Genomic DNA, 72,089 nt, shown 5'->3' with positions numbered 1-72,089 from the left:
TTTGATGTAAAAATATTCTCAGACTATTCGTCAACATTCTGCCTCAGTTATATCAAAGGACATCCCCACGATCAGCAGTTCTAGATTTATATTGCACCCTACAGTTTTCACTTCAGCCTCCGGATTGCCCCTCTTTCCCTCACCCTGGAAAAAAGATATGTTGATATTGACGAAGGCACAGAAACTACATGAATGAAAGTTAGGGGTAAAGGACTTGGAACTTCTCCAAAAGCCACTGAAAACAGGACTCTATCTGCCTGATGTGTTCAAAGCATGATGCTAGTTAAAAAAACAAAAAACTGAAATGACCTATTGATACAGTTTAAGTTGTAACCGAAGAGTTATGATGTAAATGAATTACTGACATCAATATATGTTCTTGGGGGAAAACCATGAAAAGCAGTATTTTATTAGAGTTCCATTTGTAATGATTTGTATTGACTCTCCATGTATCTGTGAAATAAACTGGAACCATATGCTAAACAAAATTTTAATGGTCATCCTGAGTGGTTAGATGTTAGGTAATCCTGTAATCTATTTCAAAAGCCTAATTAAGTTAATTGCATATGTTGTTCAGACTGTAATCAATTAGTAATTAATCTGTGAAAAACATAACACAATTTCAGATTCTCAAGGGTGTTCATTGTATTTTAGGTTGCTGTCCTAAAAGGCACATGGAGACACATTTTTTGGTTCCTGGGTGAAGAGAGTAATGGGTTATATAAGGTTTTTCATTTAGGTCCTCTTCCTTAATTTTATATATCCGTTTAATGTGTAAAATGGGCAGAGTGCTATGCAGTCAAAACATTACAGGAATGAAATAACATATTAAAAACATGCAATTTTCAACAGGTTACTTTTCTTGCATTATGAATTGAACAGTGTTAGAAAAAATATTTCATTGTCTCATAAAGATTTTCTTTCACAATGTCAATTTATTTGTTTTTTTATAGAAGATATCACATAGTAAGACCTATCATTCACTCCCCAAACTTCTCCCCAACTCAATGTACTTTATTAAAATTGTATTAAATATAATCATATCTATAAAAACTAAACCTATTATCGTTATGCAAAATTAGCTTTACTGGCCAACTTTCACAAAAATGTGTAAGGAAAATAGACATTTCCTTTTTTTTTCCTTTACCTTTTCTTTTAAAGAGTTTGACTTAATAGTCTTTACAGATAGTCAGGAAACCAGGTTTTCTTTGGTTTTCACTTTATATTCATTTTAAGAAAATGATAAAGATGGGACAGAGTTTAAGATAAGAACTAGACTTCGAAGTGAGACTATCCTGAGTTTAAATAGGTATAGTATTGTTTACTTGCTAGCTCTGTGACCTTAGTCAACTCACTCCCTATCAGAGACAAAACCTCCAGTGCTGAAGGAAAAGATGGTATCACTCAGGGCACCATGCCATGACAGGGAACTTCCAGGATCCAACTTTATCCACTTTAGAGCCTGTTCACCCAGTCTGTCAGATTCCAGTTGCACATCCTAGCCTCAGGTCATGTTTGTTGCTGTCTGCTCAGTGATCTTAGGAATTATTTTTCCTGACTGCTTTCACTCTTGGCTAGGGTTTAGTAGAGATTTCTTTATAGCTACCCAAGCTGGCCACATCATTCCCATGTTCAGGTCAAATTCTTAAAAACACTCGGGTGGTCTAAGTCCCACCTCCCATAATGCCAAAAAATAAGCTTATATAATCAATCACATAGTACTTCATTTTATGTCATTCTGTGTCCCTATCCCAAGGCCAGAGCTGAAATGGCACACTTAGCTGCAAAGGATCTGACGTCTATCTATTGTGATGAGCCCATGCACTTCAGAGAATATTTCCGGCTCCGTGTTTAGGTAGAAGCACTTGGTTCTCATCCTTCTTAAGCTACCATTCCATTCTTCCCCATTGAAAGCCCATATTGGCCAGAGCCCGACTTTACCACTGATCTGTATGGACAAACCTCTCCTTGTAAAGTTAGTTCCATTGTGGTGAATGGAAACGTGGTCTAGTTTTAGAATCCAAGGTATATTATGATTGTCAGAAGGCTTTACTCTCTAGTTGATTCTCTCTCCCTCTATTCAATCTCACATTTATGTTAGGACTTACTTTAGACTTTCCATCAATACTCTTTGTATGTGTCATGCCCCAGAAGCTGACCAGACTATCGTTCCATCATTTGTTAGTTTCAGTTCAGATCTCCAGCGCTCAGATCATAGTCTCCCTCAGACATTTTGGCTACTTGCCTACCCATCAAGAGACTTCAGACTGAATATATTCTTGAGAAAATGTTTTACCAGCCACATTTTTGCTTATCTGATATTTGCAAATTGTTTTTAAAAATCCCACTATACTTGACAATACTTTGTAATTGTCACACATATGAGTACTGCTCTGGAGAATGAACCAAAAAAACCGCAAGAGAAATATTTAATTTCTGCCTTTTATAGGCATGTAATCTAAATTATAAATAACATAGTAAACTTACTCTTGTTTATTTCATAGAATTTACTCAGTATCTATACTGGGGGAGATACTGTGATCATCAAATAAAGAATCATAATTAATGAATAAATCTAGTAGAGGGATAAAGTAGTCAAAAATAACTACATGATTATGCAGAGAATGCTGAGAATTTTAGAAGAAACATGTAGGACCTAGTGAGGTTTAGAACTTGATTTGTTATCTGTAATTGAAGAGTAGTCAGGAAAATCATATGGGAAGTAATATTTGAGGAAGGATTTTGAGAGTGAGTACAATTTGAACTGCTAAGCTTACAAGGTGCATGTATTCACATGGAAATAATTAATTGAAAAGGAGTCGCAGTGAATTGCATTTATTTTCTTTCACAAAAAGAGGGTTGTGATATGTCAATGGCTTATCCCCTATTGGGAGTAATTGTCTTAAAAATTTAGAATGGGGAGTCCAGCCTGGTAGCATAGTGGTTAAGTTCACATACTCTGCTTTGGTGGAGCAGGTTCATGTGTTCAGACCCCGGGCGCAGACCTACACACCACTCATCAAGCCATGCTGTGACGGCATCCCACGTGCAAAATGGAGGAAGATTGGCACAGATGTTAGTTCAGGGTCAATCTTCCTCAAGCATGAAGAGGAAGATTGGCAACAGATATAAACTCAGGGGCAATCTTCCTCACCAAAAAAATTTTAAAAATTTAGAATGGAGAGAAAAAAGGAGTAAGAATATGAAATTTAGAACACTATGTGCAGGGTAAATGTACCCCTGGAATAAATATTTAAAAAATTAACTTTACTTTTTATCCTGTCCCCTGTTAATAGACATTTAGTTTGTTTTCAGTCATTTTCTACTGCAAACCATGATGCAATGGATACTTTTGAAAGTGGTGAACTTTTATATGTTCAATACCTAGAAGTGGAATTACTGGTTTAAATGGTGCATGTATATTTAATTTTCATAACTTACGTGCATTATCCTCCATATAAAATGTTAGCAAATTATCCTCTACAGACAATACTAATTTACAATTCCAGCAACAATGAAGGAGTGTGATAAAAATTTCAACTTTAAAAGGATAGAGAATTAAACATAATACAAGTGATGTAAGAGGACCTGGTGCTGACCCTATTCTGAAGTTGAGGCCTCATTCCCTGCAGAATCGGGGAACATCCATATTAAACTGACTTTTCCATCAGTTAGAATCAAAAGTCAAATAACAGACAAGTTGAAATATTGTCAAACTCAGTTTCATCTTTTCTTAAGAAAGCAATTTTTGGCTAATCACTTTCCTAAAGGCATTTTTGACATCTTCGTTCCTTAGACTGTTAATTAGGGGGTTCAACATAGGTTCAATCAGTGTGTAGAACACAGAGGTCACTTTTTCCACATTCAGAGAATGATGAGTCCTGGGGCACAGATAAATGAATATCAGGGTACCACAGTAATTGGTGACCACAGTGAGGTGGGAAGCACAAGTAGAGAAACCTTTTCTTCTCCCTGAACAGGAACTCTTTTTAAAATAGCTGTTATGATACAGACGTAAGAAAGAAGATGTGCTAGAAGGCAGATAGTCTCCACCAAACTAGCAAATATCACCAGAACAATGTCATGCTTGCAAGTGGCAGTGCAGGGCAGAGAGAAGAGTGGGGAGACATCACAAAAGAAATGGTTGGAGCAGAAAGACAGATGGAAGGTATTAGTAGTGTGAATAATTGAGCTCATGGTGTCCCCCAAAAATGCTCCAATTGCAAGCTGACAGCAAATCTTCTTGGACATAATAACAGTATAAAGCAGTGGTTTGCAGATTGCTATGTACTGGTCTTAAGCCATGACAGCCAAGAGGAAAGATTCTGTGCCAATCAAAGAGCAGAAAAAATATGTGTGTAGCACAGCAATTGTAAGAAATGGTCTTCTTACTGGAAACCAAGTCCACAAGTAATTTGGGGGCAATAACAGAAGAGGAGGATGTTTCTAGAAAGGAAAATATGCAGAGGAAAAAGTACATAGGGATGTGCAAGTGGAAACTGATTGTGATTAACAAAATCATCCCAAGGTTCCATATCAGGGTAACAGAATAGATGAAAAGAAAACAGCAAAAAGAATACTGAAGTTCTTGACAGTCACTAAATCCCAAGAGAAAGAACTCAGCCTTCACAGTGCCATTCTTCACCTCCATTCTCTTCAGTGCTCCTGGATTTCTGAAGTTATGACAGAGTAATATTGGCAATGTTAATGATAACCTCAACATTAACAGAAAAAAAATTTTAAAATGCTAAAATAAATAAAACAGTACTTCTAAATCCACTTGGGCATCCTGATAGTACCTAGGCATATATACAGTTAGTGTAGTATAAGGCATAAGTTTTCACTTTTTTATTGAATTGATAACTCACCACTTCTATTTCTTAAATTGTTTTCCACATTAAATGGCACCACCATCAAATCAGTTGCTGAGCTTTAAGCCTGGGCTTCACTTTCTTCAACTCTCTCGTCTTCCGTCAACGTCAAGTGATTGTGGTTATCCACAGGGCTAAATAGCAAACTCTTAACAAGTAGCCTCTGTTCCCATTTCTGTTGTATTTATTTCTACAACAGATAAAAGCATTACTCTTCCAGGTGAAGCCTTGTATAGACAGAGGAGCAGAAGTACTGAATTTCTCACCTTGTGACGTGGTTTCGCCTCTGAGGAACAAGAACTCCTTGGAGGTGTTTGAAATCCAATAATGAAATAGAAAGAAGAAAGATTCTGATTTAGTTACATAAGTGACTGAATCCTAGCTGTGCTACTAAGTAATTCTGAAACCTTGGGCAGGCTTATTAATCACTGAGTTTCAGTTTCATCACCTATAATATGAGAATGATAGTACCTTTCTCATAAAATTAAAACTGTTGATGAATTTCCTTTTACAGTTTCAATATCACCACCATCTTGTTCCTTCACTGTTCTTAGATTGGCAATTCTGAGTCAATCCAGAAATCTATTTTATTTTATCTAGAATCCAAGCTATGGAATACAACTAGAGAAATTCTCATGTTTACAAATTTATTAAATTCAATCCAGGCAATATGATAATGATATCCAGGAGTGTTTCCATGCCCTCTGTAGTGAAAAATTTAAAAGACGTTGAAAAGGCTTACCTACCTACTTCTCTGAGTTATCTCTGCTTTTTATTGCCCTTGCCCTTTTTTACAAATCTATACCGTGTAGGTAACTGATAGAAATGCAAGTCCTACTTGTCTATCAACATGCACATTTTGTCCTGCATAGAAACAATTGATTACCCTGTGGAAAAAGCTAGTTTTGTATCTATTTGTATATTTATTTGTGAATTTCTGACCTATACATCTTTGAATTCTCTTGTATAGCAATTATAACAGCTTAATAAATTAATGGATTTAATAAAATCGTTGACACATGTTCACTTTATAGGTCTATAAAAGTTAGAATTTAAAATTATATACATATGTACATATATATATATATATATATATCTCATATTACACACAACTAGATATTTCCCTTATTTAATTGCTGTTGCAAACTGTATTTCTGTTTAGGTTTCATCCTATGAGCTGCTTCTTCCTGCCAGAAAATGATTTCTATTTTGTGAAGAAAAATATAAAATAGCAAATAAGTATATCCTAAACTATGTCATTAAGTCATCATATAAGCATTTGGATTCATCAGTGACTCTCTCTCTCCCTCTCTTCCTTTCATGGGAAAAATGTGCTCGTCCTCTCTGAGGTTAATCCTGTCGACAGTGCACCCAACACCATGTGTATCAATTAAGGTACTTATGCTATTACTACTAATCTTCCTCTCATAAACTTTCAGTACATAACAAAGTTCAAGTCAATTTCCTCTTTAAAAATATTACCCTGTATCTACTTCCATTTGTTTTCCTTCATTTCATTGCCATGTTTTCTTACAGGCATCTACAGTGCTTTCCTCTTTTTCACTTTGGCCAGCAGAGATAGGCTTTTGTATCAACAAAGGAACAAAGGGCTTAACACTTTTTGTTCCACATTCTGAATCATATCTTAGCTGAACATCCAAAGATTTTTCAACATGTAATAAACTTTATTTCTCTATTCCAGATGATAGCTTTGACCTCTCCTTTTTTTCTTAAAATCTCCTCCTCTCTTGGCTTCTAGACACATCTCCTGACTTCACTCCTAATCTCAATATGCCCCTAGTCAGCTTCCTTCACATACAATGGCACTTTCCTTAGGCTTCGTTCTTGACCTACTTCTCTCCTTACCATGTACACTCTTCCTACATAATTCTATGCATTTTTAAAAACAATACCATCTATATAGTGTTAACTTTCTTACACTTTTTCTGAAGCCATCTGTCCAATGCAAAGTTGTCTATCAATTAGCCACATGTGCATTTCAGCATGCCTAAAACAAAATTTAATTAATATCACTTCCTACAACCTATTCTATGGGGGCTGGGCCGGAGGCGCAGCAGTTAAATTTGCACATTCCACTTCGGTGGCCGGGGTTTCTCTGGTTTGGATCCTGGGTGCAGACGTGGCACCACTTGGCAGGCCATGCTGTGGTGGGCATCTCACATATAACTTAGTGGAAGATGGACACGGATGTTAGCCCAGGACCAGTCTTCCTCAGCAAAAAGTGGAGGATTGGCAGCAGATGTTAGCTCAGGGCTAATCTTCCTCCAAAAAAAAAAGGAAAAAACCTTTTCTATAATCCCTAACTTGGTATACATTTATACCAACTACATTGCTTGTCCAAATAGGAAATCCCCCTTAACTAAAAACCAACCAAGAACCATTGATTCAATCTTGGAAATGGAGCAGATATACAACACTTGTAATAATCTTTCAAGAATGTTATATATTTCAAGCCTGAAAGAAACTTGCATGATTCAAAGATGAAATATAAAAGCCAAAAGGAATAATGAAAGGGAAAAAAATACAAGAAACAAAATTTAAGAGGAGTTCAAGGTGAGACAAATCATCTGTTCTTCTATGCAACTGGCAGGTGAGAATGAAAAGGGAGATTTCTGAAGAAAGTGTTCAGCAAACTTGCATATTCCTGCAGTCAGTTCCCTATATTGAGCCCTATTCATCACTTTTGTAAACTTTCTTTCTATCCCTTAAGGCCAACAATTTAACCTCATCCAAAGCATTTTACTTGTGTATTGACAACTGTTGATACCAATGCATTACCATAGGTGAGAATAAACAATATAATATACAGATTGGGTCAGCTTAAATTTATATCTAAGCCTACTCAACTTTTAAAAAGAAATGATAGATCATGAGAATTGTGTTTATATTTATATTCTGAATCAGAGTCCAATAATGCTGAGGATTGTCTTAAGGATATCATGAGTTAAATGTGTTTTTTTGTTATTGCTGTTGTTTTTGCTGCAATTACCTTAAGTACTTAAAAATTGTTATTCTAGGTGGATTTATTCTCAAAACATCGATTCCCCGTGTGTAAAATTAGTGACTATAAGAAGATGAGAACTTAAAATGCTATCTGGCTCTAATATCCTCGGATAATGTTAAGAACGCTTACCAGATCACTATCCTTCTTTCATTCACCTTATTACTACACTGTTGTTAATGCAAGTTCACTTTTCATTGGAAAAATCAATTTTGGCAGTTAAACATTTAAAAAAACTGCCCCATTGCAAAATTTTCCATAATCCATTTAGACAGGCTTTCTGTCTTCATAGAAGAAATTTGTGCCTCCCTTAGGAAGACTGTAGCTCCTAAAGATAATGCGAGATGTTTTATATTTTGCTTTGAGGTTTTTGAGATTAGCTTCTGATCTCACATCAGATCCCAGGAACACACTCACCCTGACTTCCAAATCCCAGTGGGAAAAGATATGTGAGCAATTAAACAGTTCTACTGAGGAGTTGATTAAACAAAAATGAAATGATGAAATGTGTTTTTCTAGATTCTAAGAATGTCTCATAGAAAAATATATTTGGCTCTCAAAATGGTAGATTATTATATATAAGACTGGATGATGATCTTTGCTATATAATTTGATTCAGTCAGATCAAAGCAATTTATCTAACAACTATCAAATTGTTCTATGGGATAGCATGGTGGAATAAACTAGAAAGAGGCAAAAATATATCTATCTAGCTATTGAGAATTAGAAGATCTTGAAAGTCCACTTGTAGGTGGAATGTCAATTATGAATGAAGTTAATGACTCTGATAAGTGCTATATGTGCACTTATTTTCAAATGAAATTCTGGCCATTCAAGGCCAGAATAGATCAGAGTTTTCATGCACTAAATACATTTGTTCTGTAAATATGTTGTGCCTGGTACTATTCTAGGTAAGAAACAGAGAAAAGTGCGATAACTTGGACTCTACATTAATAATTTTGTCAAGTATAGCATAATGAATGAGAGATGGTAGAGGAAACAGCATAAGCAATTACATGGAGCTTGGAAAGTTCATGGCATGATTGGAGACCTGGAAATGAGATTTATAGAGAATATGTTGCCTAATGAAGAAAGATAATACTTTAAATATATATATATATATGTGTGTGTGTGTGTGTGTGTATAGATAGGTAGGTAGATAGATCCTGGCAAAGGGTGATATGAGCAGTTTTGAGCATATATCTGCTCAGAGGATTAATCTCAGCAGAAAGAAATGTTTCTTCTCTGATAATTTTAGCAAAATCTCATAGTTAAGTCATTTGCTTACTAGTGTCCACCCAGAAACCAATCACTGGATCTCTTGATGACTAGCCATGAACACTTCCCCAATTCCCATTAGATGCCAAGACAGAGACCACTAAGAATAGGAAAAGCTGGATCCCCACCAGAAAATTGAGATGCTAGTAGTTAGAGAATGAGAAAAACATATCTACCCCTATAGTTTATAGTTCCAAGACAACTAAGGGTGTTGCCTAGGCAGTAACATTGGAAGGAAAAGAGAAATTTGATATTTCAAGTTTCTGTGAAGCTGAATGTAAAGCAGACATCCTTCCTGCTAACAGAACAACCAGTCTTTAGATATGAAAAGTGTCTGTATCTTAGTAGGTTATGGAGACTGATAGTTATCCATGCTAAAGTGAGAGTAACTCTGTGTACCTGAAGCTCTAACATCCAGGGTCTCTGAAAAGGACATTGTAGATACTGGAGAGATCAAATTAGTAACTGACTAAAATGAAGGCACACCTGTAGCTGAAAAGACTTCTTGAACACAGGAAGGTTTAATATTGAAAGTTCATCTGAAGAAAGTAGACCTCTAGCAGAGTGCTTTCTAGTTTAGTGACTCCCAGCTCAGGTGATTTTGCTCCCTATGGGAGATTTGACAATGCCTGGAGACATTTTTCCTGTCAAAAATGTGGGAGTGGGACATGACAGCTGATGGGTAGAGGTTAGAGATGCTGCTAAACATGTTATAATGCACACGATAGACACCTACATCACAGAATTGTCTGTCTCAAAAAGTCAACAGTGCTAAGATTGAGAAACCCTGTTCTAATTGGAGGACCAAAAAGTAAAGATGTTTCTCCCACCGTCATCTTAAAATGCATAGACTCACGGTGAAATGGGAAATCTCACTCCATTTAAAACATTTGAAAACCGATACAAAGCCATTTTTTCATCATAGGCATAATATTCCTCCATTCTTTTAGCTATTACTTATTCATTTATTTAAGGAAAAGATGAGTAGATATTGTCAACTGGGATATTAGAATATTTCAAAATGATCCTTAACCTCAAAGAATTCCTTATAGAATTAAGAATCATTAAGAATACATTTTATGGGACAGGTCCTTGTGGTTTTGTTATTATGTTTAAGTCCAAGAAAACTCTCTGAGGCTGGCAGCTTATCATCTGAAAGCACTGAGCACTGAGGTCAAGCAAGTTTAAGTGTCTTCCTGAAAATCACTCATCTGGATCTGAATCTGGACCCTGGTGTATAATCTCAACTCCAGCTTCCTTCCTACTTCACTAAACTCACAGAGACCCATGTTGCATTTAAATGATTAAAAATGTAGACAATAAAAATATGAAATGAAATATTTGGAAGGTAAGAAAACAAATGAAGTGTTAATATTGGAGGAATATAGGAAAGGTACATGATGAGTTGGCCTTTTTTCCTTTTCTTTTCTTTTTTTTTTTGAGGAAGATTAGCCCTGAGCTAACTACTGCCAATCCTCCTCTTTTTGCTGAGGAAGACTGGGCCTGAGCTAACATCCGTGACCATCTTCCTCTACTTTATATGTGGCACACCTACCACAGCATGGCTTGCCAAGCGGTACCATGTCCTCACTGGGGATCAGAACCGGTGAACCCCGGGACGCGGAGAAGCTGAATGTGTGAACTCAACCGCTGCACTACTGGGCCTGCCCCTGAGTTGGCCTTTAAAAGATGGGTGTGTTAAGCTTGAAAAAGGCCCCCTTATATATATCAGATGCTAATTTCTGGAACCCGTAAATGTCATTTTATTTGAAAAAAGTTTGCTTACAGATGTGATTAGGCTAAGGATCCTGGATTATCTGGATGTGCTCTGAATCCCATCTCAAGTGTCCTCATAAGAGAGAAACTGAAGGTTATTTTACACATACACACACTCACATATATAGAATATGTAGTGAAAATGGAGAAGAGGGAGGTTTAAAGACGCTAGCCTTGAAGGCTGAAGTAATAAGAACACAAGTCAAGAAAAGCCTGCAGCCACCAGAAGCTGTAAGAGATAAGGAAAGATTTGTCCCCTAGAACCACCTGAAGGAGTATAGTCTTGCTGACACCTTGATTTTGGCCCATTGATGTTGAATTCAAATTTTTGACCTCCAGAACTTTAAGAGAATAAATGTCTGTTGTTTTAAGCCATCAAACTTTTAACAATTTTTTTTCTGACCCACAGGAAACTAGTGCTATTGGTTTAAAATATGATAGGTTTAGAAAATATAGGGAATGCTTACAATAGTATGAGATAGAGAAAAAAAAAATAACAAGTGCACGGAAACAAACAGGTATAGATCAAATATATGATCTACTCGTTTAATCAAGACTTTAAGGTAAAATAGAGAATAAAGGATAAAAGCAAAAACAACGGTCATAACAGCAGATAATTTACTAATCAGTTATAATATACCATATATAGTGCTAAGAACTTAAGATATTCATTTAATTTTCACAAAATTTGTATTAGAAAATTAGAGTGCTATTATTACTATTCTGAAGAAGAGAAGGTTTTAAACGTTCTAAATTATTACCTTGCAGTTGGAAAAGTAATAGAAATTAACCAAAAAACTAAAAAAATAACACTCGGAAATAAACATATAAGAAATTAAGTTCAAATTTTCATGAAAAAAGAGAATATGAGACAAATGTATGCTAATTCCATGTAAAAACTAACGTCAATTTAATAAGAATGGTTGCATGCATTAAGGATAATAAAAAGATGTATCTCTTTATGTGTACTTTGTGAGAAATATATTGATGTTATCTCACACCAAGAAATGTGAGTCTAACAATATCACCCAAAAACCCATTCAAGGCAATTAGACATTGGAGAAGATCAGTGAAGGTAGCAGACGCACTTGAACTCTCCAATAAATGGGGTAAGGTTTGTCTTAATAAAACATCCACCCAAAACAAGCCCCTCATTAAAGGTCTTCAATAAAACCCTGAGTCTAGTTAAGAAAATAGCTTTTCAAGAGGCAATTTGCATCCCAATACGTTTTTGAGATCTTCTTTCACATCCTTCTTCCTCAGTTAGATCAGGGGTTTCAGAATGGGAATCATCACAGTATAGAAAACTGTGACTGCTTTCTCAGTATCCATACTGTTGCCAAAACAGGGCTGGCAATAAATGAAAAAGACTGTTCCCTGCAAGACAAGGAGGGCTGTGAGGTGGGATGCACAGGTGAAAAAGGCTTTACACCTTCCCTCTGCAGAGCTTATCCTCAGGATGGTGATGAGAATAAACAACTGGAGGTGAGGATATCATGATGGCGACAATGTCATTGAAAGTGCACACAATGAAGAGCGTGAGTTCATTGATATAGATCTCATAGCAAGCAAGAGTAAAGAGAGGGGGTAAGTCACGAAAGAAGTGTTAACTACATTCAGCCTATATAATGGAATTTCAAGAGATAACACAAGTGAACCAGAGAACACACAGTTCCACAGAGGCAGCAGCCAGAAACCAGAACCATATAACGTTTCTTGGACATGGAGACCATGTACAACAGTGGGCTACAGATGGCCAAGAAGTGGTCATAAACCAACACAGTCAACAGAAAGATCTCAATAACTACACATGTGCAAAACAAGTAGAATTGCACCATGCATCCCAGGAAGGAAATGGCTTTCACCTTGTTTAACATATTGGACAGCTTCTCTGACATGATGGTCATGGAATAGTAAAAATCCAAAGAACAAGTTGCTCAGGAAAAAGAATATGGGAGTGTAAAGTTGAGAGTTGATTTGACTCAGTGCAATCATGCCCAGCTTGGCCAAAACCATGACTCCATATATGAGAAGGAGCAGAAAGGAGGGAAAGACTCTTAGCTCAGGGGCATCAGATAATTGAAGAAGAATGAACTGTGTCCCAGTAGTACAATTCGCCTCCCCCATTTCCACCATATATCAAGATGGGAAGCTAAATGATAAATTTTGTGTTTGTTTTAGAAAGAGAACAAGAGAGAAAACAATACATTTATATTAACTTTAAAATATAACATCAATATAGAACAGTGTATTTAAAAAAATGTCAAATAATTCAAAATGCTCAATGTCTCAGTTCATCCCACTTATATCCAAATTAACTTAAGTATCAGCAAAAACTTATATGATTCCCAACTGTTATCTACAACAATACATTAAGTTGATAAATTAAAATAGGTGTTTTGTTGGAATCCAAAATAGATTCAATGATATATTTTAAAGCCTCTTGGAAATAAACTTCTTTTTCCTGAAAAATGTACTAAGCTCTGTCAAGTAGGGTAATGGCTATTGTGATCCTATATAATGTACACTACTTTTTTGTTCAGTTTGTCAGTAGCATAAATTTGCAGCAGGTGAGGAGGTCCTAAACAATTCCCTTGTTGGGGAGTCTGACTAAGTTTTTGGGCATTAGTGGTTCACAAGGATTCTTTACATTTAGAATTATGCAGAATGATAAAAAGAGACTTAAAATATATGCTAAAAGCCATCATCCATTTTTACTTATGAAATTAACAATGTAATTTAATTGTGTTGATAGTGATCACTGTCAATAATGACTCAGAAAATTATAACTCTTGTATACACTTTTCTGGAAAGCAATTAGGCAACATATATCCAAACTCAACCTTGACAACAGTAAAAGCTATAAGATATTTTTTATGAGAGATTTTATTCTTTGTAAGCTATTATAATAAATATTTAATTACATTGATAAAATTGGAAATAACTGAGTCCAAAGCTACATTTAAAAATTGTTTATAATGCTAACAATCTAGGGTAGGAAATTATCATGCAATTTGAAATTACATTTTGGAGACAGTTAATTTTTTTTAAGAAAAGGATACCGATAGCACAGTTGGTGTATATATGTAGGTGTGAATGCAGATGCATGCATAGAGATATGAATAAATATGACAGAGAAATCATGTATTATCACTTTGATTTGGCTACAATCCTAGAAATATGAATCCTTTCTCCACATTAAAAAGGATGTAAGTGAAAATTTTCCCAGGTTCTCTGGAGTTGTTGATTAGGTGAAGTGGAAAAAAAAACTGAGTTATTTCCCTACTTCAGAGTTAAAGCAGAAAAATCAACTTGGAAAATTTTCTTCCTAATGTCCTAGGCCAATAATAAGAAACTAGTTTATGCTAAATCCAAAATAATTCAGCTTAAGCGCAGAGCAGACATAGTTCATATGTCCTGATTCCCCATGACCAGCTCAAGGACATTAATTCAGTACTCAGAATTATGGTGACAATTAGGGAGCTCCTCCACAGTCATAAATTCTAGCTTCCATGACAGAATTTGTGGTGGAAAATGGTAGAAAGAGAAGGAAAGAGAAAAATACACTATCATTTTGTTTACTCTCTATTTCATACACATCAATGTTTGATTTTACACAGGAAGTTGTTTTAATTTCACCATCAATTCTTTCTCAATACTAAAAGACAACAGCATTGTAAATGGTAAATGCACAGGAACATGGGTTCTGTTAAACATTCTCTAATCAGAAGACAGAAGTGGTAGGCATATTTTTAAAATAATTATTTGCTGGGAAAATATATCCATTTTCATTTTCAAGTAACCAGGGCCTAGTTTTAGCTAACATACCTGAGAAAAGCATCTCCTCTCTGGTCCTGAAGATGTTAGTGTGTATGTAGTATACAGTTAGAGATTTATACTGTAATTTAAGCTCTTGGGGAATGGGTCTTTCGAATTCCAAATCAATCAATAATCTTTATGTTATAAATATAATTTAAAATTGGAGCCAGCCCGGTGACACAGTGGATAGGTTGGCATGCTCCATTTTGGCAGCTTGGGGCTCACGGGTTCGGATCCCAGGCATGGACATATACACTGGTCATCAAGCCATGCTGTGGTAGCGTCTAACATACAAAAAACAGAAGAAAATTGGCACAGATGTCAGCTCAGGGCCAACCATCCTCATACACATATACACACAAATAAGAAAATATAAGTTAAAATTAAACTAATACTATATGTGAAATAAGGCACAGATAACATTCCCTATGGAATATTATGAGTAATTTGTTTTAATACACTAATCTTTGAAACAATTGTTTAAAACCAAACATGACTTTTTCCAGACTTCATAGTGCATTATGATATTACATCCTGGTATCATACGTGTGGGTCACATCTCATATTGCAATTCTGAAATATCATGAATATTTCGTATGACTTCTCCCTTTCTAATAATATCTCCTAAATTCCTGCAAGTCACAGTGACTGAAGCCACAGCAGATTTTCTTCAAATACTGGGAACAAAATAAATCTACTGGTCAGAAAAGTATATAGTAGTTTATATTTATTGGACAGTTATGTGATACAGCCTGTTCTAAATATTATACAAGTATTAACTTATTTACTTTTCATGATAGCCAGCCAAGAGACTAATTCTGTTTTTATGCCTATGTTACAAAGAAAATGATGGAGGCACAGACACTGAGTTATAGCTTGGACAAAGTCAAAATAAATTTCAGGGAAAGGCCCCAGAATGCTCTCTGAGTTTTTCCTACTTAAATGATGGAATGGGGAAAAGAAGAGAACCAGAGTCAGTTCCCAGGCTGCATTTTCTCTAATTCATGTCCAATGCTAGAAGGCATCAAATGGGATCATTTCAATGACCTGTTCTAGGTGTGTTCTTCTTGACTTTATAATGTTATCCTAGGCCACAGTGTTCTACTCGACTCTGTGTATCACTGGGTGAACACAGATATTTTTCAAGGAAAAGCAGTTTCCAGAAAATCATGTTTATATTCTCAACTACCATATAATATGTTCCTAAAATTGATGTGCCAAAGACTGCATGCAAGGCTGAGGAGACATTCCGGATCTCCATTCCCACATCATCTTTCACAATTAACGAAAGAAAATAAAAGCTCTCACCAATTCATTTTTGGTGTATTCCCCCCATGAGTAGAAACCTGTGGGTAAAAAAAGGAATAACTTGGAATATTGCTGTTCTTAAGGCTGTCTTTGATTTTTTTACTCCTCGAACAATACACCTTGAACTCAAAGCATTTCTTTCTACCTCTTTGTATCTCATAATATCGCTTTTAGATAATATCTTCTTTGTTGAAATATCAGTTCAAATATTTTGACTTTTAATAACTGTATTTGACTTTCCATATGGTCATATGTCACTTAATGATGGGATATGTTCTGAGAGATGTGTCATTAGGCAATTTCATCATTGTGCAAACCTCAGTGTATTTACACAAACCTAGATGGTATATCCTACTACACACCTAGGCTATATGGGACTAATCTTATGGGACCAGCTTCTTGTATGTGTTCTGTCATTAACCAAAACATCCTTATGTGGCATATGATGGTATCCTAGTTGTAAGTGTTCTTTACATATTATTGGTATAAAACTTTTATCAGATATATAATTTATGATTTTTCTTCTTAAATTTAGATCTATGGTCCATTTTGAATTAGTGTTTGTGTTTGGTGTGAAGTTTAGGTTTTAGTTCATCTTTTTGCATATGAATAGTCAATTACTCTTCACCATTTATTGAAAACATCATCCTTCCACAATAGTTAGCCTTGGTAACTTCGTCAAAAATCAATTAATCATAACGCATTTATTTTTGGATCATCAATTTTATTATATTGATGTATTTATCTGTCTTACTCCAATACCAATTACCATGTTATGTAATGTTCAGTATTAAGTGCTGTACTTCTTGGGTTAAATTCATTTCTATTTTTTTATGTTGTCATGAATCACATTGTTTTCTTTTTTTTAATATTAGGATTTTCTCTCTTTTTTTGAGGAAAATTAGCCTTGAGCTAACATCTACTACCAATCCTCCTCTTTTTGCTGAGAAAGACTGACCCTGAGCTAACATTCCTTCCCGTCTTCCTCTGCTTTATATGTGGGATGCCTGCCACAGTATGGCTTGACAAGCGGTGTGTAGGTCCACAACCAGCATCTGAACCAGCAAAATCTGGGCCTCCAAAGCAGAACATGTGAACTCAAATGCTGACCCACCGGGCCAACACCCCCCCCACTTTGTTTTATTAACTTCATGTTAAGATATTATTTTGCTGCTATTTAAAACAAAAATAGTTTTTGTATATTGATTTTGTATCGTGTGACTGTGATTGGCTCAATTATTCTGGTGGTTTTCGCATGTGTATGTGGAATGGTTACAATTTTCTACTTAAAAGATCATATAATCTGTGAATAAAATTAGTTTTAGTTCAAATCAAGATGACTGACTTATTTATTAATCTATCATCTATCTATCTATCTACCTATCTATCTATCTATCTATCTATCTATCAATCATTAGTACTGAGAGTGGGCATCTGCATTGATTTTTACTTTAGGGGGAAATCAATCATTCCCTAATGATCAAGAGTAATGCTAGAAGTAAGTTTGGTAGGTTGAAGTAATTTTATCTCTCTGCTTTATTGAGAATTTTTAGCTCAAATGGATGTTGGATTGTGTCCAATACTTTTCTTTGTTTATTGAGTTGACCATATGGTTTTTCTTTTATTGTCTATAAATAATTTATTACATTAATTGCTTTTTATATGTTAAACCCACCTTGCATGCCTGGGATAGATCTCATTTGGTCATGGTCTATTATGCTTTTATATATTTTATTGGATTTATTTTGCTAATATTTTTGCTGAGAATTTTTATATCTAGGACCCTGAGGGATATTGTGGTATTTTATCTTTCCTTGTGTTTCTTTTGTCACTTTATTATCAGGGTAATACTGGCTTAATAACATGAACTGAAAGAGGATAGACTCATTCATTTTTGACGTAGGTTAATTAACAATTGGTATTTTATATTTACATAGGCATTTAATAAAAATAACCAATAAATCCATCTGTGTCTAGCTATTGGTAGGAGGGGAGAATATTTTAATTACAAGTTCAGTTTATTAACTTGTTATATGTATATATATATATTCAGATTTTGTGTTGTTCTGTTTGTTTTATTTTGTTCTACTTTGTTTTATGTTAATATATCCATGTATGATATATTTTCTATTTTTTTCTATTTAACTCAACATGTCTTTATAATTAAGGAAAATTCTTTAGATAGTGCAGAGATTTGTTTTGTTATATGTCCAATATGGCAACCTCCATCTTTAATTTAGTTGTCTAGACTCTCTATAGTTAATGTAATTTTATGGCTGAATTAAAATCATTGTTTTAATATCTCTATTTGTTTAATCTATTACTGGTTTATTTCCTTTTTTGTCTTCTATTGAAAGAATTTTTCTGTGATTCCATTTATTTTACCTTCTCTTTTGACATTATTTTTACTTCTTTAAAATTATAAAGATTTTCTAAGAGTTTAAAATAAGCTTTTAAATAAATCGTAGATCTTCCATGGATCATAAAGCAGTAAAACTCTAAGTCTTCTCTTATCCATCATTCTATTACTATATATAAGTAAACTTTTACAGACGTTGTAAATGCCATTTCACTGATATGTTTTCCTGCAGACAGTCTGATATCCTTTAGAGTAATTAAAAATGTGAAAAAATAAATACTTTTATTAATTATATAATTACCAGTGTTCGTTTCTTCGTGTAGCTTTAATTTTCTGTCTGGTAGTATTTTCCTCGTCCCTGAATAACTTATGTTAATATTTATGGTAGTACATGACAGTATTACAGCTAATAAATTCTCTTAGTTTTTGTTACTCCCAAAAGCATTGTTTGGTCTTTCCCTTGTGAAAGATATTTTCACATGGATGCCATTCTAGAGTGACTGACTTTTTGTTGTTTCCCTTTTAACATTTTCAATTTTCTCTCCATTTTTTAGGATTTTAACATTTTCTGACAAGAAATCTGCTGTAATGCTTGCCTTTTTTTTTTCCTTTAGACCAGTTTTCTAAAGTAGATTTGGTTTTGTACCCAATTGTGCCTTCCCCTCCTCCAACAAACAGAGGACAGATGACAATGCCGGCAATATCTTTGATATCACAACTACAAGGCAGTACTGCTGGCATCTAGTCTGTAGAGGCCGTGGATACTGCTAAACAGCCTACAATGCACAGGATAGTACCCCACAACAAAAATTTCAAGTGAAAAATGTCAGTATTCCTGAGGTTGAAAATCCGTGTTCACAATGTAATGATTCTTTCATTCAACATTTTCTCTTTTCTTTTCTTTTTTTCTCTGGGGTATGGGTGTGTTTTCTTTCTGCTTTCGTTCTCTGAGCTTCTTGGATCTGGGTTTGGTGTCTTTCATTAATTTCAGAATTTTCTTAGTCATTGTCTCTACACATATTCCTTGCCATGACTTCCTTCACTTTTACTTCTTTTCTTGTTTGTTTGTTTGTTTGCTTGTTCTTGTTGTTTTTCTAAGAGATTTTTATTTCAAATAAAGAGACATTTTTTAAATTAAATACCTATAACATTTAAAATTCAAAAGGATGTATTATGGAATAAAATAGATATATGACACTTAACTTTAATTTCCTAGTGTGTGTGTGTATGTTGAACATGTTCTCACTCTATCTATTATTTTAATTGAGGTAACATTAGTTTATAAAATTATATAAATTTCAAGTGAAAATCATTATATTTTTATTTCTGTGTAGATTACATCATATTCACCACACAAAGACTAGTTAGCATCCATCATCAAACACATGTACCTAGTCACCACTTTTACACTCCTCTCTGCCTTCCCCTCTGGTAACCACCAATCCAATCTCTGTCTCTATGTGTTTATTTATTGTTATTTTCTATTTATGAGTGAAATCATAAAGTATTTGGCTTTCTCCATCTGACTTATTTTGCTGAGCCTGATACCCTCAAGGTCTATCCATGTTGTCATAAATGACAAGATTTCATCTTTTTATGGCTGAGTAGTATTCCATTGTAGACATAGACCTCTTCTTCTTTATCCATTCATCCCTTGATGAGTACCTGCTTGCTTCCAAGTCTTGGCTACTGTGAATAATGCCACAATGAATGTAAGGGTGCATATATCTTGGCACTGGCACAAAAATAGACACACAGATCACTGGGACAGAATCAAGAGCCAAGAATAAACTCACACATCTATGGACAGCTAACTTTTGACTAGAGACACAAGAGCGTATAATGGAGAAAGGCAAGTCTTTTCAATAAATGGTGTTGGGGAAACTGGGAAGCCACATGCAAAGGAATGAATGTAGACCATTATTTTACACCATACACAAAAAACGACACACATTGGTGTTTTCATGTTCTTTGGGTAAATACCCAGCAGTGGAATAGCTGGATCATATGGTAGTTCTATTCTTAATTTTCTGAGGACTCTCCATACTCTCTTCAATAGTGGCCTCACCCTTTTGCACTCCCACCAGTAGTGTCAGATAGTTCCCTTTTTTCCACATCCTTTCCAACACTTGTTATTTCTTACCATGTTAATTATAGCCAATCTGATGGGCATGAGGTGATATCTTATTGTAGTTTTGATTTGAATTTCCCCAATAATTAGTGATGTTGAACATCTTTTCACATTCCCATTGGCCACCTGGATATCTTCTTTTGGAAACTGTTTGTGTGGATTTTTTCTCCATTTTTTAATTGTGTTACTAGCTTTTTTGTTGTTGAGATGTATGAATTCTTTCTGTATTTTGAATATTAACCCCTTATCAGATATATGGTTTGCAAATATGTATTCCAAATTGTTAGGTTGTTTTTTCATTTTATTGGTGGTTTCCTTTTCTAATGCAGAAGATTTTTAGTTTGAGGTGGTCCCCGTTGTTTATTTTTTCTTTTGTTTCCCTTGCCAGGACAGAAATGCTATTTGAAATTATGCTGTTAAGACAAATGTTCAGGAGCTGAAGATACTGCTTATCTTTTCTTCTAAAGGTTTATGGTTTCAGGTATTACATTCAAGTCCTCAATCCATTTTGAGTTAACTTTTGTGTATGGTATAAGATAACCGTCTACCTTCACTCTTTTCAATATGGATGTCTGGTTTTCCCAATACCATTTATTGAATAGACTTTCCTTTCTCCATTGTATGTTCTTGTCACCCTAGTCGAAAATTATCTGTCCATAGATGTGTGGGTTTATTTCTGGGCTCTCGATTCCATTCCATTGATATCAATGTGTCTGTTTTTGTGCCAATACCATGCTGTTTTGAGTACTATAGCTTAATAATACATTTTGAAATGAAGAGTGTGTTACTACCAGCTTTGCTAATTTTTTTTTCTCAGGATTGCTTTGACTATTTGGGTTCTTTTGTTGTTCCATATAAATTTTAGGATTCTTCCTTCAATTTCTGTGAAAAATGTCGTTGAAACTTTGATAGCAATTGCACTGAATCTGTAGATCTCTTTAGGAAGCATGGACACTTTAACTACGGTAGTTACTCCAATACAAGAGCACAGACTATCTTTCCATTTATTTGATTATTTTTCAATTTCTTTCAACAATGTATTCTATTTTTCATTGTACAAGTCTTTCACCTGTTTGGTTAAATTTATTCCTATGTATTTTATTCTTTTAGTGATATCGGCCTGTAATTTTCTTTTTTTATTTTGTTATTGTCTGTTTTTTTGTAACAGGGTAATATTGGCCTTTGCAATGAGTTAGGAAGCTTCTCTTCATATGCAGTTTTTGGGAAGAATTTGAGAAGCATAGATATTAGGTATTCTTTGAATCTTTGGTAGAACTGACAAAGGAAGCTCTCTGGTTCTGGACTTTTAGATTCAGTAAGGTCTTTGATTACTGTTTCAGTCTCCTTACTGGTTATTGGTTTACTCAAACTCTACATTTCTTCTTTATTAAGTTTTGAAAGGTTGTATGATTCTAAGAATTTATCCATTTCTTCTAGATTATCCAATTTGTTGGCACATAGCTTTTCAGAGTAGTCTCTCACAACCTTTTGTATTTCTGAGGTGTCCATTGTATTTTTTCCCTTTCATATCTGCTTTTATTTGCTTGAGCCTGCTCTCTCTTTTTCTTTATGAATCTATCCAAAGGCTCATCAATTTTATCTCTGCAAACAACAAGCTCTTCATTTAATTTGTTTTTTTCTATTATGCTTTAGCCTCTAGTTCATTTATTTCTGTTTGAGTTTTATAGTTCCCTTCCTTCTACTGATTGTGGCCTTTGTTTATTCTTCTTTTTCTAGTTCTTTTAGGAGCACTGTTAGTTTGTTTATTTGATGTTTTTCTTGTTTGTTGAGATAGGCTTGTATTGCTATAAACTTCCCTCTTAGAAGCACTTTTGCTGTGTTCCATAGCATGACATATTTTCATTTTTATTTGTCTCCAGATATTTAACGATGTCTCTTTTGATTTCTTAGCTGACCCAGTCGTTATTCAGTAGCATTTTCTAAAAATGCTGCCATTGAAAAGCCATATTTGTGGCTTTTCTGATTTTTTTCCTGAAGTTGATTTCTAGTTTTATACCATTGCAGTCAGAAATGATGCTTGGTATTATTCTAATTCTTGTATGTATTGAGAATTGTTTTGTGGCCTAATATGCGATCAGTCCAGGAGAATGCTCCATGTGCATTCCAAAAGACTGTGTATCCTATGGTTTTTGGATGCAATGTTCTGTATATATCTATTAAGTCCATCTGGTCTAATGTGTCATTATGGTCAATGTCTCCTTGTTAATATTCTGTTTGGATGATCTATCCATTGGTATAAGTGGATTGGTAAAGTCTCCTACTATTACTGTGTTACTGTCTATTTTCTTTATTTGTCTGATAACAATTGCTTTATGTATTTAGGTTCTCCTATGTTGGGTGCTTAAATATTTTCAGTGTTACATCCTCTTGTTGGATTGTTGCTTTATCATTATGTAGTGCCATTCTTTGTCTCTTGTTAACAGTTTCTGTTATGTTATTTTGTCTGATATAAGTATTGCTACCCCAGCTTTCTTTTCTTTGGAATTTCATGGAGTATCTTTTCCATCACTCCACTTTCAGTTTGTGAGTGCCTTTATGTCTGAAGTGTGTCTCTTGTATGCAGAATATATATGGGTCTTGATTTTTTAATCTAATCAGTCACCCTATGTCTTTTGATTGGAACATTTAGTCCATTGATATTTAAATTTTCTACTGATAAATATGCACTTATTGTCATGTTGTTACTTTTGGGGGGTGTTTTAGTAGTTCATCTTCCTTTCTTCTTCTCTTGCTCTCTACACTTGTGGTTAGATGGCTTTACTTAGTATTATGTTTGGGTTCCATTCTCTTAATTTTTTTGTATATTTATTATAGGTCTCTGGTTTCTGACTACTATGGTGTTCCTATATAATAACTATGTGTATAGCAATCTATATGAAGTTGATTGTTTCTTAAGTTTGACCTTTTGATAAAAGTTCTACTCTTTTACTCCTCCCACACTTTGTTTTTGATATCATATTTAACCTCTTTTTCTTGTTTGTATCTCCATTACCCTCTTATCATAGAAATAGATAATTTTAGTACTTTTGACTTTTGCCTTTCATACTAGCTTCATTGCTGGTTCATCTGCTACCTTTAGTGTCTATTTGCCTTTATCAGTGATGTTATTTTTTTTTTTAAATAATTTTCTTATTCCTGTTTCTGGCCTTTTATTTCCTACTTAAATAAGTCTCTTTAGCATTTCTTGGAAGACTTTTATTCACTGCAAACTCTTTTAGGTTTTGCTTGTCTGAAAAGCTCTTTACCCTTCCTTTCATTCTGAATGATAGACTTGCTGGGTAGAACATTCTTGGCTATGCTTTTTTTTTTCCTTTCTGCACTTTAAATATATCATGCCACTCCTTCTAGCCTGTAAGGTTTCTACTGAGAAGTCAGTCGATAGCCTTATGGGTTTTCCTTTGTATGTAACTTGTTGCCTTTCTCTTGAAGATTTTAGGATTCTGTCTTCATCTTTAGTTCTTGGCATTTGAATTATAACGTGTCTTGATCTGAACCTCTTTGAGTTTCTCTTGTTTGGTACTCTCTGTGCTTCCTCTACCTGGATGCCTTTTTCTTCCTTAGGTTAGGAAAGTTTTCAGTTATTATTTCTTCAAATAGATTCTCTGCCCTTTTGTCTCTCTCTTCTCCTTCTAGGACACCTAGTATACAGATGTTATTGCACTTGATGTCCCAGAGGTCCCTTAAAGTGTTCCCATTCTTTTTAGTTCTTTTTTCTTTTATCTCTTCAGCTTGGGTGATTTACTCTAGTCTTTTTTCCAACTCACTGATCCATTCTTCTGTATCATCTACTGGCTCTTGAGTCCTACTTGTGAATTTTTCATTTCTGATGTAGTATTCTTCATTTCTGATTGGTTGTTTTAATATTTTCCAGTTCTTTGTTGAAGTTCTCAGTGAATTCATCCATTCTTCTCCAAAGAGCAGTGAGCATCTTTATGACTATTAGTTTGTACTCTTTATTGGGAAAATTGTATATTTCTGTTTCATTTAGTTATTTTTCTGAGGATTTATTCTATTCCCTTATTTCGAACATAGTACTTTGTCTCCTCATTTTGTCTCTTTCTCTGTGCTTATGTCTATGTATTAGGTATATGAGCTGTGTCTCCTGAAGTTGGAGAGGTAGCCTTATGTAAGAAATGCCTTATAAGGCCCAGGAGTGTACTTCCCTCTCATCACCAGTTTCAAATGTTTCAGGTGTGTCCTCTGTGTGGGCTACTGATGTCTTTTTGTTATGATAGGGTTGCTCTTGCTGCAGGTACATGGGAAGGCTAGGCTTCTGCCCTGGCTTGCTGGTTGCAATGTTCAGCTGTGTGTGTTGGCTATGGTCCCTTCAGTCACTTTCTTGGGCATGGGGAACTCTAGCAGAGTTGGCTGCAAGTTCTAATAGCTCATTCTTGCTATGGTTTTTCCTTTAAGTAAGCAAGCCTCCAGTGTGGCTTATTTCTAGGCTCAGGGGCTTACAATTGCTCTAGGTCTCCAGCCTGAAAGGCTGTTGTCAGCTCTTTCAGGAGTGCAGCTGAGTGGGCCCAGCCCCAGGTGTGGCAGCACAGAATTGTTTCAGACATTGGAAGGTGGGGCTGATGCCTATGTGGTTATTTGAGGAGCAGAAGTCTGCTTCAGCCAACAAGCTTCACCACCTCCAGGCCCACACACACCATAAGCTAGACCTGGCCTGTGCATATGCCTTCACAAACTGAAGTAGACCCAGTCACCCTGCTGCAGAGGCCACACACACTCTTCCAACATACGCCCACCCCTCAAACATATCATACCCTCATGCACGCTATGCCCTGCAGAGGCAGACCTACTCACCCTACTTCAAATATCCAATGCACCCTGCCTGTTTGGCCCATAAGTTGCACAAAAGCTTTCTGTTGGTTTGAGCTAGTCCCTAAGGTGGGCTGCCTTCCCTGGCTGAGCTGGATTAAATCTTATATCAGTGCTCTAGAGAGAGGAGCAGCCCCCTGCCCTAGTAGGCCAGGGGAAGTACTTTAATGACTTCTACCAACATCTATGTCAGCACACGTGTACTAGATCACAACAATGGCTGCCATCAAGGTCTCAATCCCTGGGGACGTGGTCCCAGCCTTCAGAGATCTCACCTATCACTGAGATACACCCAGAGCCTATGAAATGAGTCTCTTATCACCAAAGGACTGTGCATCTTTCTTTCTGGTGATTTTATGTTGCTTTCCAAAATGGGTGAATTTGTACTTGGGCCCTTTAAGAGCAGGCTTTTCTTTCCCTTATGTCTGATAGCTTTTCTAGGGGTATTCCATGTTGTTGTAAATGGCCAGCAAAGCCAAATATTATGACACTCATTTTGCTTGTGCTGAGTCCAAAAGCAGCTTATTGTGGCAAACCTGGCAGGCTCAGATCCCCTACCCCTCCAGAAAATGCTTCATACATTAACTCCCCTCCAAGACATGAAGTGTTGTGATTAAAAGGTGGCTTTTTACTCTCCAGAAAGAAATTTCGGCTTCTCCCACCTCAGTCAGCACTGTCCCTTGTTGCAGGTGTTCTTTCCATCAAGTTTTCAATTCTCTCTCAGGAGTAATTCCAAGAGTAGTTGTGACTTTTTTGGGTCCAGGGAGAAGATGAGCCCACAGTCTTCCCACACCACTATCTTCCCAGCAATCTCTCTTCTGTTTTTCTACTGAGTTTAAAGTCATAGTGATTTTTACTATTTGACTGTTACCCAGATCTTAAGTGTTTTTGTTTTCTTCACTCTTTTTCTGAGTGCATGCAATTTTGAGTGTTCCCCATTTGTCTATCCTTAATTTGACTTATTCTTTCCTAATCTGTATTGAACTTATTGTTGTGTCCTTTAAAATATTTTTTGTCTGTTATTTTTTAATTTATCTAGCATCTTTATTTGATTCAGTCTTATAGTTTCCATGACTTTTGCTGAAATTCCCCATCTATTCATTCATGTTGTCTACCTTTTCTACTAGAGCCCATAAGTATTATATTTATTTTAGGTTGCTGGTCTGCTGTTTCTAATACCTAGGTTATATCTGAACATAATTCTGTCAATATGTTTGTCTTTTTGTGGTGGGTTGTTTTCTTCTGTTTATTTGTGTTGCCCTATAATTTTTGCTTAAGAACATGTATCATTTGTAGGACAACAGAGAATGAATTAACTGGCATTTTTGCCTGGAAATTAACTCACTTGTTTTGCTTAACATTAAGTGTAGGCATTAATCTGCACATCAGTGGTGTTAACACTATGGCCACCTCAGTGCACCATAAGCTTCACATTTCTAAATATAACAGGTTATATTTAGAACGGGAATTGGCTTATATTTTCAATGTCTAACCCACTTTAAACTTTAAGTCTTCCCTTTGCACGTGTCCCCCACAGTTGATCTCCTTGCTCATCCTGCCCCCTCCCCTAATGGAATGCTATTACTGGCAACTCTATGCTTGTGTTAGTTGTTTTCTCAGTGACTCCAGCTATCCAGGGAATTCCCAAAATGTTTAAATTTTGTGGAGTATCTAGCACTTTGTGTTGTAATATTGGGAGCAAATATTTCTCTAGCTTTCCACCTCCTACAATTAAATGAGAAGACTGAAAATATTGGCTCAAGAAAGATTCAAATAAATGAAATTATAGCACATTTAAAAAATTGTCATTTAATAAATCATAGCAAAGTCTTTTTATAAACTTCTAAAAAACTAAGGAAGTTAATTTCTCTGATGACTGAGGAACACTTCCATTTTAAAACTAGAAGATTACCAGGTGCAACTTAACAAATGAAGTAAATATAATTTTACGTGGTATATTATCAAAGTAATCATTAATAATAAGGGCTGATGAAGTTTTTTTTTAATTTATATTATAACATTTTTATTTGATCTAGCACTTGATCTTTCTCTTTTGAGTTCAATGCCTTCACCTGGGGAGACAAGTGAGCGAGGGAATTCATACCTTTTTATTATGGAAAGTTTCAAACATACGTAAAGGGGAAAGAATGCTGTAATAAGCTTCCATACACCTATCACTCAGCTTCAACAATTATCAACATTCTGGTGCTCTTATTTATACTCACCCTTCCCATCAGTACTTTTTCTGTTTTGCTGAAGTGTTTTAAAACAATCCAAGACATCGTACCATTTCACTTGTAAATTCCTCAGTAAAAATCTCTAACACATACAGACTTATTTTATAAACATAATATAATCACCATTTCATGATCATATCCAGCAAAATTAATAATTCCTTAATATCATCTAATAATCAGTCCATGTTCAGTTTCCCCCAATTGTCTGAAAATCTGTTTTTTTATTAATGTTATGATAGATTACAACCTTGTGAGATTTCAGTTGTACATTATTGTTAGTCATGTTGTGGGTTTACCTCTTCCTCCTTTGTGCCTTCCCCCCACCCCCCCTTTTCCCTGGTAACCACCGATCAGATCTCCTTGTCAATATGTTAACTTCCACCTATGAGTGGAGTCATATAGAGTTCCTCTTTCTCTGACTGGTTTATTTCGCTTAACATAATACCCTCGAGGTCCATCCACGTTGCTGTGAATGGGCCAATTTTGTCTTTTTTAATGGCTGAGTAGTATTCCATTGTGTATATATACCATATCTTCTTTATCCAATCATCAGTTTCTAGGCATGTAGGTTGGTTCCACGTCTTGGCTGTTGTAAATAATGCTGCGATGAACATAGGGGTGCAAGGGACTCTTGGGATTTCTGATTTCAGGTTCTTAGGATAGATACCCAGTAATGGGATGGCTGGGTCATAGGGTATTTCTATTTTTGACTTTTTGAGAAATCTCCATACTGTTTTCCATAGTGGCTGCACCAGTTTGCATTCCCACCAACAGTGTATGAGGGTTCCTTTTTCTCCACAACCTCTCCAACATTTGTCGCTCTTGGTTGTGGATGTTTTTGCCAATCTAACGGGTGTAAGGTGGTATCTTAGTGTAGTTTTGATTTGCATTTCCCTGATGATTAGCGATGATGAACATCTTTTCATGTGTCTATTGGCCATATTTATATCTTCTTTTGAGAAATGTCTGTTCATGTCCTCTGCCCATTTTTTGATCGGGTTGTTTGTTTTTTTGTTGTTAAGCCGTGTGAGTTCTTTGTATATTATGGAGATTAACCCTTTGTCAGATAAGTGGCTTGTAAATATTTTTTCCAATTAGTGAGCTGTTTTTTTTGTTTCAATCCTGTTTTCATTTGCCTTGAAGAAGCTCTTTAGTCTGATGAAGTCCCATTTGTTTATTCTTTCTATTGTTTCCCTCAACTGAGGAGTTATAGTGTCTGAAATGATTATTTTGAAACTGATGTCAAAGAGTGTACTGCCTGTATTCTCTTCTAGAAGACTTATTGTTTCAGGCCTAATCTTTAGGTCTTTGATCCATTTTGAGTTTATTTTGGTGTGTGGTGAAAAAGAATGGTCAATTTTCAATATTTTGCATGTGGCTGTCCAGTTTTCCCAGCACCATTTGTTGAAGAGACTTTCTTTTCTCCATTGTAGGCCCTCTGCTCCTTTGTTGAAGATTAGCTCTCCATAGATGTGTGGGTTTATCTCTGGGCTTTCAATTCTGTTCCATTGATCTGTGGACCTGTTTTTGTACCAGTACCATGCTGTTTTGATCACTGTAGCTTTGTAGTATGTTTTGAAATCGGGGATTGTGATTCCGCCAGCTTTGTTTTTCTTGCTCAGGAAAGCTTTGGCAATTCGCGGTCTTTTGCTGCCTCATATGAATTTTAGGATTCTTTGTTCAATTTATGTGAATAATGTTCTTGGGATTCTGATTGGGATAGCATTGAATCTGTAGATTGCTTTAGGTAGTATGGACATTTTAACTATGTTTATTCTTCCAATCCATGTGCATGGAATGTCTTTCCATCTCTTTATGTCATCGTCAATTTCTTTCAAGAAAGTCTTGTAGTTTTCATTGTATAGATCCTTCACTTCCTTGGTTAAGTTTATCCCAAGGTATTTTATTCTTTTCGTTGTGATTGTGAATGGCATTGAGTTCTTGAGTTCTTTTTCTGTTAGTTCATTGTTAGTGTATAGAAATGCTACTGATTTATGTATGTTGATTTTATAACCTGCTACTTTATTGTAGTTGTTGATTATTTCTAATAGTTTTCCTATGGATTCTTTGGAGTTTTCTATATATAAGATCATGTCGTCTGCAAACAGCAAGAGTTTTACTTCTTCATTACCTATTTGGATTCCTTTTATTTCTTTTTCCTGCTGAATTGCTCTGGCCAACACCTCCAGTACTATGTTGAATAGGAGTGGTGAATGTGGGCACCCTTGTCTTGTTACTGTCCTCAGAGGGATGGCTTTCTGTTTTTATCCATTGAGTATGATGTTGGCTGTGGGTTTGTCATACATGGCCTTTATTATGTTGAGGTACCTTCCTTCTATACCCATTTTATTGAGGGTTTTTATCATAAATGGGTGTTGGATCTCGTCAAATGCTTTCTCTGCATCTATTGAGGTGATCATGTGGTTTTTGTTTTTCATTTTGTTGATGTAGTGAATCACGTTGATTGACTTGTGGATGTTGAACCATCCCTGTGTCCCTGGTATAAATCCCACTTGATCATGGTGTATAATCTTTTTGATATATTGCTGTATTCGGTTTGCCAGAGTTTTGTTGATGATTTTTGCATCTATGTTCATCAGTGATATCGGCCTGTAGTTCACCTTCTTTGCGTTGTCCTTGTCGGGTTTGGGGATCAGAGTGATGTTGGCTTCATAGAATGTGTTAGGGAGTACTCCATCTTTCTCAATTTTCTGGAATAGTTTGAGAAGAATAGGTATTAAGTCTTCTTTGAATGTTTGGTAGAATTCTCCAGAGAAGCCGTCTGGTCCTGGACTCTTATTTTGGGGGAGGTTTTTGATTACTGTTTCTATTTCCTGACTTGTGATTGGCCTATTCAGATTCTCCATTTCTTCCTGATTCAGTTTGGGGAGGTTGTAGGAGTCTAGGAAGTTGTCCATTTCTTCCAGGTTGTTCAATTTGCTGGCATATAGTTTTTCATAGTATTCTCTTATGATCCCTTGTATTTCATTGGTATCTGTTGTGATTTCTCCTCTCTCATTCCTAATTTTATTTATTTGAGACTTCTATCTTCTTTTCTTGGTGAGTCTGGCTAAAAGTTTGTCGATTTTGTTAATTTTTTTGAAGAACCAACTCTTTGTTTCATTGATCCTTTCTACTGTCTTTTTTGTTTCAATATCATTTATTTCTGCTCTTATTTTTATTATTTCCCTCCTTCTATTGACTCTGGGCTTTGTTTTTCTTCTTTTTCTAGTTCTGTTAGGTGTCGTTTGAGGTTGCTTATGTGAGCTTTTTCTTGTTTAGTGAGGTGAGCCTGTATTTCGATGAATTTCCCTCTTAGGACAGCTTTTGCTGCATCTCAAATGATTTGGTATGACGTATTCTCATTTTCATTTGTCTCCAGATAATATTTGATTTCTTGTTTAATTTCTTCAATAATCAATTGTTTGTTCAGAAGCGTGTTCTTTAGTCTCCACATTTTTGCACCTTTCTCTGCTTTTTTCTTGTAGTTGCTTTCTAGTTTCATAGCATTATGATCCGAAAAGATGCTTGATATTATTTCAACTCTCTTGTATTTATTGATGTTTGCTTTGTTTCCCAAAATATGGTCAATCCTTGAGAATGTTCCATGTGCACTTGAGAAGAATGTGTAGCCTGCTGGTTTTGGATGAAGTGTTCTATATATGTCTATTAAGTCCATCTGGTCTAATTTGTCATTTAATTCTATTATTTCCTTGTTGATTTTCTGTCTGGATGTTCTGTCCATTGGTGTTAATGGTGTGTTGAGGTCCCCTACTATTATTGTATTGTTGTTGATGTCTTCTTTTAGTTCTGTTAAGAGTTGCTTTACAAATTTTGGTGCTCCTGTGTTGGGTGCGTATATATTTATAAGTGTTATGTCTTCTTGGTGGAGAATCCCTTTTATCATTATGTATTGTCCCTCTTTGTCTTTCTTTATCTGTTTTGCTTTAAAGTCTACCTTGTCTGATATTAGTATAGTGACACCTGCTTTCTTTTGTTCATTATTAGCTTGGAGCATTGTTCTCCAACTCTTCACTCTGAGTCTGTGTTTGTCTTTGGGCCTGAGATGTGTTTCCTGGAGGCAGCATATTGTTGGGTCTTGTTCTTTGATCCATCCTGCCACTCTATGTCTTTTGATTGGGGAGTTCAATCCATTTACATTTAGAGTGATTATTGAGATGTGGGGGCCTACCACTACCATTTTATGTCTTGTTTTCCGGTTTTCTTCAATTTCCTTTGTTTCTCGTCCCATGGTTTAATCTGTTCTGATGAAGAGCTGCTACTCTCTGTTGTTGTCCTTCTACTTATCTCCTCTGCTCTTGGTTTTGTAGCCCCTTTCCTTTTTTTGATTTTTCAGAAATGAGGGTTTTCCTGAGGATTTCCTGAAGAGGAGGTTTTGTGGCAATGAAATCCCTTAATTTTTGTTTATCTGGGAAAGTTTTTATTTCTCCATCGTATTTGAATGATATTTTCGCTGGGTAGAGAATTCTCAGCTGCAGGCTTTTGTCCTTCAGATTTTTAAATATATCATTCCACTCTCTTCTAGCCTGTAAAGGTTCTGCTGAGAAATCTGCCGATAGCCTGATGGGGATTCCTTTGTAGGTTAGTTTCTTTTGCCTGGCTTTCCTTAGTATTTTATCCTTGTCGTTGACTTTTGCTAGCTTCACTACTATATGCTGTGGGGTTGGTCTTCTTGCATTGATAAAGTTTGGAGATCTATTGGCTTCTGTCACCTGAAGATCCATCTCTCTCACCAGATTTGGGAAGTTCTCAGCCATTATTTCTTTGAATTGGCTTTCTGCCCCTTTCTCCTTCTCTTCTCCCTCTGGTATACCTATAATCCTTACATTGCATCTCCTAATTGTGTCTGACAATTTTCGGAGAGTTTCTTCATTTCTTTTTAGTCTTACTTCTCTCTCCTCCTCTTCCTGCAGCATTTCTATATTCCCATCTTCCAAATTGCTAATTCTTTGCTCCATATTATCGGCCCTACTGTTCAGTGCATCTAGATTTTTCTTAATCTCCTCTATTGTGTTCTTCATTTCCAGTATTTCTGTTTGGTTCTTCTTTATCGTATCAAACTCTTTTGTGACATAGCTCCTGAACTAGTTGGGTTGTCTATCTGAATTCTCTCTTAACTCATTGAGTATTTTAATGATGGCTGTTTTGAAGTCATCATCATTTAGGTTATATATTTCATTTTCTTTGGGATTGTTTGTGTATTTGTTGTTTTCCTTCTCTTCTGGAGATTTAATGTATTTTTTCATATTGCTTGATGTTGTAGATTTGTGCCTCCGCATAGAGATAGAGATTAGTTGCTCCTTCCACTTGTTTCTGCTGGTGTGGTTGGGGAGCAGCTGTTTATACTGCACTAACCAGGAACCCTATCCGCAGTTGCTAACTGGGCCTGGGCCCCTCCTCATAGTCACAGTGGTCCTTTGGATTCCCTCTTCTGCCTTGGGGGCCGTCATGGGGGGTTTTCAGGCTGCTGGTGCCTACTGTTGCAGCCCACCTAGACATGCTCCCTCCTTGGGGTCTGCAACAGTGTTATGGGCTTTTCCAGCAGCCAGGCGTAGGATCACTTATATTTGCCACTCCGTCACTGTTGGCACCCACAAAATCTCACTTGTCCACTATGGGTCACAGCAGAGCTATTGGCATCTTCTACAGTCTGTGGTTAGCTCACCTAGCTATGCTACTTTTGTCCCGGGGTCTTCCAGCCTTGTGGCTGCTGGATGGGTACTCTCTACTAGTGCGGTGCAGAGGCTTTCGCTGAGGCTGCTGTGAGCCTGTAGGGTTTCCCCATAGGCTACGGAGCCAGGTCGCTGGAACTCCACCCAGCCCCAGTCCTGTTCCCCAGGAACTCGGGGAGCCCTTTGCCCTGACTGGGGGATAGCCGGAGATCCTAATTTCAGTGGTAGCTGGTCAGCTGCTGCCCTGCCTGATATTCTCCTCTCCGGGGCCCTCCTGGTGTTGTGGATGCTGGGAATGGCCCCTCCGCTAATGGCAGACAGAGAGTTTTGTCTGCTGCTTGGGCGGAACTCTGGAGCTTCCCCCCCAGGCCGCAGAGCTGGCCTCTGGAGATCCACCCAGCCCCAGTCCTCTCCGAGATCTTCGGCAATCCCTTGCCCCATGGAGCAGGCAACGGCAGCTGGGGGTCTCCTCACCCTCTGGGATTCTCTCCGGGACTTTCCTGGAGTTGTGAGTGCTGGGCGTGGCCCCTCTGCTAATGGCAGAGAGTTTTGTCTGCTGCCCGGGCGGAACTCTGGAGCTTCCCCTCTGGGGCGCGGAGCCAGCCTCTCGAGCTTCACCCAGCCCCAGTCCTCTCTGAGATCTCCAGCAATCCCTTGCCCCACGGGGCGGGCAACGGCAGCCGGGGGGCCGCCAAGCCCTCTGTGATTCTCTCTGGGACCCTCCGGGTGCTGTGGACACCAGGCGGGATCTCCCCGCCAATGGCAGGGCGAGACTCTCCCCGTGGGCTCAAGTGTGTAACTCTAGAGTTTCCCTCTGCGTTTAGGAGTAATTGCAGGGGGTTTAGGTAGGGTTCTGGTCACCTGTTTCCACCGTCGCTCCTCTGGTGTGTGCTCGCTCCTGCCCTAGGTGTGTGTTGATCTTCTGGGGGCGTCCGTTGGAAGAAAGCCACTTGCAGGTACTAGGTGGTTCGGTCAGGGTCAGAGAGTTTTCACCTATCTCCACCTCCTGCCGGAGGGAAGTCCATCCGCCTTCCGATGTATAGTCGCGTGGGTCTCTCAGACGTCCTGAGATGCTATCTGGATATCCTTTGTTAAACGATGAGTGTCCAAATAATTGTAGACTCGAAGGGGGAGAGACAAAGAGGACTACTCATGGTGCCATCTTGGGTCTTCCCCTCTGGGCTCATGAAGTTTTTGAGTTAATATGTGTGTGATGCTAAAAAACATTGAGCAACATCCCTACTACAAAAAAAACACTATCTTGTTCCCATCCTTCTTTTTATAATATGATCAAGTTTAGGTGTGCTGAAATATATATTATTCTAACAATAAAAATATTCATCCATGGATAGTTTTACTAATTGAAATAAAAAGGAAATTCATCCCAAACAACATCATTAAGAGATGTTTTTCTAATGACAGTTTATATTTTGTTTTTTAAAAATTTAGAAAAAATTGTAAGATACTTGTTGAATACATGTAAGGTAATGATTGTTATAATGACAATTCAGCGTATATAAAAATCACTTATATGTTTACTAACAAAGGAAATAAGAGGTCAATTTACATATATTTTTGTTGCAAATTAATATGCTAGTTTGATTATTAAGGGACTACAATTCTGGAGAGTAAGTGAATTTAAATATGTGGTGACAAAAGAAATGACACAGCAAAGGAAACCATCAACAAAATGAAAAGACAATCTAACAATTGGGAGAAGATATTTGCAAATCGTATATCAGATAAGGGGTTAATATCCAAAATATACAAAGAGCTGATACAGCTCAACAACAAAAAAACCAACAATCCAATTAGAAAATGGGCAAAAGATCTGAACAGAGATTTCTCCAAAGAAGATATACGGATGGCCAACAGGCATATGAAAAGATACTCAACATCTTTAGCTGTCAGGGAAATGCAAATCAAAATTACAATGAGGCATCACCTTACTCTGGTCAGAATGGCTATAATTAACAAGACAGGAAACCACAAATTTTAGAGAGGATGTGGAGAGAAGGGAACTCTTGTTCACTGCTGGTGGGAGTGCAAAGTGGTGCAGCCACTGTGGAAAGCAGTATGGAGTATCCACATAAAATTAAAGATAGATCTACCATATGATCCAGTGATTCCACTGCTGGGTATTTATCCAAAGAACTTGAAAACACAAAGGCATAAAGATATTTGCACCCCTATGTTCATTGCAGCATTGTACACAATAGCTAAGACATGGAAGCAACCTAGGGACATCAAGGGACAAATGGATAAAGAAGATGTGGTATTTATACACAATGGACTACTACTCAGCCATAAGAAGTGATGAAAACTGGCCATCTGTGACAAGATTGATGGACCTTGAGGGTATTATACTGAGTGAAATAAGTCAGAGGGAGAAAGTAAAATATCGTATGATCTAAATCATAAGTAGAAGATAAAAACAGCAACAAAAAGAACAAATAACATTGGAGATTGTATTGGTGGTTTCCATTGGGGAAGGGGGGCAGGGGTGGGCAAAAGGGGTGATTAGGCTCACATGTGAGGGGATGGACTATAATTAGTTTTCGGGTGGTGAACATGATATAATGTACACAGAATTCGAACTATGATGCACATCCGAAAAAAATAAAAATAAAAATAAATAAATAAATAAATAAAAGAAAATAGCACTATTGAGCCATTTCAACCCATTTAATAAAGTGGATTAATAATGAATAAAAGAATAATAAATAAAAAAAGAAATGATATGAAATGTAATGCTTTATATATTACAAATTAATTATTATAAACATAAGATAGGTATAGTATGCACTGGATATTAGATTTTTATTTTTCAATTAAATTTATGATGAGTTATTTTGAAAGTCCTGAAAATTCTAGCAGTGCTATAGATTTTTTCCATTAATTTAGTTAAGAAGCATGAGTTAATAAAGATCGAATGACACTAATAAAAATCGTGATCTATACAAGTTACTACAGATAATTTGAAATCTAAAGTTAGAAAATGAAAGAATATGAAATTTTACATCAGTATTAAATGAAAAGTCTTAGGGCCTAGAGGTTAAAGTCTCAAATTATTGTCTTGATTATGCCACCCAATAATTTTAAAACAATCATCAGAGCACTTAAACAATATGTATCTTCATTTCCTCAGAATAAAAAGTAAAGAGATTGTATCTGTGACTTCATAATAACTTAATCATCCTTTGCCAAGATAGAAAAGAAACATAAAGATTTATTCTCTGAAAATGGATTAACCATCACTGATTCCAATCAAGGTCAATACAAATTTTCTACTAGTTAGGCACAATTGTTCTAGTTCAATTAACTATCAAGTAAAGCACAATGAAAAGGTAATCAAAATGAAAAATTAAATGACAAGAAAAAGACAATTTGTTTGTAAATATATAAAATGATGTTGTCATTACATATCCAAAGAACTAGAAAAAGGTGATATTAATTTGTCAATTTAAATGTAAAACCATATAAACTTTTAAAGTTATTTCATTGAAGCAATATAAAATTCTTGCCAAGTTTTCACTTTATCTTCACAAAAACAGCAAGAATTTGTTCTCCCAATATTTTGCTAACTAAATTTGGAATTTCCTTAAGACACAAAGAACATAAAAGGGAAAATGCCTAAATAAGTCAAGCAATATTAATGATAGAAGAGATAAAAAAAAATCAACATTATGTTATAAAATTTCTAAATTAAATACCTGTCTATGAGGGCATCTTATAATAAATATTACAATTGGTAGAGGAAAAAATAATACTTCTTCATATGCACAGTAGTCTAGGTTTGATTTTTCTTTGTTTAGATTATAAATAAAGCAACAATCAAATCCAAGGAAACTAAATAGCTCCCAGTACTTACAACAAATCCATTCCCTTATTTTATGAAGACTGCCTAGAGAGTCTTGATAAAGACAATTAATATATACCCTTGTTCAAGCTTCCATATGAAATAGTAATATATTTATGTTAATTGGTCAGTGATAGAAAGGAAGCATAAAACATACACCATGAATATGTTTTCTTTTGTTGTTGTTGTTCTATTTCAAGAAGCAAGATAATGTTGCCAAACCTGTTACAAATCCTTGCATCCTACACGTTGGAACTCTACCAAGGAAGAGTAGAAATAGTTTTATTTTGCTATTTTTCAATGAATGTCTTTTTATACCTCTCGTCTCTGTTCATGGGTGTGATCCAGTGAGATATCATATCAGACTAACCCCTTCCCCCATGTCAATTCAACTCACCCTGCCAAGGTTTCAATTTTCTTTTAAACAATGAGTTTAATTAACTTGATTATTCAGAAGGGAATGTTAGTGCATTAAAATAGGTTGTTTGTATCTTTCTTATGTACTTGTATCATCTTACAAATATTGCATCATAACTCTTAGAAGTATATAAGTAGTAAATAAATCAATAAGAATAAATAAAAAACTCCTTCCCTAACTCAAAGTTCTATAAATTCAAGGTTCTTTCCTGCTTGTTCACCAATATTTCTACTTTCTTACTTAAAATGCTTGACTCAAGGATGTAATTCAAAAACATTTCTTGAATAAATGGATGAGTGTCCCCTGGAAAATTGATGTGAATACGAGCCTTTGTAAATTTATGAAACAAAGAGAGGACTCCTTTTTTTCTTTATTCCAGTATGTTCATCTTAGACAAAATCCATATGAGCCAGGCTGAATAAGTAACAGGAATAGGGATCATTTGATGTAGAGAGCTTCTCAGATCCCCTATTCCCCATCAGTTTGAACACACTTGTATCAGCAAATATCCTTGGCATCAGAAGTTCTAAGTTCATACTGCACCACACAGTCTTCACATAAGCCTCTGGATTTCCTTCTTACTGAACTCTGGAGTACAGAAATGGTGCTATTGACAGCTATACAGAAACTGCATGAATGGAAGTTGGGAATAATGCACCTAGACCTTCTCAAAGGGCACTAGAAAGGAGGACTCCATCTCCCTTGATGTATTCATAGAATCATGCAAGTTAAAAAAAAAAAAGCCAAATTGATACAGTTTAAATTTTAAAGGAATAGTGATCAACAAAAATATGTGTTCAATGGAAAAAAAAGAAAGAAGTGGTATATACAGTAGTATTCCATTTGTAATGAATTATATTCACTCTCTGTGCATCTGTGAAATAAACCAGAAGCTTACTCTAAACACACTTTTAATAGTGGTGCTCACTGAGTAGCTGGATGTTAATTGATGCTTATTTTATTCCAATAACAAGTTAATTTCTTATGTTTTTCTCACTATAAAAATTTAACAATTACTCTAGTTATAAAAACCATAACACCATTCAGGTTCTCAGGACTATTCATTTTATGATGTTTTTGAGAAAAGAAATGGAGCCACTCTTTTCTAGTTCCAGGGGGATAGGGTAATGGGTTATACAAGATTTTTCACTTAGGGCCTCCCTAATTTTATATACCCTTTAGTGTATAAAGTGTGCTGAAAGTTATGTACTTTAATATCATAAAAATAAAACAACACTAAAAACATGTAATTTTCATGAAGTTACTTGTCTTCAATACTGGGTGAATTGAGCAATACATCAACAAATTAGAAAATCTAGAAGAAATGGATAAATTCCTAGAATCATACAACCTTCCAAAACTGAATCAAGAAGAAATAGAGAATTTGAAGAGAACAATCACCAGTAAGGGGATAGAAACAGTAATCAAAAACCTCCCAAAAAATAAAAGTCAAGAACCAGACAGCTCCATGGTGGATTCTTCCAAACATTCAAAGAAGACTTAATACCTATTCTTCTCAAACTCTTCCAAAAAACTGAAGAGGAGGGGAAGCTTCCTAACTCATTCTATGAAGCTAAAATTACTCTGATACCAAAAGCAGACGAAGAAAACACAAAAAAAGAAAATTACAGGCCAATATCACTGATGAGCATAGATGCAAAAATCCTCAAGAAAATACTAGCAAATCAGATACAACACATTAAAAAGATCATGCACCAGGATAAATTAGGATTTGTTCCAGGAATTCAAGGATGGTTCAACATTTGCAAATCAATCAACATGATACACCACATTAACAAAATGAAGAATAAAAATCACATAATCATCTCAAAATATGCAGACAAAGCATTTGACAAGATGCAACATCCATTTATGACAAAAACTCTGAACAAAATGAATATAGAAAGAAAGTACCTCAACATAATAAAGGCTATATAAGACAAATCCACAGTTAATATCACTCTCAATGGAGAAAAACAGAAAGCTATCCCTCTAAAAACTAGAACCAGACAAATATGCCCACTTTCACCACTCGTATTTAACATAGTATTGAAAGTTGTAGCCAGAGCAATCAGGCAAAAAAAGAAATAAAAGGGATCCAAATTGGAAAGGAAGAAGTGAAACTGTCACTATTTGCAGATGACCTGATTTTGTATATAGAAAACCCTAAAGAATCCACCAAAAGACTTCTAGAAATAAGAAATGAATATGGTAAATTTTCAGGATACAAAATCAACATACAAAAATCAGTTGCAGGGCCAGCCCGTGGCACAGGGATTAAGTTCGCACATTCTGCTTCCCGGTGGCCCAGGGTTCTCCAGTTTGGATCCCACAGCACGCCAGGCTGTGGTAGGCATCCCACATATAAAGTAGAGGAAGATGGGCACTGATGTTAGTTCAGGGCCAGCCTTCCTCAGAAAAAAGAAGAGGATTGGCAGTAGTTAGCTCAGGGCTAATCTTCCCCCAGAACAAATCAGTTTCATTTCTATACACTAACAATGAAGTAGCAGAAAGAGAAATTAAGAATACAATCCCATTTGCAATTGCAACAAAAAGAATAAAATACCTAGATATTCTTAAATATTTTATTTTATAATCTCCAAAAAATTATTTGTTGTTCATAGAATAATTCACATATCAAGATTCCTTAATCATTGTCCAAACTCCTTCTAGACTCAATGTACTTTATTACAGACATACTAATTATATTCATTTGTACAGAAATTAAAGCTATTCACGTTAAGTGAATTTGGATTTGATTGCCATCTTTCACATATGTGTTTAAGGAAAAAAGATACCTCTTACTTTTTGTTTACTTTACATTTTACTTTAAAGACACATTTAATAGCCTTTTCCCATGATCAGGCAAGCAGGACTTTTTGGTTTTATTTGCATTTTACGTTCATCTTAGGAAAAGGATCATGATGAGAGACAGTTTAACATAAAAACTGGTCTTTGAATTGAGACACCTGAGTTCAAGTCTGTATGTTAGCATTTAGTTGTTATCTGTGTGACTTTAGTTAATCTTGTTAAACCTCAGTTTCCTCATTTATTTATCACGGGTTTATTATATAGGCTATATATATATAAAATCAGGTATATATGATCATTCAAGAGAGTTGCTAAGATCATACATAGCCTACCAACTCCCCATCAGGAATCAAATCCCTGGCATTGATGGAAAGAATGATACTGTTCATGGCATCATGTCATGAAAAGGAGTGTCCAAGATCCATCTTTGTCTCCTTAGGGCCTGCTCATCCAATCAGTCAGATTCCAGTTGAAGCATCAGGTCATGTTTGGAGCTCCCTTCCAGCCACTTTTGGACTTGTTTTAAAACTGACCACACTGCCTTCATTCTTACTTAGAGCTGAGCAGTGATTTCCTCATGGCTCCCCATGCTGTCCACACCATTTATATGTCCAGGCCAAATGCCTGAAACCACTCAACTCATCTAACTCCCAGATTTCACATTGTCAAGAAATGAGTTTAGATAATTAATCCCAAATTACCCCATTTTATGTTATTCTGTTTGGCCCTATCCCAAGGACCATGGCTGAAATGGTACACTTACTTACAAAAGAATCAATATCCTTCTATTAGACTCCTTTCCTTTACCCTGGGCACTGAAATCCCTAAAGATAATAACAGCATATCAATGACAGATTTGAGCTATATGCCCAAATATAACATCATATGACACAGTGAACAGATAGATACATACTGGTGGTAGCCTGTATGAGTACATTTGGTAAAATACACCATTAGTAAGCTCAATGCCCTACCATATGGGAGGCCTCGTGTTAAAGCCAGAGGCAGCAACTTTTAACCTCTATGGAAATTCCTTTCAGGAAACATGCTATGAATCAGGCACCCAGTGCAACTCCAAATACTGTGGTGTTTCACAAATCACTCTTCCTTACTCGACCTCATTCCCCTGTCTGCAAAGGAGAGCCTCATAGAGTGTATCCATATGTTTCTTTCCAGTTCCCACAATGTCTCTTTATCTATGATTCTACTGCTGTGTAAACCTACCTCCACTATTGAAGATATTTAAAAACAAATGAACTAAACAAAGAGTGGCTTGGTTTTCATACAAAAGAACTGCATTTTATCTCTAGGCTGATTTGATTTGAATGGCAATAACAATATCAGCTACAGAATATGAGTTGTAAAAGAAGAAATGCTTTTAAACACAGCTCTTCTAACTGGCCTCATTTTGCATTCAGACTTTTAATAGACACTTGACAGAAATGTTTATACACTTTACTAGGGCTCAGGAAAACAAAAACTAAAATTACCGTGAAGCACTATGACTCATTTAAAGAATAGCTAAAATTAAAAAGATTGACAATATTAATATCAAGCACTTATGTGGATGTGGAACAAGTACAGCTCTCACACATTGTCAGTGGAAGTCGGAGTTGACATCCAGCTTCGGAAAACTCTATGGTAGTATCTACTATAGCTGGCCCTAAAATTGCCCTTCTAGTTTTATGTCAATAGAAATGAGTGAGTATGTACACCAAAGCTTGTGCAAAAAATGATCAATGTAGCATTATTTGTAATTTGGCAAATAATTTGGAATACATTTGTTCATTGGGACACTATATAGCAAAAAGATTGAAAGAACCGTCATCATATGCAACGACTTGGAAGAATCTCGTATACATATTGTTGAATGAAAGAATTCAGACTTAAAGGATAAAAAATGAATGATTTCACTTCTATATATTTTTTAAAGTATATACAGAACTACTTAGGATACTGGACATTAATTTGTTTTAGGGCCCACGGATACTCTCTGCAATGCTCTTTGTATTTTGTTTTCTGGTCAGGATTATGATGCAGACATATTTTAATTTTTGAAAATTGACTGCTTTAAAAATGTATGTATATACGTATAACTTTAAAAGGTTTTCTAAAATCAAATAGTATTTACTATCACAATGTAGGCAACTGCATGATTTCATTATTAATTTTTAAATCTCTAGCAGCTTCTTTTATAAAATATGTTTTCAAGATATTCTTTTACAATTAATAAAACAAACAACTTTTATAGAATAAATGTTTATCCTTTATGTTACTAAAATGTGCTACCTTGCTTTAGAATTGAGATGTTGTGAGAAACCCACTGGCCCTGTTTTTCTCATTTCCCGGCAAACCTACAAAAATGGAAATCAGTTTAAGGGGCAAAGTGTTTATTTGGTATCAAAGAATAGCAGTTCAGGGAGCACAGATTCAGGTAGAAACTCAAATAGTGTCCCACTAGGGAATAAAAGTCAACGGCTTTTAAAGACATTTGTATTACAAAAAATTTTTATTGGAGTTGGGTAAAGAACCTAGTCTTAGCTAAACATTGATTGAATACTGATTTTATCTTCAGAAAGTCCAAAATCATCAATCTTTGTGATCAGGATGTTTGTTCTCTTCCTGACTTCTCAAACAATTGCTTGTAACAATTGCTGTTTTGGTCCAGTCCAAAGGTTTGGCTCATCCCAAGGTTCAAGACAGCAAGGCAGTCTCTGGAAAGGCAGCTCTGACTCCATTTTTTTTTTTTTTTTGAGGAAGATTAGCCCTGGGCCAACATCTGTGCCCATATTCCTCTACTTTACATATGGGACGTCTAGCTCAGCATGGCTTGACAAATGGTGCGTAGGTCCACACCCGAGATCTGAACCAGTAAACCCTGGCTGCTGAAGTGGAATGGGTGAAGTTAGCTGCTGCACCACCAGTCCAGCCCCCCTGAGTCCATTTCTAAATGGCTTAACTAAAGTCAATTTTGACAACTCAAAGAGGGAGACTTAGTGAACCTGGTTTTCCTTGGTAACATTATTATGCCCTGCACTTATTTGATATGGCCCATGCCTCGGGACCACACAACCATCTTCTGGAAGAAGGAGTTTATAAGTAGACAGTTGTTTATGTAGTATTACGGTAGGTGCACCAGTGATACCAGGAAAGCCATGTACATACAGATTTTTTCTCACTTGGTGTCTCTGATGTCTTAATTCTACTGTAAGTATTTTCCCATCATAGTTAAAGAAAACGATTCTATTAAAACACAAACCCTTTGGGAAATGATTTAGATTATACAATTTTCAGCAAGACATTGTTGCCTGAGCACCGGCTTTAATGGGGAGTGGGAGTTAGACTTCATGGTCTGGAGGGGAAGCCATGTTTAAGAAGATTAAGTTTGGATGCTGCTTATACAGAGTGTAGCCTCACTGGAGACAGGAAAGCACCTCAGAGAAAATTAGTGTGGAAGGGAATCAGAAATAAGTGACCAAGGAACACTCTTCTTCCTGAAAATATGCACCAGAAAATGGTAGTAAATCTCTTAGGTACAACAAATATATCATTTTCTTGAGTTTACCTGGTGAAAAATTGCTAGCAATTGCTTAGGAGGTTTGAGATTTGCATCAATATCTCCCACAGGAGCACATTTGATATTTTAGTATTGGGATCATCACACAAAGAACAACAATACATTTATGAAAAGGCACTAAAAATTGTCACCAAATCACTTTACCAAAATTAAAACGATGTTAATTTAAATGAAATTCACCTGAAGAATATTTTAACTTTATTAAAAGCAGGCAGAAACTCTGTAATAACAAACAAGTAAACAAAAATAACTGCAAATCTATGTTTCCATTTACTCCAGGCGATGTTTCAGAAGAAAGGTGAACGTACCTGAGATATTAGAATGTATGATCTGGTGCATGCCTTGTGTAGTTTACTTTTTTCTGGTTTGCACAAATTTTCATTTACATATTTGAGACAATTAAATTAACTGCAGTAAGACTCAAGTTGTACACTAATATATAAGATTATTGTACATTTTTTCAGAACATTAATCAACTGTAGGCATTTAAAGAACACATAGCAATCTATGCCTGTGCAGCAACGATTCACACACATGATAAAACATTACACAATAAATGGGCAATACAGAGAGTATCCTCCTAAGCTGCCAGGTTGCACAATGTCAATGGACATCAATTTCTTTATTTTCTATTTGATTCCTGGGATGATGAATTACTTTCGCTTCACACCAACTTAATAAGGTTCAAGCGCCCAGTTGATATAAACAAAAAGGATTACTTACCAATGTAGCAACTGTTTGTATTTGCTCCCTCGCTGTTGAGATCCTGTTTTAATTTAGATGTGGGACTTGAATAGTCTCTCAGAAATATAGGAGTATATGGGTCATTAATTTCGTGAATTTTAAAATGTCACTTTAATATGAACTCACCATAACATTCCATTAGAATATTTGAGAGAATTATCTTTTCAGACAAATTTGTTTCATTGCACTGTATTCAGGAATCTATTGTGAGAAATTTCTATGGATTCGATCAAACTGTCTATGCAACTGGACCACTGGTTTTCAATTTCTGTAAAATATTATGAGATTATTAGAGAAATGTTAGGAGATATGTGATAATATATGAAATATATGATAATATGTGGTAATAGTTAGATAATACAAAATCTAACTATACTAAAAATGCCAAATTGCCTTTATTTAAAGTTAAATCCTTTTGCTTTCAAAGGCCATTTCTCAGAATTTATTTCAAAGAAGACTCTTGCTATGGTAAATTATGTACGTAAAATTTTACTTACATCAGGGTTTATATGACAAAGAATTGCATATAAGCCAAGCGGCCACTAGCAGGGTGTAGATTGAATCAATTAATATACATTAATAGAAAGGGATATTTCCTCTATTCACAATACTCTTATATATAAACTATGTATACTCTGATATCTTTTTTGTTTAAAAACTAAACAATTATCCCTAGGCAGCAAGATTATCAGCAATTGCTCCTGTCTTTACAAAAATTATTATTTGTAAATATGTTTAAAGGGAGAGTGTTTGTGTATGTTTACCTGAGAAAGTATGTGAGCGTGAGTGGGCATGTATTTCTTGTATAAAATATGGAAATGAAACCAAATGCGTATATAAGAGCTGGTGAACTGGAAATAAGGATGCCCTTGGACTGGATTCATTTACCATGGGTAAATAGGTACAATATTGGGCAGAAAAATAGTAATGAAATGGATTTTTTTTAAAGTCTGTATTTTTCACAATCGCCTTGACTGTAAAAAATATCAGATGATAAATCACACTATTACATCTGTCACTTATTCCTCAGAGAACAACTGTTCAACATCCAGAGATCAGACACAGAGATGGATATATAATCCAGGTCAACGGGAGACAACACTGAACCCTTCTTCAGATAGAACTGCATGCAACAAAGAAGTCAGTAGTTGTGGGCCAGGTACCAATATTTTTTGTGGTTTCTCTGATTTACATTTTAGATTTATTCAGTCCTTTTATCTTTTTTTGACTGAAAGTCTGTTATAAAAACAAAGGAAGATATGAAATATAACACAAAATTTATTTCAATTACTTCTATTGATTTCTTTATTTTTAAAATATATATAAATAGATTGCAGGGCTTACGATAAATTGCAATCATGGGTTTTGAAGGTGATTGGAAATTTTTTTTGTTTTAAATTTCTTATCTGCATTTTTATTACTTTAAAAATATTTTTATTTTTAAGGAAAATATTTGTTTAAAGATGTACCTATAGGGACAGATGTGTTAGTGAGTTCAGACCAAGTTTTTGGAAACCTGCGCATTGATCACTAGATCAATATTCAGATGTTCTTTTTCTGTCCTTCATCTGCCTTCAAATCCACCTTCCTTATATTCTCACAGAACAGAGGAGGTCATGGATGACATTATATATAACATAATTGGTTTGGGTAAAATATAACAGTAGGACATAGAATTCAATTATCTTCCCAAGGACAACCAACTCGTTTAAACCAAAGGAGACAGATTTCAGAGATAGTCAAGAGAACTAGAAATCAAAGAAAAAAATAAAACATTGTTACAATTTTTAGGGTTGGGATGGGGCACAGTTCAGACTCTTTCTGATATCATGGGACTGTGGACATAGAAGCACTTTTATCATGTCTCTTACCTGTGTGACCTGTTGGCGAATAGATCATGTGGACTCTGATTAGGTGGGGAGGACTCACACAGTAACTATATCCCTTTTCTTGCCTCTCTGTCATCTGTGCTATCAGAATCTCTACAGTTAGGTCCAAAACATTCTTCATAATTGTCCCTGAGCCAAGCAACTGTCAGAGGGAGCCTGGTTAACCCTGGCATATTCCTGCTGTGCACTCTGGTGCAACACTCATGGAGACCCTTCCACCCTCTTCTTTAGCAGCCACCACCTTCCATTCTCCAGTGGGTCCTGGATCACATATTATCTCTATCCCCTGTTAATGAGGGAATAGGACCTCATTAGGCTGGATAGGACCTGAGGGGTTAATGGGGAAGAGGGGATGTGTTATATAGAGGAAATTGCCATAGCTCTGCTGTTCATAATTTTGAATAATGAGGGAAAAATAAAGAAATATCTCATTACCTGCATCTGTCACTTAACTATACTTCTCTATTACAGGATATAACATTTCTAGAACTTTGAAAACAAAAACTGTCATGTCATCAGATGTGGATTATCTAGACCAACTAATTGTAAGAACTATTGCCATGACTCTGAAGACTTCAAATTCTTAATCCGTTAGAAGTAGCAAAAATTATCGTAAATACTACATAGGTTGGTTTAGAAATAACATGTTTAATTTGGATGAAAGTACCCTACAAACTCTTTACAGTGCTATACAAATGTAAGCAGTATTATTATTATTTTATCAATTTATATGTAATTCTATATTTCCAGGAGATCAGTTTACCTAAAATAGACTTAGCATTGTCTATCTCTTTTTCTAATTACTGAAAAATACAAAGGAATGGCACTTTAACTGTTGAGATAGTAAGATGATGTTACCCTCCACTTCCACTTCTTTCTTAACTAGCAATTTCCAGACCTGAGTGTTGGCTGTTGAGAATTTCACTGTGCTTCCTGACTTCATATTCCTAGGACTTTCTGACAGACAGGATGTGTAGCAGGGGCTCTTTGTGCTCTTTCTGCTTGTCTATGGCATAACTGTGTTTGCCAATCTAGGGATGATCCTGCTGATCAAGACAGACTCCAGACTCCACACACCCATGTATTACTACCTGAGCAATCTGTCATTCTGTGATGTTGGTTACTCCTTTACTGTCACTCCCAAGATGCTGGCTGATTTCTTATCTGAGAAAAGATGATTGCATATAATTTCTGTGCCATTCAGATGTATTTTGGGGGAGGCCTTTGTAACTGTGGACTGTGTCTCATGTTGGCCCTTGTGGCATGTGACCATTGTGTAGCCATTTGCTGTCCACTTCTTTATACTATTGCCACGTCCAAGAGAGTCTGTACCCAGCTAGTGGCCTTTGTGTATACTGAAGGTTTGGTAGATTCAGGAATCCACACCTGTTGCACATTTCAATTATTATTCTGTTAATTCTAATATCATCAATCAATTTTTCTGTAACATCCCACCCTTACCAGACCTTTCTACCTCAGACATAATCATCAATGAGATTGTGTTATTTGCTTTTGGTAGCTGTGTTCTGGGATACAGCATCATCACCACTGTCCCCCTGTCCTACAGCTACCTCGTAACTACCATCCATAGAATGAACTCAGCTGAGGGAAGCTTTCTGTATGTGCACCTCCCACGTAAGCACTGTGGCTATGTTTCATGTTACACTCCTGTTCAAGTATTTCTGACTCAGCTCGAGTTACTCCAAGGACACAGACAAAATGACCTCTGTTTTCTATGCACTTGTCATCCATATATTAAACCTACTCATCTACAACCTAAGGAATAATGATGTGAAAAGTGCCCCGAAAAAATCAATTGGCACTAAATTATCTTCTGGGTGAAATTATGTTTTCACCAAAGAATATTTATTTAAAGATTCTCAGAGCTAAAGTTCAGGTAATTTGACTTAGTTTCCTATAGTCTCACCAATACACCTTCCAGATATTTTTTATTACTTATCATCGTGCCTAAATTGAGTGTAGAGAGGCTTCATTATTGATCTTATTCTTGCCTCCAAGCTAAGGAAGAGCAGTAACAGAATTATTTTCCTATTTTGCACAGAGAGTATTTTAAACCTCCCTTCTCTGTTTATAGTTATGTCCCAGTGATATATCATGGATAGAGCAAACCCTCCCCCCATGTCAATTCAACTTTCTCTTCTAAGTTTCCAAGGTTCCAATATTTTTTTTAAACCAATGGTTTAATAAACTTGCTTAGTCTAATTAAGTGTTAGTGGGTTACATTAGGTTTATTTGTATCTTTCCTTTGTACAAGTATCACCCTATAAACGTTCCACTGTAGCACTTAGAAGTTTATAAGAAGTAAATTAATAACAAAGAATAAATTTAAAAACCCTGCCCTCCCTCAGAGTTCCATAAATGTAAGTCCCTTGTCTGTCTTGTTGTCCAATATTTCTTCTTTGCAATTTACAACACTCAAATACAGGATACCATTCAAAATAAATTTATTCAGCTATTTAATAAATGAATATGTCATGGCCCCTGCAAAATTCAATCATCATCATCCTCTTCCATTGTTAGTCTTTCCACATCACATGCTTCTCACACATCCACCAATGACTGATGGCAAATATCGTTGTCCAGATACAATGTTATCAGTGACTATGTGTAGTGGGTTAATAGTATAGCCAAGTTTTATATCTTGACTCCTTTTTTTCATCCTTACCATTGAATCTTTAAATGTAAGTATGACATAGAAAACATAGGATTGGATATATGTTTAACACAGAGAGCAGACAAATACATTAGGGAGATAGGCTGTGTAACTACCATTGTTAGAAATAGAACAGCCATAATGTTCAATAGCCCAATAAGTCAGTGGTCCAGTGTTAAAGCCAGAGGTGGCAATTTTTAACCTCCCTGGACATCTCTCTTTCCAGAAACACACTATGAACCAGGTAATAATGCAACTCTATGTCACTTTACTATTTAACATGTCACTCTTTTGTTTTCTATACCCGTGTTACCCCTATGTAAAATACGGACTTCACCAAGATTAACTCTAAAGTCCTTTCTATTTGATACAATCTGTCTCAATGAAATATGAATCTACTGCTGTATAAACCCATCCCCAGTATTGGAAAGGTTTTGAAAAATAAAAAATGATGAGTCACTTCCGTTAATACAAAACACCTGTATTGCATGTCTAAGCTGTTTTAACCTGGAATAGTGGTGACAATAAAGCCAGCTGGATAGTAAGAATTTCAGAAGACCAAATACTTAAATATGACCCTTTTTAGTGACCTGTTATTCAAATTCATAAATTCATAGACACTTAATAGAATTGGATATCCAACTTTATTGGTATAGAAGGAAATAAAAATAAATTCCTAAATGTCGTATTATGACTCAACTACAGATTGGTTAAAATGAGAACAATCAAAACATTACATATTGGTGTGGATGTGGAATGACAGTTGCTCTCACACATTTAGAATGGAAATGAGAATTGGCATTGTACTTTGTAAAACTTTATGAAAGTGTCTACTAAATGTACATATATAAATGTCCTTGACCTCAAAATTCTGTTCCTAGGTTTATACCCAGGGGAAATGAGTTAACCTGTCTACCCAAAGACATGTACAGTTATATTCACCATTGTCTTATTTACAATAGCATAAAACTGAAAGCAATTCAAAGTTTTATCAACAGAGTAGATGAAGAATTGACAAAGTGTTAAGTAGTGAATATTTTAGAGTGTGCAGGCCATAAACTCTTTGTCATAATCACTCAGGATTTTTCTTGTATGATGGACACAAAAAAACCCATCAACCATATATAAATAAAACAGTGTGTCCCAAGTCCAATAAAACTTTATGCACCATTGTTTCTTGATCCCCGTTCTAAATTAGATAAACAACTTTTTGGTAAGTTTGTACACTGGAAAACTACACAGCAATGAGGATGAATGAACTATCTCCACTGGCAACGGCATGGAAAAATCTCACAAACATAGTGTTGAGTAAAATAAGCAAGACAAAAATACATAAAACTGTATGATTGTGGTACTATATACCTCAAAAACATGAAAACTAACTTAGCATATTGTACAACAATGTCTGATGGGTGTGGGATGATTTCTAAGATGCTAGTAATGTGTTTTTTTTTTTTGCCTGGTTGGGTGAGGAGATCTTTTAATATCTGAAAATTGAGTTGCAGTATACTTTTATTCCGTGAAAGTTTTCCATATGCATATTATACTACAGATTTCCCAAAAACAAAGTATGTTGACTATCAGATTGTAAACAATGACAAGATTTATTTTTTAAATTTTTTTAATTTAACAGTTCCTTGTACACAATATGTTCATAATATATTTGTAAAATTAATATACTGCCTAATTTCATTGAATAGCTCAGTATATAATTAATCTTCACCATACTCAAAGTGCTGCCTTGCTTGCAGAACGACAATGTCTTTATCCACCCACAGGCATTTCTAATCTTTCCTCTAGTGGCAGGGACACAGTGTGTTTTGGGGCGAATATCATGAAATAAAATCTGTGTCATAATACTTAATGTTTCGGGGACAGACAACTATTTTCTGAAGAATGTGATCTTCTAGGTAGTCATATGCCTACACAGTATTATTTTAGTGTAGTCCAGAAACCCTTAGATATAAATTTTTCCCACTTGCTCGTATCTGATGTATAAAATTTCTCTAAAGACAGTTTATTTTCAATTATTTAAGAACTCTATCCTTAGTGAAACAGATCCATTTGAGAGTTAAATTAAGTTATGCAGTTTATAATAACAATGGAGCACCACAGACTCAGGTTTACATCATTGGGAGGAAGTAGATTGAGGGGAATTTAGTCTACAGGGTCTGGAAAAGCAGCCCTGTATAACAAGCTACAGTTACATCCTGTTTGAACAAAATGTAATCTGAGGGATTTTCACATCCCTGAAGACAGGAAAGCAACTGAGGGGAAAACTAATTTGAAAAGACCAAGAAAAATTCTACACCCTCAAAATATGTACCAGAAAACTAAACAGTGATAGCAAACACCTTGGATGACACAAATGCACCAGTCTCTTAAGTTTAAATAGTATAAAATTATTAGCAATTAGTTATATGGTTTGAGCTCTTAATCAACAATATCTTCCACAGGAGTACATTTGGTATCTTAGTTTTTGGAACATCACATAAAGCATGACAATCTATTCTTTGAAGAGGACTTTCTTGATTCACATGTGGTATATATCACTCAGAATGTGGCCAATACAGAGGCCCCGAGGGGTGCCATGTTGCACAATTTCAAGGGCCAACAACTTTTTTTATTTTCTATTTACTCCCAGGAATGGGACAATGCAGCCACTTCCATATCATTTTCTTTTCATACAAATGTTAATAATGTTCAAGTGTTCAATTATAATAAATAAAATCCAGTATTAGTCATTTTCCATTCAAGTAGACTTTCCTCCAGCTCAAAACAGATATGTAATACCTTTTACAATAAACATGTGAACTCAGAATAGGAGTTTTATGGTGATACTGTATTCTATGAATGTTTACAAACTTTAAAAGCAATCACTAGGTGTTAAATTATCTTCACAAATGATGTTGGACTTGAACTCAGGCAGCTCCTCTCTGATTTAAGTAAGAAATTTTAATATACCTTATTACTGATTCTTTCTACTACATTTTAGCAAAGAATTTTTCTTTTTACTTTGCACATTCAAACACACGCACATACCTGGAGCACTGTATACATAGCGTTCTATAAGAGTGTGAGTTATGTGTTTGTGCACGTGTGTGTGTGTGTATGCTATAAGATTGGCTATAAACATTATCCCTGCCAATTATTAAGCAAAATTGAAGGAATACTGTAACAGTTACATACAAAAACAGCATACCAAAGCCATTACAACCCAATCTGCTCCCACCTCAATTCAAGATGTGTGTCCATGCATATAGAAACATATACTCACACAAATGTACGTACATGTATACACATACATGCATTTTAGTTCTGGTGAGTAAACAATGTGGCTTGCTAACATTAATTTTTCTTCTCATGCCAAGTGACAAAATTGCCATGCTATATACAAATCAATATTCTGGGGGCAATCCTCTATCTTCAATGCTTGCCCAAGCTATTAGTTTATTATTGAATATAACATTTCTCTGAACTGCTTTGTGGTATCACTCATTTACTGTAGAGAGTTAATTAAATAATTGCTAAGGGAATTTAAATGGACCGTAAATTCTTACTTATAAAAGTTATTCTTTTACTTCACTAAGTAGAGAGGAAACTATAAGATGATTAGTGATAACACTATTACTTGTGAATCATCATAATTCTAAAAGTGAAGATACACTGCAGATGTAAGATCAGTGTATTTTTTCCCATTTTCCATTTCCAAACGTTGTTAATGGAATCCAGGTATTCCTGAAAACAACACCTATGCTCACTATTAATGAAATTTAGAGTTGATTTTACATACTTATCTCTGAATGTGTTAGCCTTTCATGCTGTGCTTTTGGGGTTCCTTCATAGCCTTTTAGTACTGGAAATTTTATTGTGAACTATCTAGACCAATTATTTCTCCTAAGGAAACTTAGAAATAGAAAATTTGGATAGTATTCTGATGAATCAAAGACAAAGGAAGAGTTTAAGAATTGAGTCTAGAAACAAACATCCTTATTTATAGAATATATATCTGTGTATACATGAAAAAGTACATAATAGTGAAAATAAATACTTCCTGAAACAAAGTTTCTCTCTAGTTATATTCTCTATATACTATTCTGGTTACCTTTTACTATATAAACATTGCATGGCTTAAAACAATGATCATTGGTCAATTATTCTGTTCTTCCTTATGTTGGCTGAGGTCACAATGAAGTATTCAGTTGAAAGTTGGGATAGGCTATAGGGTCTCTCATAACTGGCACCAGGATGAGAATGCCTAGAAAGATCTACTCAGCTGGCCCCCTTCCCTCTCCATATAGTCTCAGAGTCTATCATATGGTTTACTCAGAAGGATAGTTGGACTTCCTACGTGGCAGCTCTCAGTAGTGACATACAATAGCTCTGCATATTTCTGTTAGTCAAAGCAGTTAAAGAACAGCAAAAATTCAACAGGAGGATATATAAGAACATTGTCTTTAAGGAAAAGGTGTAAGATGTGTGCAGTCATCTTTAATCTGCCAAACCATCATAGGCCACTGCAGAACTTTGAGATTTCTCATTCCAGATTCTTTTATTAATATTTTTAACACTTTAACTAAATGCATGAGAATGTGTGTAACCTTTTTATTCTTTGTTTTGTACATACTTACAAAGCCACTGAATAAAGTGGTACTGGAACGGCGGCTATATAGAAGGAAAAGTGACAGGCATTTCAATCATTGTCTTTGTGAAATCAGACTTAACTCTGGGACCTTGGGAAGTAACCCAGTCACACCAGATTCCAAGATGGATAATCAAGGTTTAAGAAGTATGGAGAATTCCACTGTTATCTCTTGGGAAGTATATGGGGAGGACAGGAAATTCAAACTTACAACTATTCTCAATTTCTTAAACAATTAGTATGTATAGTAGCAAACTAAATTTGTTTTTTTTTTAAAGATTGGCGCCTGAGCTAACAACTGTTGCCACTTTTTCCCTTTTTTTCCCTGCTTTTTTCTGCCCAAACGCCCCCAGTACACAGTTGTATATTTTAGTTGTGGCTCCTTCTAGCTGTGGCATGTGGGAGCCACCTCAACATGGCCTAAAGAGCAGCTCCATGTCAGCGCCCAGGATCCGAACCCTGGGGCGCCGAAGGGGAGCTTGAACTTAACCACTCAGCCATGGGGCCCGCCCCTAAGTTTATTCTTGAAAAATGATTATCCACGCACAAGTTTTTAACTGGATCATACTTGCACATAGGAAATATGTCAGCAGAAAAAAATTCCAAAAGCTACTGCATTGCTATTCATACACCAGCCTCCATTTCAAGTAACCTAAAATATTTAAGAATAAATATTTAGGGTGCAATTACCTTTGTAAATCCTTGTCCTACAGACTTTGGGAAATACAAAATTAAAAACTGAAAGTATTTATAAAGGCTTAAAAGTAATAGAGATTTTTATATGAATAAAATAAAAATAATTCAAAAAAGAGTCTACTAAGTATAGAGAATGTGATAGAGTCATAAAATCAACAAAGTGTGGATGGATGAGATGCATTTTGGGGATGAGAATGAGACAATGCTTGTTGAAGAAAGTGACCTTTATAGTTTCCATTGACAGGAATGTTTAAGCATAATTATGAATAACAGTTAAAAAGTAGAGAAAACCTAAATGTCCATTAACTGATGAATGGATAATGTACCTTATTCATAAAATGAAATATAATTCAGCCATAAAAAAGGAAATTCTGAAAATGCTAAAACATGGATGAATCTTGAAAACACTATGCTAAGTAAAAGAAGACCACTATCAACAACCCACCCCCCCCCCCAACACACACACATATTGTATAATGCCAAGATCTGAGCTGTCCAGTATAGGCAATCTCATACAGTCAGGAAGCAGATTGGTGGTTGCCAGGAGTAGTGGGGAGGCAAGAAGGGGAAGTGCCTGTTGAGTATGAGTTACTTACCCGAGTGATGAAAAATGTTCTGGAATTAGATAGTGGTGATGGCTGCACAACTTTGTGAAAATACAAAAAACTAAAGAAGTGCATACATGGAAAGGGTAAATTTTATAGTATATAAAACTATGTCTCAGTAAAATTAGTACCATCAAAGGATAATAATATTCCCAAATGAGTTGGTGAAGGAGAATGCTTCACAAATAGAGTAAACAAAATGAAAAATAGAAAGGAGATGAAAATTACTAAGAAGGGGATCATTTTGTATTTTATTGAATTTCTCCTTTGAGGCAGAGGGTTCAGATTCAGTGTAAATGTGAAGCTCTACACAAAAGTAATTTGCAGGTTTCTTCCTGTCAGATCAACATGTTGACAATAGTGAAGAAATAAGACTCAGTTTTTGCTAAAGTTCTTGCTGTACTCGCAGGGGAAAATACAGAACAAGGAATATAATTAATCCCATGTTAGCATATACTGAAGCCTGAGGGTGAAAGCGTCAGAGATTTAAATACCACATGCTATCTGGTAAAATAAAACACTATCTGCCTATTTTTCAGCCACCTGTAGCAAATGCAGAAAGACCTACTCATCTCAGGTAGGTTCCTGAGTCTCCAAATTTAAGGAACATAGGGGAAATTTTTGACATTTTTGAAAAAGAAATTTATAAATGATTGATTTTTACAGCTGCTGACACAGTTTAATAAACTCAGCAATCTATCGTCAAAAAATTATATTTTTTCTCAGAACAGAACTGACTGAAATTATTAGTATTCACAAAATAGTATTTTAATGATTTTATTTTAATCCAGGGTCACAGGAGAACTGTTTATCACTGGGGAAGTATGTACATGAATTTAAGTTTTTTTATTTCAGAAATAATTTAGATAGCACCTTACAAATAGCAACATGCATACTCACCTCCATGTGAACCACATGCTATATTTACTTAACTCCAAGAAAAAATAAATTCTCATATATTAACAAATGCATATATACTTTCAAACACATGAGACACACAGAAATATACTGATACACAAGTAAGAGAAGCCTTTATATCTCAGAAAGATGTATTGTCCATCATTCTATTTACATTTTTTAAATTCAAAACTCCATTTAAAAACCAAAAAGATGCAAATGTATGTGTTGTATTCTATTGTTTTCACTTATTTTTAGCACTTTTCTTTGGTCAAGAGAGTCATCTTTGGCACCAGACAACTCCCACAAATAGGGCATGAGTATTGTGACAGAGTAATAAGAATTTCTAGAGGAAAGGTTTAATGGTTATTTCATGTCTCACCAAAAACTAAACATAATTTAGACCAGGAACAGTAACATAATCATTTTCATTATTATTCGTTAATGATACTCACTGTTTCTAGAATTAACATCAAGTCTTTTAAGCCAACCATATTGAGGAACGTAACAATGGTAATCATTTTTTGTGTCCATGTGACTATTTTCAGGCTTAGAAAATGGTTAGTCCTACATCTTACAGCCTGGTCCTACTAACATCGTCTCTTCCACATTATTTTGAGTGTAGAATGAGATATTAATTCATCTAAATCTACGCCAGAGAGAAGAAAGTTAAAGTCTGGAGAAATAGAACTTATAGAAATTCACGTATATTATGAACGATATGTACACCAGATAAAAATTTTCCAATATCTATCTCAATTTATTTTTTATCATTCTCAAATACTTAGCAACCCTTCTTTAATTGATGAGTAATTTAATGGGAACATGGCTGGATAATTTTCTGAGCATTAAAAAACAATTACAGAAAGAAATTGTGTTCTCCTGTTCAAATATTTGTGGACTTCTGGAAAAGTTAAAAAGTATCTATCATTTTTTTTATTATTTCCTCATAAATTTAGGTAAGAACAAAGAGGAATGGTTGGAGAAAATTGCTGCTCCTTGAATGGATTCATTTTCTTGGGAATGTCCAATAACCCTGGGATTAAAGTGATCCTGTTTACCATGTTTATAGTTGTTTATCTCATTAATTTGGGGGGAAATCTTGGAATGATTGCTTTAATTAGAATGGATTCCCAACTGCACACACCGATGTACTTTTTCCTCAGCCACCTCTCTTTCTGTGACCTTTGTTATTCCACAGCAATTGGTCCCAAGATGCTGGTGGATGTATTTGCCAAGAACAAATCAATCCCCTTCTATGGCTGTACTCTGCAATTCTTCATCTTCTGTACCTTTGCAGATTCTGAGTGTCTATTGTTGGCTGTGATGGCCTTTGATCAGTACAAGGCCATTAGAAACCCGTTGCTCTATGTAGCCAACATGTCCAATCGAGTGTGCTCCCTGCTCCTGGCTGGGGTTTATCTGGTGGGAATGGCAGATGCTTTGATGCACACCTCATTAACATTCCACTTATGCTTCTGTGGGTCAAATGAGATTAATCATTTCTTCTGTGATTTACGACCACTTTTCCTCCTTTCCTGCTCTGATACACAAGTCAATGTGTTGGTATTATTCACCATTTTTGGCTTCGTTGAACTGAGCAACATTTCAGGAGTTCTTGTCTCTTACTGTTATATTATCCTATCAGTCTTGAAGATCCACTCTGCTGAGGAGAGGTTCAAAGCTTTCTCCACCTGCTCCTCTCACTTAACAGTTGTGGCAATTTTCCAGGGAACTATTCTCTCCACGTATTTCAGGCCGAGTTCTTTATATTCCTCAGATCAAGACAAAATGACCTCATTGTTTTACACACTTGTGATTCCCATGTTAAACCCTCTGATTTATAGCCTGCGGAAAAAGGATGTGAAAGAGGCCCTAGAAAAATTGAGAAGTAAAAGATGGTTTTAAATACTTGTGTGTACACATACACACTCACACATTTAATGATTGTTATTTTCATAAAATTATATAATATGATACAAGAGAAACATAATTTTCTCACATATTTAAATAAATGAGTATCTGTACTAAAGCTCAACCACAAGAAAATGTTGCAGTTCCCCAAATCTGTCAAGATTTACCATGGTCTTGAATTTAGTTGTGATCCATCTTTTTGTAGAAAATGTTCCCAAACCTTCTAATTTTGCCACTTTTTTTAATCATACTTTCACTCAAGCATCATTTCAAGTACTAAGATTTATTGTGTTCACTATGTGCTCTTTGTGCATTTAGATGCTCTGCATTTCAGGATGAATCCAGGAGTTTCTATACTAATAAACTCTATAATGAAGAAAAATAAATAGACGTTACTTAACTGAACACTCAAATAATTCATAATAAGGCTCAAAACTTTCATAAAGTTAAAAATTGGAGGTTAACAATCTAGAAAAAATGTGAAAATCTAGTCGGTAGAAGAAAAGCTTCCCTGGATGGAAATGAATATCTGAATAGTCTTAGATCTAAAAAGAAATGCGATTTGGGGAGCAGAAAGGATTCTAGGAAGAGGGCCTGACAGGTACAGAATTCTTCACGTGGCCGATTTTATAACGTTTTAGCATTAAAGAATCCCAAGGATAGGTTATAAAGAGCAATGTAAAGTGCCTTGATAAATTACATCATTGCGCTGTAATTATTTACTATCAACTCCTCTATCACTTCTTGCAGGAAGCTTCTCTTCAATTCCTCCCCTTTCTCAGCTTTGGTTAAATGTCCCTTTTTATAGTTCACAGACAGCTGTCTCCTTTAAGCATTGTTTTAATACCACCCTGTTCATTCAATCACCGTCTCTAATACGCAATTTTGAGCCATTTTTGCTCAAGGACTGAGAATTCCATCCCTTTTATCCAAAGTACCTGCATAGTGTTTGGGACAGCAAAAGGCAAAACAAACAAATAAAAACAATAAAATAAAATTGTAGATAACATGTTTGACTGCCTATTAGATGTGAGTAACACAAAATTAACTGAAGTTATGGTATGTGGCTTGAACATATATACTTTATAACTTTTATGAAAGTAAGTATAGTGGATGTGGATACTAAAGTAATGGATCTGTGAAGACATACATGCCGATTACACTTAAAGTAAAGAGCATTTGCCTACGTATGTTCTTAATATTTGTCTGTTTCATCTGTCTCTGCTATTGCTTCTGACAGTTAAAGCACTGAATCAGCTTGTTGAGACAACGTGGTTATGGCTATAGATTTGAAGGACCTTGAAAGACTCAAGGTTACTCTTTATTATCCATTAGAATGATAGAAGTTAAAGGCCATTGAATGTCTTAGATTTTCTAGTTGCCATTGTAAAATGCCTTTGCGGGAAGTCATTTCAAAATGGAAGTAAAACCCAAGAAGACTCTCTGATTTTCCAAAGAGCATTTGTGGGACAGTGTGACCTATCACATTATCATGACAGAAAAAAAAATATTATGGAGACTATTTCTCTTCTTTTTGACAAAAGGCTTTAAGGGTTTTCAACTGAACTATATTTCCTCAGTTAACAAATGCTCTTCTGGAATTGTTACTTATGAGTAGCAGCATGGTAGAAAACACTGTTTGAAATGTATTGTCTAAGAAAAATGGGATGTCAGTGGATCGCTGCTAATTTAGATGAAGTAAATATTTCACCTTTTTAACTTATCTCCCTCCATTATGAAAAGTACATATTTTAGAATCAAAAGACTGATTATCTATATATTGACAGTTTTATCAGGATGAAAGGGTTTGAACTAAAGAGATGAGAATGTTAAGCCCTGTAAATGAAATTCCAAACTTAGAATTGATTGATTGAATTAATTGTGTGCTTCCTCACCCTGAATATATTAGGCTTAATAACACATTACAAGGAATATATTTTTAGGAGATTCATGACCGAAATAGAACTTTGGGGAGATGTCGTCTAAGGACTCTTTTATCTCCATATTCTACATAAATAGGGGACACCACATCAAAATACTATGATGTTTTATAGCCTCTCTACTTCCATTCTATCATTCCCTTCCCTTCTTCGGTTCTCTACATGACATCGTTCTCACACATCCCCAGTGACTGATGGACAATGTAATTGTCCAAATAAAGTATTTTGGGGGTTAAGGAAAGGTCTTTAATGATAGTGACATAGGAAGCTCATGAACTCCCCTTTTCCCATGGACACGCCAAATGAACAGCTACACATGCCACAATTCCCTCTGAAGGAAATCAAAACACCAGCTGAGTGACTCTTACACATCAGAAGAATGAAAAAATATCCACAATGAAATGGCTAGGAAAAGCTGAGACAGACTTTTGTAATAAATCCCACCCCCAGCACAGGGACATACAATTGGGAGGAAACCTCTAGCTCTCAGCTTCTCCCTGACAAGTGAACGATTTGGACTCCACAACTAGAAGCCCAACTTTTAAGACTCTCAGCAGAGGGATAGGCCTCCAAATCCTCTATCCTTGAAAGCCAATGGGACTTGTTTAAACAAGACCCATGAGAGTGTAGCAAATAAAGAAGTAGTTATTAAGAGAAGCCAGCACTAGCTGCAGCTATCACACCAGGGCTCAGAACTGAGAGAACAGGCAGAAAATCTCTCAGTCTTTCCCTGAATGGAATCTATACGCAAACATTAAAAGCTACTGCCTCAGGGACAGGCAGCTAATTTAGCAAGCATTGTGTGGCTGACTGAGATCCTCCCTGGAGATCAGAAAAGCCTGTGGGCACCCCCCTCCACTCTCTCCCTCTTGTTCACCTCAAGTCAGAAGTATATCCCTGAAAGGATCTTGCATAGACATCTGCACCCCAGCTTTTGTGATTGCTATCTGAGGAACATATCCCCAGATATCCTGGCTCTGATAACCAACAGGACTTCCATTCAGGAATACCACTGAAGTTTAAAATCATGCCAAGCACACAATGGTATGAAACTAGACAACACACAGAAGTAGAAAACTGGAAAATTCACAAATAGATAAAGAATAATCAACATGCTCTTGAACAACCAATGGGTCAAAATAAAAATCAATAGAGAATTCAAAAAAATATCTTGAGATAAATAAAAATACAAATATAACATGCCTAAAGTTAAGGGATGTGGCAAAAGCAGTTCTAAGATGGAAGCTTATAGTTAGAAATGCTTACATTAAGGAAAAAAAGGTCTCAAATAAACACCCTAACTTTATACCTCAAGGAACTAGAAAGAACAAACTAAGTCCAAAGTTAGTAAAAGGAATGAAATAACAAACATCAGAGCTTAAATAAATGAAAGAGGGACTAAAAAGACATAGAAAAGATCAATCAAAAAAGAGCTGGTATTTAAAGGATACACAAAATACATAAATCTTTTGCTAGACTTACAAAGAGAAAAAACGGAAGACAAAAATAAATAATATTACAAATGAAAGAAGATACATTATACTTGGTATCGCACAAAGAATCATAGAAGACCGCTATGAACAATTATACATCAAGAAATTGGACACCTTAGAAGAAACTGAGAAATTCCTAGAACACACAACTCACAGAGAATGAATCATGAAGAAACAGATAATCTGAACAGACCAATTACTAGTAAGGAGAGTGAATCAGTAACCAAAAAACTCCCAACAAAGTCCAGGACCAGATGGCTTCTCTGTGAATTCTACCAACATTTAAAGAATTAATACCCATCTCTCTCAAACTCTTGAAAAAACCGAAGATGAGGGAACCCTTCCAAACTCATTTTATAAGGTCAGTATTACCCTGATACCAAAATCAGATAAGGAAACTGCAAGAAAATAAAATTAAAAGCCAATATGTTTGATGCACGTAGACGTGAAAATCCTCAGCAAAATTTCAGCAGACTAAATTCAAAAGTCAATTAAAAGGATCATATACCACAATCAAGTGGGATTTATGCCACAGATGCAAGGATGGTTCAACATCTGCAAATCAATCAATACAACGAATTAACAAAATGAAGGATAAAAATTATATGATCCTCTCAATAGATGCAGAAAAAACAAGTGACAAAATTCAACATCCTTCCATGATAAAACTCAGCAAACTAGGTGTAGAAGTGACTTACCTCAATATAAATAAGGGCAATAAATGACAAGCCCACAAGTAACATCATAGTCAACAGTGAAAGGTGAAATCTTTCCCTCTAAGATGAGGAACAAGACAAGGATTCCCATTCTTGTTAGTTTTAGCCAACATAGTGCTGAAAGTCCTAGCCAGAGCAATTAGGAAATAAAAGAAAGAAAAGCCATCCAAATCAGAAAGCAAGAAATCAAATTGTCTCTATTTGCAGATGACATGATATTGTATATACAAAACCCTAAAGACTCCTCTGAAGAACACTTAGAACTAATAAACAAATTCAGTAAAGTTGCTAAAAACAAAATCATTGTACAAAAATCAGTTGCGTTTCTATACACTAATAATGATCTATTAGAAACAGAGTTTAAGAAAACAATCTTATTTATAATAGAATCAAAAAGAATAGAATAAAATACTTAGGAATAAATTTAACCAAGGAAGTGAAAGATATATATATTGAAAACTGTAAGTTATTGATGAAAGTAATGGAACACACAAATAAATAGAACAATGTTCCATGTTCTGGAATCAGAAGAATTAATATTGTTAGTTTAAAATCAGGAAGTGTGATGCCCTTAGTTTTCTTCTGCTTTCTCAAGACTTTTAACTATTCCAGGTGTCTTTTGATTCCATACAAATGTCAGGATTATTTTCCTATTTCTGTGATAAACACTATTGGGATTTTGATAGAGCTTTCATTAAATGTGTAGATCACTTTAGGTAGTATAGATATTTTAACAATATTTAGAGAGGACACAAATTTACACTCAAATACTTCTCACCTTTGCAATATTACAATGAATAAAGGCAAAACTAAATTTTTTTAGAAAAATAGGATCTTGGATTTTCTTAAAGCTTTTTCCATACACTCACGTATGTGTGATCAATATTAGCTGAAATGGTCTCCAAAAGCCTCTTTATTTTTACTATTGGTCCATCACTCACCTAACCACTTAAAATATTTAAGAAGTATTGAATTAGACATTAGTTGTGCAAGTCCTGGTGCTAGGGCTACGGGAACTATGCAAATTAGCCAAACACTGCTATTATTTCTAAGGAGATTGCAATGTGGTAAAAGACATAGGTAAGAATAAAATAAAGATAATTTAAAGAAACTGTGGTAGGTATAGCGGACATAATACAGTCATAAAATAATCGACAACTGATTGAATGATGTGACTGGAGAAATGGAATCACATGGACTTAATGAAAAAAAAGTATTTATTATAACCATTGTAAAATTGGTATGTTTTTAGTGCGAAGGTGAAGGATATTGTTTCAGAAATGAAAGAAACATAAAAATAATTAAAGATAAATAATAGTTAAAATAATTTATTAAACACATTAATGCAATAAATTCAACAGGATAAATAAGAATTGAAATTAAAAAATTAAGTAAAGGACTTCTTTGAGTTTAATTAGATGTCTGATTTCACTGGAGGAAGATTCTGTAGACTTAGGGTAGCAATGACTCACAGTATGAAATAATTTTACCTTCCTGACATTGATCGATCTGGTTCAAGCGTGAAGAATTAAAAGTTCAGCGTTTGCTGAAGTTGTTGAAGCATTCACAGGGGAAAATTCAGAACTAGAAACCTAATTAATTGCATGCTTGCATAGTCCAAAACTGTGAGGGTGTAGGCTTTAGCGATTTAAGTCCCAAGTATCACTAAGAAAAGTAAAATGTGATCTGTCTATATTGTTCAGCTGACAGCTGTAAACACAGAAAACAAGCTCCTCACAGGTTGGTTTCGGAGTCACCAAATTTAAAAAGTGAAGAATAAAAACGTTACATTTGGAAAAATGAGGAAGCAAATATTTAGAAAGCTGTAACTAAATTTTTTTTACTTACTTCCTCTAGTTATTCGTCTGAAACCTAATGGCAAAAAATGATATTCCTTAATAAAGCAGGGTGAATTCACTTCATTTTTATTAGCAAATGAACAGTTTTACTTATACCTTAGCCCAAATTAAGATGAATAATGTTTATTTTTTTAATCAGTGTGGAAAAGTATATGAAAATTTAAGGTGTTTTTCTAGTATTTTTAAATAGTAAAAATTGAGATATCACAATACAAATACTAATTACTGTATATTCAACCCCATACAAACCAGATATCACATTTAATCATCTAGAAAATAATGAGACCATCATTCATATTCCATCAGAGAGACATAGGTGCATGCACACACACACACACACACACACACACACATACAGAAGCCTATATACCAAAGATATATTCATTATTTCTATTCAAACCTCTATTTTTAATGAATGAGTCAGGTTTAAAATCTAAAGGGATGGAAACGTACATGTTAAATTCTGTATACCCACTTGTTTTTTAGCATTTTTTGCTTTTTCTTGTCAAGGGAAATGTCCTTTGCCACCAGACTGCTCTGACATGTAGGTAATAATAATGAGGCAATTCAGAAATATATTCTAGAGAAAATTTATTAAAATATATTTAATGTCTCAATAAATAGTAAAACAATGTAGACCAAAAACATTAACATCATATTGTTCATTATTTTTGAAACACAAATATGTTCATTGTGTCTGAATTTAATACGTCTTAAGCAAATCATGATTTTTGAAGAATTCACTAAGATTAATCACTTTTAAGCCAAATTGGATATTTATTTTTCAAATATAAGGCTGTATAATCCAGCTTTGTCTTTAATTTAGGTGTCATTTTCGTATTACCTTTGACATGTAATGAGCTTTCAGTTCATGACTGATTGCTGAGATACATCAGTGAGGGTTCACACAAGCCACATATCTTATAGATGACATCTAAATTTAAAATCAAACTTTCTCAAAATCCTGTCCCAGACACTTTAACTTTTGTAAACAACATAACAATCAAACTTGTTTAGGCTATGTTCTGATGATAAAGAATATAGCGTACTGAAATAATTCCTTTCTGACTTACAGATTATATTTTTGTGCGCATCAAGAAGAGTTAAAACTTTGATCTACCCTTTCCTTGATCATTTCTGTAGCATTTTAGAAGAAAAATAAAGAAGAATGAATGAGGAATATTGCTCTTCTTGGAATGAATTCCTCCTCTTGGAGAAGGAATTCCAGTACCCCTGGAATCAAAGTGATCCTATTTACCATGTTTCTAGTTGTTTACATCATTAATCTTGTTGCAAATCTTAGGATGATCATTTTAGTTAGAAAGGATTCCCAGCTTCACACTCTGGTGTATTTCCTTCTCAGCCACCTCTCCTTCAGTAATCTCTGCTATTCCACAGCAACTGGACCCAAAATGCTGGTGGGTTTCATTGCCAAGAACAAGTCAATTCCCCTCTATGACTGTGCTCGGCAATTCTTGATCTTCTCTACCTTTGTAGATTCTGAGTGTCTACTGCTGGCAGTCATGGCCTTTGATCAGTACAAGGTCATTGGCAACCCTTGCTCTACACAGTCAACTTGTCCAGCAGAGTGTGCTCTCTGCTCGTGGCTGAAGCTTACATGGTGGGCATTACAGATGCTTCAATAAATACAACATTAATATTCCACTTATGTTTCTGTGGATCAAATGAGATTAACCATTTCTTCTGTGATGTCCCCTCCCCCCCATTGCTCTCTTGCTCAGACACACAGGTCAATGAGTTAGTGACATTCACCATTTTTGGCTCCATTGAACTGATTACTTTTTCAGGACTTTTTGTGTCTTATTGATATATCACCCTAGCTGTGATAAGGATCCACTCTGCTGAAGGGAGGTTCAAAGTTTTCTTCACTTGCATCTCCCACTTAACTGCTGTGGCAATTTTTCATGGAAGTCTACTGTTCATGTATTTCCAACCAAGTTCTTCCTACTCCCTAGATCAAGACAAAATGACCTCATTGGTTTACACCCTTGTGATTCCTATGTTAAACCCTATGATTTACAGCCTACAGAATAAGGATGGGAAAGAGGTACTGAAAAACTTAAAAAGTGGTTCTATTGAAAAGTTTCATGTAAATATTTTTCCTCTGAACTTACACTGTAATACATGAAGATCAAAATTGTTTTGACTAATGTAGGGTGATCCAATAAGTACTTATGCTATCTTATAACCATACCAAAATTTGTCATTCCATACATATGCCATGCTTCATTTTAGGTCTTGAATTTATATTTGGTACTCCCTATTTGTGGAAAAGTTCTTATTTTCCCCAATTTCTATTTTACCAATGTTTCATTTGTGCATTATATAATTTTCTAAAAGTTATTGACTGTATCCAAATACCCATTGCACTTTTGGGTGCTTTGTATTTCATAGTGAATCCAGCACTTTTTAAAAATTTTTTCTGTTTTTTTTCCTGAGGAAGATTCACCGTGAAACAACATCTGTGCCAATATTCCACTATTTTGTATGTGGGTCACTAAAACTGCATGGCCACTGGTTAGTGGTATAGATCCGTGTCTGGGACCAAACCTGGGCCACTGAAGCAGAGGGTGACAAACTTAACCACTATGCCACAGGGTCAGCCCCTCTGAATCCAGCAGTTTTTATATTAGTGAGTCTTATCATTTAAAGAAAGTGACAAATAGTAATTAAATAATTAATCAGATTAGAGTCATGTATTGCTTAACAACAGGGATATCTTCCTAGAAATACGTTGTTAGGCAATTTGTCATTGGGCCAACATCACAGAGTATACTTACATAAACCTAGATGGTATAGCCTACTACACACCTAGACTATACAATACTAATCTTATGGGGCCACCATCGTATATGTGGTCCATCATTGACTGAAATATCATTATTCAGTGCATGACTCTATTTATAATAAACCATAATTATGCCACAATGTAAAAGGACTGAACACTATAAACCCAAAGCAGGTTGTTCAGATATAGTGAAGGAAGTTAAAAAGTGCTTCCTCAAAATGGAGAAAATTAATCTGAGGTTTCAGATTAAAAAGTAAATCGGAGTAAACTGAAAGATGCAAGTAGGTAGAGAAAGCATTCTAGGCAAATGGACCAGCAATTACAGGGGCCCTGAGTGGGCAGAATCATGTCATTTCTGTGGAATTTAAAGAAAACCAATGTGGTAGGTTATAGAGCTGTAATTCACAACCCAGTCACTTCCTCCAGGGGGCTTTCCTTCCGTCCAGTACTCAAGTTTGTTCCACAGACCACCCTGCTCTTCAGAACACTGTTGAATCTATGACTACGTTTTCTAAATCCTTATCTTCAGTGTGAGATTATGAACATTCTGAGTTTAAGAGCTGTGTATTTTATCAATTTACCCAAGAAGCAGCATAGCACTTAGGTAAAGAAAGAAAGAAAAAAGAAAGATACCAAAAAAGTTATTTTCTAATATTAATTCATATGAAACCAAAAATAATCACTGAGGGTCTAGTATGTGACTTGAATTCATTTTTTTTGTATCTTATATGTAAGCTCATAAAGTGGTTGTGGATGCTAAAAGTAATGGAAAGTTAAAACATACAAATAAATAATTTGGAAAATAATTAAACCAAGGAACTCTTATCTGAATGTATACAAGATATTTAATGATTTCATCTGTGCCTGCTCTAGCTTGATGATGATCAAATCACTAGAAGTGGTTTGGTTAGAAACAGGACAAGGACACACATCTGAAAGATCATACACGAATCAAGGACACTCATATGTTTGCTACAATTGCACAAGCAATGTCATTCAATATCTAAGGCTATGTAGGTGCCCTTGGAAAATACCTTTCAGTGAAAAAATTTCAGATGGACAGCAAAGCCCAAATAGGACAATGATACTCCTCTGCTTTTTAGGGTGATAGTCTTTTTGGGATTCTGAGACCTGATAGAGGGATATATAAAGGTAGAAAAAAACAATAGGGAAATGTTTCTTTGAGTCATAATATCTCCTCATTCAATCCATGCTATTGTGGACATGTTACCTATGAATTATGTACTACCTTGAACAGCAGTCTGGCAGGAGAGATCAAATCAGACTAAAGCCCAAGCAAAGCTTGGTGTCAATCTCAGAAGTATAAAGATGCCATCGAGTAGCACAACGCTCTCCCATAAAACAACTGAAATATATTCAAAATCAAATTTCATCTGAATCTTGACTCCTATAAGCAAATCTAAGTCTAATATGTGAACTAGAGAGAAGAAAATGTTAAGTCCATTAATGAGATATTTCAAGCTCAATAAAAGAGAGCCTAAAAATGGAATTAATTGATTTTTAAAATTACTTAGTGGAAACATTGGGGAATTCAAGGTTCAACTAGGGGATGGGTTACTGACCTGCAAGAGATTTCTGTCCTGACTTTCTATAGAAAGTCAGGGAAAGCTAGTATTGAAATATTTTAATCTAATTTGCCTTATCTAACTCAACCCTAACTATTCCCTTAACTCTTTCTCTAATCACAAGCATCTCATAGAATACTCACCACCAGTTGGTGACAAATATTATAATTTAGATAAAATATTATCAATGTCTGTACATAATGAGTCAATAGTATGTATCTAGTCCTTCACAAGAGTTCCTTATTTCTGACCAGGCATTGGCATCCCTAACCATAAGGGTAACCAGTGATGACTGATTAGGGTCTATGTATAATGATACAAGCACTTAGCTCACTACTGGTGAAAAGCTGGTTAGCAAAATTTATTAAATCAAAATAGTAAGAATTTTCACTAATTTGATGTATCTAGGTCTTTCCTAAGAGAAAGCAAGTGTAACCTGCTTTAAATCATCTCTAGAAACATGTTATGAAATGGTAAAGCAATGACAAGAAAATTGGGTCTGAACTCTACCATCAATTTACAGTAATTGTGACCTTCAACAAATCACTTTTTCTCTTTGGGCCTTGGTTTCCACCCAGTCAAGAGATGGATTTGAACTAGATAAACTTTATTGTGCATTCCAGCTACCACATTCTGTATCCATTTTGATATGATTCTCTCAATGCATAATGCAGAAACCAACTTCTGTCTTTGGGGAGATTAAGGAGTATCAGATGAGTGTGACTATATCACAATTCTAGGATAATTTGACCTGAAGTGGAAGTGGCAATGATGACATATAGTTAGATAGCATGGGTTGAAGGAGCCACGATATCGTCCAGTGAGACTCATTTAATCGGCTTTCTGTTCTGCATTTTGATTTTAAGAGACACCTAACAAAAGTAGGTATCCAACTTCATTAGTCATCAGGGGAATCACATACTCTACATAATGGCTAAAATTAAAATGACAGATGATATTAACAACTGGTGAGTATGTGGAATAGCTAGAAGACTCACACATTGATGGTGTGATGATGGAAGTCTGAACTGACATACTGATTTGCACAACTGTATGATAATATTTACTAAACCTGAATTTTGTACACACAGACACACACACATTTCCAGCTCTCGGTTTTATACACAAGATAAGTGAAGGTGTATGTATCTCTACCCAAAAACAAGTATAAGAACGTTCACATTAAAATTATGGGGAATAGAAAAAAAGGGAAACAACTGCCTCGCCACATGAGAATAGATACATGAGTGATTGCATATTTATACAAAAGAATGCTATACAATAATAAGAATGAATGTACTGCAACTACATGCAGCAATGTAGATGGACTGCTCAATTTTGTTGTTGAATGAAACAGTACATGCTATAGGCATCTAATTATGGATGGTTGAAAACCCTATGAAACTAATCTATGGTGATAAAAGTCAAGAAAGTAATTATTCCTTGGGGGTAAGAGACTAGTGACTTAGGAGGGAGAAAGTAGAAGTCTTTGGTGATTCTGATAATGCTCTGTTTCTTGGTCTGTGTGATGGCTAAAGGGGTATTATTTTTAAAGTTTTCTAGCTGTGTACTTATCATTTAAGTATTCTCTCAATATATTTTAGATACCAAAAAGCTCTCCAAAAACAACGTCTATTCACCATCATAGTGTAAGAAACTTCAGAATTTTATTATTATGAATTTTTATCTCTAGTAATGCCTTGTATACACTAATGTTTGCCATATTTTTGTAAAATAAATGGTAGAAATTTCATAGAATATTTCAGTGAATAATTATCCCTTTTGCTACTAAAATTGCTGTCTTTTTTGTAAATCAAAATTGTCTTATTCAACTTATGAACACTTCTAATATTGGTCCCATCACCAAGGAGATTTAATGAACCTGGTTTTCCTTGGTATCACTATCATGCACTGAGCTAATTCACAACAGCCTGTGACTCAGGGCTATATAGCTGTTTTCTGAAGGAGGGAGGGTATAAGTAGACAATTGCCTACATAGTATTATGGTGGCACCAGGGAAGTCATTTAGATACAGACTTTTTCTCACATACTTATCTCTAATATCTTAATTTCCAACTAAATCATTTTCTTTCATGGTCTTCAATTAAATACAAATTCTTTTAAGAGGTTAGTTAACAAATTTGTAATAATAATGTAGTCCCTAAAACTCAGATTTTAATGGAAAACATTGGAGGGAAGTTAGACTAAATGCTCTTCAGGGGCAGTCATGTTTACGAAGTTAAATTTATGTTCTGTCTAAACCAAGTGCAATTCAGATGGCCAGAGACTTGCCATCACTGGAGACAGAGAAGTACCTGATGAAAAAATTATTTTTTGAAAATAATCAGAATAAAGTGATCAAGGACAATTCCTACTACTTCAAATACGCTCGAGAGCAGTAGATAATGGTAGTGAAACTCTTGGATAACACAAATGCACCAGCATCTTTAGTTTAAAGGGAAGCAAATTATTACAATTTCTTAGTTTGAGCTTGGCTTCAACAATACCTCCTAGGCTAGTAAATTTAGTTACAAAAAGTAACAATAAAAAGTGAAAAAGCATTGAAATATATCACTAAGAGCCATTTTCCCCAAATCAATTATACTTTGTTTTATGATTTTAAATTTTGATGTGGTCTGGATTTATAGGAACTTTGAAAAAAAAGGCTATGTCCTTTTCTAGTTCCTAGTGAAGATTTAGAAGAAAAAAATACCCGTAAAATTTATGTACCTACACTAGTTGATGCTTATCACTTCATAAATTGCTTTTGTGCACACAAATTTTGTATTGACTCGAATTGTTTTAAATAAATAAATTAACTACAATAAAGCAAAATGTACAGCAAGAGTACATTATTGGACTTTACAATCGACAGTAGACCCTAATGAATGCATAGAAACTTGTGCTTGTCAGCATCTTGCAATGATTCACATATAAAATGTCACTCAAAATATGACCAATGCAGAGAGTATCCTCCAAGGTTTCCACATTGCACAACTTCAGGGGCACCATTTTACTCATTTTATATGTTCTTCCTGGATTTGTGCAATACAACAACCCATTGAACACCAAAATTAATAATAAATTGTCTGGCTAAGAAAAATAAAACAGATTATATTCAATCTGGAACTCCTTTCTATTTTTCCACTATGCCTCCATCACTGGCAGAATCTTGCCTTGGTTTAGAAGCAGGCATTCGATGACCAGTCAGTTCTCTTAGATCTCTAAGAATCTGTAGACCGCTGTTTTTGTAAATTTAATATGAACACACTATAACATTTAATGAGAGTAGTCAATTGGTATTTTTTCTTAAAAAAAGACTTTTTTCATTATACTGTAGTCAGGAACCTATTAAGAGAAGTGCTTTGGAGTCAGAAAAACATATTGTCTATGAAACTCCAGGAATTTACTGATTAATTCTGTAGAACACTCTTGGAATCTGCATAACGAGGTAATTAGAGACAGCTCAGGAAACACAAGATAATATTTGAAATATGTAATGACAAACATGAAGATGAGTTAAATTAAATAATATATGAAAATCACAAAGCATTTGTTAAGATCTCCATAATGAACTATATTGAATTCATAACTTTTGCCCTCACAAATTCAGTGCTGAAT

The 72,089-nt window shown here is 35.3% G+C and overlaps 1 protein-coding gene and 1 pseudogene across 1 annotated transcript; both read left to right on the top strand.

Annotated features, from left to right (window-relative positions):
* The first annotated feature begins 57,126 nt into the window (after positions 1-57,126).
* Positions 57,127-58,059, top strand: LOC139040736 (olfactory receptor 5W2-like). The gene has a single exon (XM_070487500.1). It carries the CDS (start codon positions 57,127-57,129, stop codon positions 58,057-58,059), a length of 933 nt encoding a protein of 310 aa, XP_070343601.1.
* A 7,182-nt stretch (positions 58,060-65,241) lies between these two features.
* LOC106848152 (olfactory receptor-like protein OLF2) lies at positions 65,242-66,222 on the top strand (annotated as a pseudogene).
* Positions 66,223-72,089: the final 5,867 nt, after the last annotated feature.

This window comes from Equus asinus, chromosome 17 (assembly GCF_041296235.1).
Source record: "Equus asinus isolate D_3611 breed Donkey chromosome 17, EquAss-T2T_v2, whole genome shotgun sequence".
NCBI classification, from domain to species: Eukaryota; Metazoa; Chordata; class Mammalia; order Perissodactyla; family Equidae; genus Equus; species Equus asinus.
Note: the sequence above shows the minus strand (reverse complement) of the source record. Positions and strands in the feature narration are given on the sequence as shown.

Bases quoted from the DNA above. Each gene is read 5' to 3' on its own strand.
- LOC139040736 (XM_070487500.1), top strand. From the start codon at position 57,127: ATGGTTGGAGAAAATTGCTGCTCCTTGAATGGATTCATTTTCTTGGGA.